The sequence below is a fragment of the Capricornis sumatraensis genome, chromosome 20 (assembly GCF_032405125.1).
Source record: "Capricornis sumatraensis isolate serow.1 chromosome 20, serow.2, whole genome shotgun sequence".
NCBI lineage: Eukaryota > Metazoa > Chordata > Mammalia > Artiodactyla > Bovidae > Capricornis > Capricornis sumatraensis.
In genome coordinates, this window is record NC_091088.1 from 31343394 (window position 1) to 31413147 (window position 69754).

The following is a 69754-nucleotide window of genomic DNA, read 5'->3' on the forward strand; positions in this document are numbered from 1 at the left end:
TAGTCCATAGGGTCGCAAGGAGTTGGACATGACTGAAGTGATTTAGCATGCAGAGGCGTTATCCAAAATCAAATAATTCAGAATTTGCGGCAGGAGGCCTTGAGTCTGGATGGAGAGGAGCCCAGAGAGGGCAGTGATTGGCCAGAGGCCACACAGCTGCTGCGGGACGAGTACGTAGGAGTCCAGTCTTGAAGGCCACTTCAGCCTGGAGAGAAGCTGGCTGAGTGGGGCCACTGAGGAAATGCAGGGCTGGGGCAGAGCGGGAGGTGGCCACCCAGAAGGGCAGGTGAAAGAGCGGGCAGGGCTGTGGCCAGTATGGAGTCCTGCCCCAAGGCTATAGAAGTGGAGTCCCAGAACCAAGGTCACCTCCGGAACCGACTCCCTTTGTGCGTTGGTGTGCGCTCAGTGGCTTCAGTCTTGTCCGACTCTTTGTGACCCTATGGACTACAGCCCGCCAGGCTCCTCTGTCCATGGGATTTCCCAGGCAAGAATACTGGAGTGGGTTGCCATTTCCCCCTCCAGGAGATCTTCCCGACCCGGGGATCGAACCTGCATCTCTTGTGTCTCCTGCATTGGCAAGTGAGTTCTTTACCATTAGCGCCGCCTGGGAAGCCCCTTTGTAACCATTGCCAGAAGCCCCTGGTCCTTACAGGCCAACTCCCTGACCCCAGATTCGGCAAAAATGCTCACCCCGGTGCTCAGCCTATAGCGCCCTAACCAGTCATCTAATGCCACCCTTCCAGCAGGAATTTTCTTTCTCTTGAGGACATAAAAATTGGCCACTAACCTATGAAAATCCTTGACTCTCCGTCGAGTCGGCCTGCTGTTCTAACACTGTCCAGCTGACTCTCCCTAGATTGTCAATGTGTCAGCCTGCTGTGCTCGTGGTGTCCACATTATCTTTGCTCTTTGTTCTTAATAAATTCACTCTTTCCTGCGATACTCTGTTCAGACTGCCACGACAGCCGGGTCTGTGTGCAGTGTGCGTGGCCTTCCTAGCCGGGTCCAGCATGACAGAGATGGGAGAGGCAGGGCAGGGACAGCCATGAAGGGGGCTACGTGGATGGTGATCCAGCCGAACCAAGCCCCGGGTCACTTCCTCCTCAGCAAGAGCTGTGTGTGGATGGTGGGTGGCGGGGCTGCACCCCTTTCAGGGATGCAGCGGGCTTCTCTACACGGCAGGGCTCTGAGAGACAACACGGAGGAGGCAGTGGGATTTTGGGGGGTGCAGGTTGGGGGATGGGAGAAATGTGGACCCCTCAGTCCCAAACCCTAGTGCCTCCTTCTCCTCTTGATCTGTAGGGTCAGCACCCCCAGCCCTGATCCTGGGGTGGCCCTATGACTCTGTATTCTGACTCATAGCATCTGGGGCATCCCATGAGCAAACCCAGCAGCTGGAGGCACCAGAACCCCAGGGGCCAGGCAGATGGCAAGTGAGGGAAGAGCAGGGCAGGGCTGGCAACAAGGGGCCTCTCAAGTGGGGTGGGATCCTGGCTGGGCCAGCCTCCCCAGGGTTGCCCTCGGCCAGTCTGGTCCTCTCGCCCATCAGGAGTTCCTTGGGGCCCCCTGGGGAGCCCTGCAGATTTGGGGGTAAGGTTGGGGCTGCTGGAGGAAGGAGCATGAGATATACATTTTCTGACCCCTGCCCGGTGGCTGCCCTGGCACAGGTGGGCTGAAATATCCCCACCCACTGCAGGCCCCTCAAGCCCAAAACTCTCTCTGGTTCCCTGGGGGCTTGGCTGGACTAGAACAGTCCTGGATCCTCACTGCTCTCAGACTCTGCTGGACCCTGGGCTCAGCGCTTTGCATGTACCTTTGTTCCCACTGTTCATAAGCTCCTGATGTGCTCATTTTAGAGATGAGGACACTGAGACACAGGAGGCTTATCCAGGAGTGACCTCTTATCTTGGGGGCTCCAAGTGGACTCTTGTCCGCTGCGCTCTTCTGCTCCCCTCTGTGGAGATGGGACTCCTCAGCCAGGCCAGACTCTGTGCTGGGAGCTAGAGGACATGTGCCCTTGTCTTGAACCCCATCCCTGCCTCTGCCATGCCTACACTCTTCTGGGGCGACAAGACCCACAGAGAGAGCAAGGCTGCTTGTCTGGGGAGAATCCTGGCCTTGTTCCTCTTGGGTTGTGTGAACTTGGGCATCTGTACCTCAGTTTCCACACCTGAAAAAAGTGGATAAAATAGTATCTGCTGTGGGGCTGCTGCAGAGAAGGCAATGGCACCCCACTCCAGTACTTTTGCCTGGAAAATCCCATGGACGGAGGAACCTGGTAGGCTGAAGTCCATGGGGTCACTGAGGATCGGACACGACTGAGCGACTTCACTTTCACTTTTCACTTTCCTGCATTGGAGAAGGAAATGGCAACCCACTCCAGTGTTCTTCCCTGGAGAATCCCAGGGTTGGGGGAGCCTGGTGGGCTGCTGTCTATGGGGTCGCACAGAGTCGGACACGACTGAAGCGACTTAGCAGCAGCAGCAGTGGGGTTAATGTAGCAAAGTGTTGACAACCACACGTGGCCCATATCAGTGTTAGCCTTTGTGATCTCCCGGTGGGGCAGATGGGTGTACTCGGTCACGTGGCCATGTTTAACTGCCAGGGAAACTTGGAAGTAATGTCTTTATTCGGGAGAGCTGTGAGCCCTGCTGAAAGTGTGAGGTTCCATCCCACTAAAGGGGCACACGGACATCGGGGAGCACCCCAAGGCTCTGACATGGGGTCTAAATACTGTCAGTGAGAGGCCCATGGTGGTATCTGGCCCCGTATATAGGCTTTGACTCTCAAAGGGCTTTAAATCCATTTGAAATCAATCTCAACCTTTTCTTTTTAAAGAATTTTTTAAAATGTGGACCAGTTTTAAAGTCTATTGAATTTGCGACAGTGCTGCTTCTGTGTTTTTATATTTTGGTGTTTTGGCTGTGAGGCATGTGAATCTTACCTCCCTGACCAGGGATCGAATCTGCACCCTCTGCACTGGAAGGCAAAGTCCGAACTAAAAGTTCTAGCTTTTCTCAAAAGAACTGGAGGATCAGGCCACACGGGGCCCAAACCCTTTCAAGTGACATTTGGCTGGAGCTGGGCAGCGCTCCCCAAGATGGCCCTTACTCTCTAGTTCACCCCCCACCCATTCTCCTCTCCCTCCTGCTCGGCCCTTGGCGGCCACTGCAGTTTGTAGCTCCTGCTCCATCAACTTCCGCAGACAGTGCAGCCGAGACACAGAGAAACGAAGGGACTTGATCAAGGGTCACTGGGTGGGTCTGGACATTGTTGGGCCCCCAGCTCCAGCCTGCAAACTTAGCTTGGGCCTGCTTCTGCCACGCCTGAGGTGCAGGCACCTCCACGTGCCAGGGGAGGTTTGGGGTGGGGGTGGAGGGAGCGGAGAGAATGGCTCAGTGGTTAAGCCAGTGGACACAAGCCTGACAAGCCTAGGTTCAGACCTTGACCCTGCTGCTTTCCAGGGCGATTCACCTTGTGCTGTCTGTGGCTTGCGCTTTTTGTTTTGGTTTGGTTTTGAGATGAGATAATAAGAGAGCCTGCCTCGCAGAGTCCAAGGCAGATTCGAGTGAGAGTATAGAGTCCTGGGCTCCTGGCAGTGAGCACCTCCTTACATTCTGTTCCTGAACTGCCCCTTCCCCTACCACCTGCCCCACCCTGCACTGTTGCTGCTGCTGCTGCTGCTAAGTCACTTCAGTCGTGTCCAACTCTGTGTGACCCCATAGACGGCAGCCCACCAGGCTCCCCCGTCCCTGGGATTCTCCAGGCAAGAACACTGGAGTGGGTTGCCATTTCCTTCTCCAATGCATGGAAGTGAAAAGTGAAAGTGAAGTTGCTCAGTAAGTGTCCGACACTTCGTGACCCCATGGACTGCAGCCAACCAGGCTCCTCCGTCCATGGGATTTTCCAGGCAAGAGTACTGGAGTGAGGTGTCATTGCCTTCTCCGCATCCTGCACTAGCAAATCTAATATTAGGGCAGGAGCTTAGAGACTAGGGAGAAAGAAGATTGGGAGGAGAGATAGCTGCCCCTTCTATGAACGGAGCAGGGGTGGGGGGCAGACGTTCCTGCCCTGGGGGCCAGGGCGGCTCCCCAGGTTGCTGAGGCCGATCTCTGCAAGGCACAGTGAGTGCTGAGGGGACTGGAATCTGTGTCAGCTGTGGAGGTGGGCCTGAGATGCACCCGTGCTGGCCTTCCCCAGCAAGAACAGACACCCTCTCTGACTCAGGAGCTGCACCTGCCCGCCTCCGATTTCCTTAGTCTGCTCAGGTTTTTAGTCCTGACATGGGTTGGCATAACCTCAGAGAGCAACCAGCCAGCTGCATCTCCTGTCAGCTGTTCTAAAGATACACCTCCCGGAACGGCACGCTTTGGGGCCAGCCGCAGTGTCTGGGGTGCAGCCCTCCATCATACCCCCTTACCACACTGTAACATTTGGTTTCAGGCTCTATTTATATCCACCCAGGTACACAGATACCTCCGGTTTTTGTTTTACTTTGATTGTGTTGCACAAAACAATTTTAGAACAGCCATAATGGAAATAATTCTAAAATGGAAAGAAACACCCACAATCCTTCCAACTGGCTTTGCTTCCTGGTAGCATCGGGCTTCCCTGGTGGCTCAGACTGTAGAGAATCCACCTGCAATGCAGGAGACCAGGGTTCGATCCCTGGGTTGGGAAGATTCCCTGGAGAAAGGAATGGCAACCCACTCCAGTATTCCTGCCTGGAGAATCCCACGGACAGAGGAGCCTGGTGGACTACAGTCCGTGGGACTGCAAAGAATCGGACACAACTGAGCCACTACCATACATACAGCATTGTTTAAGTGCCGGCTGCATGCAGGCACTATGCTTTCTGTGATCGATCTCACGGAAGCTGTACAATCACCCAAGGTGGTAGGAGCAATTTACAGATGGAGACACTGAGGCACAGAGCTGTCAGGTCACCTCCCCAGGGTCACCCAGCAAGTGTGTGATAGAACTGGGATTGAATGGGCTCCAGGGTCCCACACTTACCCACCCCTCAGGGTGGGGCCTCCTTTCCCCACACCTCGGCTATTGGAAGCTGGACCCAGAGACACAGATTTGACACCACCAGCTTTGCAGAGCATTTCTGAGTAGACTCTGGGTACCAGCCTCACCTCAGAGCAGACAAAGAGGTCCTCGGGATGGGTAGAGATGCCACATTTGTTTTCTGCTTATTTTCACCAAATTTATTTTATTTAAAATTTTTTTAAATTTATTTTATTATTTACTTTTGGCTGCACTTTTGTTGCTGCACTTGGGCTACTCTCTAGCTGTGGTGCATGGGCTTCCCTGGCGGCTCAGATGGTCAAGAATCTGCCTGCAATGCTGGAGACCTGGGTTCGATCCCTGGGTCGGAATGATCCCCTGGAGAAGAGAATGGCAACCCACTCCAGTACTCTTGCCTGGAAAATTCCGTGGACAGAGGAGCCTGGTAGGCTACAGTCCATGGGGTCACAGAGTCAGACACGACTGAGCGACTTCGCCTTCTCTCCTCTAGCTGCAATGCACGGTTTTCCTGTGGTGGTGGGCCTCTCTTGTTGTGGCTCGCGGGCTCTAGGGCGCAAGCTCAGTAGTTGTGATGAATCGGTCCAGCTGCCCCACGGCATGTGGGATCCTCCTGGACCAGGGATCAGACCTGTGTCCCCTGCATTAGCAGGCAGACTCTCCACCACTGGCCCGCTAGGGAAGCCCTGTTTTCCCTGGATTTGGTATTTATAAGCAGTTTTGGGGAGGTTGACCATAAGGTGGGGATGGCCAACTGTCCTGGTTTGCCCAGTACTCAGGCATTTCCTGGAACCCAGAACATCCAGGGCTGAAAGTGGGGACAGTCTGGGGCAAACAGAGATGATTGGTCACCCTAGTGGGGCGAGCTGGGATGCACTTTCTGAGCCGCTTCCTGGCGCTGAGCACTTGGACGGTTTCTAGCTCTTGGCTGGCTGGGTTGGGAAGCCCTGTGACCACAGCTTGTCACTGGTACATCCTTCCCTCAGGACCCTTTCCTGGTAAGAAGAGACTAGGCTCTCAGGGTTCCTCAGAGGAGATGCTCAGGACTTACCCCCAGCTTTTCTGACCTGTCCCTCATCTGAGCCTGCAGGGAGGTCAGTTGGGGACTTGGGACAGGGCTGAGGGAGGCAAGGGCCTCCGATGTGTTGGAGCCAGTTGTTGGTTATGAAATAGTCCTTGTTAAGCATTAAATCACATAAACTTACAATTAAACTATAATCAAAATGGTAATAAATGCTCAAAATACACTACTTTCTAATTATTATGCCACATTTTGCTATGGTTATGGGCTGAACTGCATCCTTCCCCTCAATTCATATGTGGGATTCCTCACCTTCAGTACTTCAGAATGTGACCTTATTTATAGATGGGGGTCTTTAGGGAGGGAAACAAGTTAATATGAGGTCATTAGGGTGGGCTCTAACCCAATATGACTGGTGTTTTTATAAAAGGGAGACATTTGGATGCAGACACACACACACAGAATGTCATAAAAAGATGAAGGCAGAAATCAGTGTGATGCTCTGACAGACCAAGAAATGCCAAAGATAGCCAGTGAACCACCAGAAGCGAGGAGAAAGGTTCAGAATGGGCCCTTTCTCACAGCCGGCAGAAGGGACCAGCCTTGTGGACACCTTGATCTTGGACTCCCAGCTTCCAGAACTGTGAGACAACCAACTTCTGTCATCTCAGCTGTTCAGCCTGCGGTACTTAGTCACGGCAGCTTTAGCAAACGAGTCATCTATGTGCTTGTGGTTTTTGACATCCATCGCACTGATATAATAGAAACGCTGTGGAATAGTGAGCCATGGCACAGCTTTCCTCCGATTCCACGTTTAAGGCATGGCACACCTTCCGGAAAAACACCCGGAAGAACTTTTTGGTCAGTCCAATATCTTGAACTGGTCCATGGTGGGAGAATTTGTACCACAGAAGTCTGCGCATGCTGCAATACAGATCAGGCCTTGATTGCTCGCTCTGTTGGTCGTCTCTCTAGACTTAAGGAAGTGGTGGAGAAAATGGTGGTAGAGCACACTCAATGCCGTGTGTCACATCTGTGGCTGTTATGTCGTGAATCGCACAAAACAACAGAAAACTGTTCTCCTGTTCAGCAGTGTATTCAGAAGCTTATCCGAGTCAGCAAGAATTCCAGGCTTTGAGGACTGTGATCCAATTCAGTAAAAAAAAAAATTCGCTCATGTCACTGATGAACAAGAAAAATTCCAACATGTCTTTGTCATTTCACTCTTGTCTTAGATGTTGATTCAAATGAAAATTTCAGTGTTTGGGACTTTCCTGGCAATTCAGTGGTTAAGACTCTGAGCTTCCACTTCAGGGGACACAGGTTTGATCTCTGGTCATGGAACTAAAATTCTGCATGCCACGCAGTGTGGCAAAAACGAAAGAAAGAAGGAAAAAAGAAAATATCACTGTTTATGTCTGAACAATACACAGAGAGCCAGGTGTTACTGTTTAGCTGCTCACTGTTGGTGAGGGGCAGAGGAGGCCAGCCCTGGACCCAAGACTGCAGAGGGCTGTTGGGCAGATAGACAGAGAGACTGCCTGATGGATGGACAGGTGACTGCCTGATGGATGGACAGGTGACTACCTGATGGATGAACAGATGCCAGCCTTCCAGTTCTGGGGGTCTAGCTACTGTGGATGGACCAGCCTCAGTGTCTCCCTCCTTGATGGGGTGGGAAGCTGCCCTGCCCTCTGCCCTAGGGAACTTCTGCACAGTTCCTGTTTGACCCTGCAGGACCCTTGATCCTTGACCCAGCCTTGATCAACAGCCTTGACCTAGTCAGGGCAGGGACTAGTTCTTCAGCTGCTGTTGCTGCTGCTGCTGCTGCTGCTAAGTCGCTTCAGTCATGTCCGACTCTGTGCGACCCCATAGACGGCAGCCCACCAGGCTCCCCCGTTCCTGGGATTCTCCAGGCAAGAGCACTGGAGTGGGTTGCCATTTCCTTCTCCAGTGCATGAAAGTGAAAAGTAAAAGTGAAGTCGCTCAGTCGTGCCTAACTCTTAGCAACCCCATGGACTGCAGCCTTCCAGGCTCCTCCGTCCATGGGATTTTCCAGGCAAGAGCACTGAAGTGGGGTGCCATCACCTTCCCCGAGTTCTTCAGCTACTCTCCTTAAAATGTAAATGGATGCCCTCACCTCTTGCCTAAGTCCACCCATGGCTTCCTCCTGCTCTGGGATCAAGATTGCACCTCCCTCCCTGTCTCCATGGCCCTCCTCTCCGGCCTCATCTCTCTTGCCTCTGTGCTCCAGACACATTTAGCTGTCTGTTTCCCCAATGCTCTGAGCCCATTCTGAGCCTGTGTGCACAAGCTGTTCCTTCTGCCTGGTACTCTGTGCCTCAGGCTCATTCTTTCCAAGACTGGCTCTCCCTCGTCCACCAGAACAAATGTCACCTTCTCCAAGAATCCTTCCACGCTTACCTGGCTAAAAGCAGGTTCCCTGTTGCATGTCATCTCTGCCCTTATGTGTGGGTTGTTTGGTTTTTTTTTTTTTTTTTTGCCTTCTGCTTTGCCCTTACATTATATAGAATTATTTTTCTTCATACTTATTGAATTACTTGATTCATGAATTACTTCACTGAGTCTTTTTTTAATCCTTCACCCCATCTGGCTATAAATTCCATGAGGGCAGAGGTGATGTCTGTCTCATGTTCACAGAGCCCAAGGGTGGGATCTGGCATTATAGTGGCTCTTGTAAAAATTTTGTTGAATGAATGAATGAAATACATTTACTGAGAAGCTGCGTAAAAGAGACAAGTTATGGTCCAACACAGATATGGGTTCAAATGCTAGCTCAGGCACTCATGGGCAATGTGTGCTGGGGTAGGTGACTCAATTTCTTTGTGGTTCCATCTCCTTGCCTATAATAATAGCATCCCTCCATAGCTTCCCTGGTGGCTCAGCTGGTAAAGAATCTGCCTGTAGTGAGGGAGACCTGGGTTCAATCCCTGGGTAGGAAGATCTCCTGAAGAAGGGAAAGATTACTCACTCCAGTATTCTGGCCTGGAGAATTCCATGGACAGTATAGTCCAAGGAGTTGCAAAGAGTCAGACATGACTGAGCAACTTTCACTTTTGATCTTTCAATAGGCCTGTTATGGGGATTAAATGAATCCGTCCATGCAGAGTTTAGGCTTCTCTGGTAGCTCAGATAGTAAAGAAACTTCCTGTAATTCAGGAGACCCAGGTTTGATCCCTGGGTTGGGAAGATATCCTGGAGAAGGGAATGGCTATCCATTCCAGTGGGAGAATGCAACCGATTCCGGTATTCTTGCCTAGAGAATCCCATGGGCAGAGGAGCCTGATGGGCTACAGTCCCTGGGATTGCAAAAAGTCGGACATGACAAGGGACTAATGTACCCTTTAAAGCTTAATAAAGGAAAGGGCCTGGCATAGAGATGCTCAGGAGAGTTGGATGGTAGTATTCTTGTAGGTAAAGTGCTGAGGACTTTTGAGATGGTGGAAATCAGGGCAGGCTGCCCCCAGTAGGCCACATTGGTGTATTGATTATTTTGAATTGAAGTTATTCAAGCATCAGCCGATGCAAGAAGGAAGCTGACCCTCCTCTGTCTCCTTGAAAAGCAGGAAACAGTTCTCTGATGTGAAAGGTGCCCTTCCTCTGGATGGAGGAGGAAGGACACCCTTATCGCCAGATGGGGAATTTGGGCTGAGAAGCTGCATAAACAGACCTTGTTACTTCTTTCCTAATTTACAGCCCCAAGTCCAGACTCTGTTTCATTTCTGGCTGTGCTGGGTCTTCGTGGCTGTGTGGGCTGTCTCTAGTTGTGGTGAGTGGGGGCTCCTCTCTAGCTGCGGTGCAAAGGCTTCTCATTGAGGTGACTTCTCTTGTCACAGAGCACAGGCTTTAGGGTGCGTGGGCTTCAGCAGTTGCAGTTCGCAGGTCCAGAGCACAGGCTCAGTAGTCGTGGCACGTGTTCTTAGTCACTCCACAACTTGCGATATCTTTCTGGATCAGGGGTGGAACCCGTGTCTCCTGCATAGGCAGGTGGATTCTTGACCACAGAGCCACCAGGGAAGCCCCCAAACTCTGTTTAGGTTCTTCACTAATTAAGTGATAAGTTTCTGTGTCCTGTTAATTCCTCAAAAATTTATTGTTTCTCTGTCTAAAATGTATAAAAGCTGCCAGCTTTGGCCACTTCTTGGTTGCGTGTTTTTTTTTTTTTTTCTTTTCTTTCTTGGCTGCACTGCAAACTTGTGGGATCTTAGTTCCCCAACCAGGGATCGAACCTGTGCCCCCTGCAGTGGAAGCATGCAGTCCTAACTCCTGGACCAGGGAAGTCCCTTGGGTCCCAGTTCTGAGACCTCCCTGCTGACAAATTAAAATTTGTTTCTTTTTCTCCTGTTAATCTGTCTTGTGTCAATCTTATTATTAGTCCATCCAAGAACTCAAGCAGGGTAGGGTTGAGATGATCCCCTTTCCAACAGAGGTTCAGAGGCTGAATTCCCCTAAGGAAGAATGGGATAACTCCAAGAGGCCTATTTGAAGAGGGGACATTTGAATCAGGCTATAAGGTCAGAGGGTGGGATTTGTCTGAGCAGACACGAGATAGGTGATCAGGAGAGGTGAGGGACACTTGGTCCCAATAAGGGACCCGTGGGCAGGTCAGGGCCACCCTGGGACTATGATAAGAGATTCTTTAAGCTTTTCTGAGACATAGCCCCGGCAAGAGCTGCCCTGTTCTAGGCCCACAGCACCTGCCCCCACAGTCTTCACAGCTGGTTTGTAACCCATTTCCTGTGTTTTGTTGCTACCCGGGGAGTGTTGACTTCAACAAGACATGGGGGGACCCAGCAGAAAATGTGACTCAGTTGTCCTAGAACTCAGTCAACTCGACAGAGGACCCCAGGACTACAAAAGGACAGCCTCTGCAGGGTCACGGAATGCCAGGCATGTGGCCTGGCGCCACCCACACACATGGGCTATGAGCAAAGTTTTCTCTCTGGGTTGCCCTTGGTCTCAGACACTTGGGGACAGACACTCGACAGAGTTGTTGGGATGGCGAGATGAGTCTTTTGGTTGGCAGAGTGGTTTCAGAGTGCTTCGCTGCCCCAAGTCTCCTGTGATTCGTTTGAAAACACTGTAGCATGGGTCATCTTATTATCCCCATTTCACAGATGGGAACACTGAGGCTCAGAGGAGGGCCCTGACCTGTTCAGCCTCACAGAGCCAGTGAGCGGCAGACCCAGAACTGGAACCAGTTTCTCCTGATCCTCAGACTGGGTGCAGATGAAGGAGCAGGTGCGAGCAGAACCTGGAACACGTGTGTCCAAGGCTGCAGAAGGTGGGGAATGAACTCCTCGTGGGAAGCAGGGTAATTCCCTTGGCTATCTCTCTGCCCATCCCAGCACAGTGAGAGCTGTGGGTTTGTACACCCACATCTGGCCGGGGAGGTCACTTTCTTCCAAATGTGGCCAAAAAGGAGGAAGAGGCCAACTCTGTTCAATACAGAGACAGCAGTAAAAACTATAACGGGCTTTGAAAGTGAAAGTCAGTCTTGTCTGACTCTTTGTGACCCCATGGACTATACAGTCTTTGCAAGGTCCATAATTTCATTTCCCCTCTGAATGTGGGTATGGCAAACACTGACAGAGCCCTTACCACATGCCAGCCACTGTTGGAAGCACTTAGCATTTTCTCATTTAATTCTCATAGATTGATACTGATGTCACTCTAATTTTGCAGATAAGCAAACCAAGGCCACGGGAGGCAAACTGACTGGCAAGAGGAGCTGGGATGTCCCACCCAGGCAGTCTGCTCTAGAGCCCCACGCCCAGTCATAGCGCCACTGCCTGCCCTGTGGCAGTTTGCTTTTGAAAACATGAGGAAGGTCCTGGCACCCAGGAGTCATTCTGCAAGTATTAGTTTAGTGAATGAATAAGTGAATTAGTGAAAAATGACCCATGTGAATTAACCTGTGATTAGAAAATTATTTTAGAGATCATTGAGAATTCCCTTGCAGTCCAGTGGTTAAGACTCTGTGCTTCCATTATAGGTGACACAGGTTTGATCCCCGGCTGGGGAACTAAGATGCCACATGGCATGGCCAAAAAATAAAAAAGTAGAGACCATTGAGTTCTCCTCCCAGATGTGGCAAGTCTCTTTTCTGCAACACTTCAGCTTAGCACTCCTTAGTTTCCCTGGGGGTGGGGAGCTCACTCCCTGACTGTGGGTAGCACTAGCTCTCAGAGGGAGCTTGAAGGCTGAGGCTGAGGTCCTGCTAGAGTGTGAGATGTCAGAGCTGGGGACCCTTTACACCCCTTCACACGTCCCCCTCACCCCAGCAGTGAAGGGGTCTGCATTTCCTGAGACTCCTCTCTGAGTGGGGGTGGGGTTGAGCAGAGGGAGGCAGGGCTCACCTAGGGTCAGCTAAAGGGCCCCAGTCCTGAGCCAGACTGGGTATGACCTCAGATGTGTTACTTAACAATCCCCCCACCCAACCCCACCTGTATCTGTAAAACCCACATGGAAAAGCAGGTGTAGTGGGGAGTTGAGGAGATAATCCACAGGTCCTGGATGGGGGTTCCTAGAGGCCCAGCCCCCAGCCCCACAAGTGCTTCTCAGACACCTGCTCTGACAGGGCACTTTCCCCTCCATCCGCTCCCCTCCTCCTTTTGCTGCTGGAAGAGAACCAGGGCGAAGGTGTGTGCTTTCATTCCGTAGATGGCCCAAGGCGCAGGCGTTAGGCAACCTCCCCCAGGTGCTCCAGCCCCTCCTGTTCACCTGAAGAGCCTGCGATGACATCACCAGCCAGGGCCCTGAGGGCACAGTGGGGCAGCGTGGGGGTTGGAATGTGGGTTCAGGAGTCGGGGAGTCACCGGCAGGTATACAGGAAGTCACAGGGACTCCCCTGGTGTCCTTATCGGGGTGGGTGGCGTCTCTGGGGCCGTGGGTTCCGCTCTCAGAGCTCCAGGGAAACTCCGTGGTTTTAGGGGTCAGGCTGTCTTCCTGCAAGCCTATTTCTCCCTGACACCCCACCACTCTCCTGGTGCCCCATCTGTGCTCAATTGTGGGCACATCTTGCTGCTGAGCAGAGCAGCCACCCAAGCTCATGGGCAGAGCAGCAGTCGTATCAGCAGTTAGAAATTTCCCTGGGGTGAAGATGGAAAGGTGATCTGGGGACAACAAACAGCCTCCAGGAAAGGGGCTGAGCTGTGGCCAAGAGGCAGACCCTCCCTCAGGGAATTGGATCTCTCCCACACTTCACCAGACCCGCATCCCTCCCTTGTTCCCATCTGTCCATCCATCCTTCCTGCATCTCCCGGGGCTCATCCCTACTTCGACCCCTTTATTCAGCAATGCCCAGCTCCTCCTTATTCCTTAAATGCATCAAGCAGCCACTCACCACAGGGCCTTTGCACGTGCTCTTCCTGCCCCCAGAATGCTCTTGCTCCAGACATCACAAAGTCTACGTCCCTCATCACATTCAGTCTGTGTAGTGTCATATTCTTAGAGAAAATCAAAACCAATGCTCCCTCCTCCATCCTTCTCTGCCTCCCTTGCTTTATTTTGCTCCATGGTTCTTATCACTGAAAATATTTCATATTAACTTCCTAATCAAGTTATTATCTGTCTCTCTCAGCTCTAGGAAGGCAGAGGTTTTTTGGCTGTGCTGGGTTTCGTTGCTGCGCGTGGGTATTCTCTAGTTGCAGTGAGCAGGGGCTTCCTCTCTAGTTGCAGTGAATGGGCTTCTCATTGCAGAGGCTTCTCTCGTGGAGTACAGGTTCTAGGGCAGCGGCTTCAGTAGTCGTGATGTGTGGGTTAGTTGCCCCCTGGCATGCGGAATCTTCCCAGAGCAGGGATCAAACCCATTCTTCCTGCACAGGTAGATGGACTCCCAGCCACTGGACCACCAGGGAAGTCCAGGAGAGACTTTTATATTTTGTTTGGTGCTGTGTCCCCCGTGCCTAGAACAGTGTCTGGTACACCGTAGGCCCTCAAAATGTCCGTCCGTCTGTCCATCCATCACCCACTGCTCCTCCCCATATTTGCTCCTTCACCCACCAGTCACCCAGAATTTCTCTGCACCAGGCCCTGTGCTGGGGTGTGGGTTTGGTCATCTGGCAGGGTTCACAGACAAGGAAAGAAATGACTCTGACCCTGAGGAATAGGCCCCAGATGAGGGGAACCCACGGGAACCCTGTGTTGTGGCAGGGGGAGGTGAGGAAAGGTGCTCAAGGTGTCTTTATGTGGCTCAGGGCCTCACCTGGGGCCAAGTCCACAGTGGCACCTGGAACAGACTTTGCCAAATGAATCAACAACTGCCTGGATGACTTCTTGGAAAAAGTGGTGGTTCAGTTCTCGATACTAGGGACACTGGGGTGGGGGGTGGGCAGGGAAACAAGCCACCTGTGGAAGTGGGGCCAGGAGAACTGCTGGCCTCAGGCAAAGCCTCAAGTGTGACGCAGGGGCCAGGCAGGTAGAGCTGGGCAGGGGAGGTGGGGGTGGGCACGAATGGTCCACAGAGGCCCAGGCCTCTGTGGGGACCTCCAGGATGGACGGAGCAGAGCCTGCCTGGACTACTCCCCACTGTACCCCTGGAAAGCTGGCGCAGCTGCCCACAACCCCTCCCATTCTTGCCCCCATCCTTCCTCTGTGTCAGCTCCTCTTTGTGTCCCACACGAGGCTGAATATCTGACAGCAGGGACCGTGCCCTCAGTCCCCAGGCCCCAGAGCCCCACCCTCGCCTCCTGTCTCCAGCCAGCTGCAGGCTGTTGGCTTGTTCCTACTGCAGGCAGGTGAGTCTGGGCCCAGGCTTCAGGTGGGGTCTGAGCTCAGAGAGGAGGAGGCGGAGCTTGCAGAGCTGGTCATCACATACGGTGATGGGGGAAGTGACGCCCACCAGCCCTGGGGAAGGGGGCACTGAGACTCTGAGACATTCAGGGACCCCTGGAGGGCCACAGCCCAGGAGGCCCCGAACAGAGGTGCTGAAAGCCCATTAAGGGCTGTGGTGAGGGCCAGGGAGGCTTCAGCACCCAAGAGTCCAAGTCAGCCCCTGCAGGGAAACCCAGGAATGAGAGAGGGAGGCAGGAGCTGTGGGGCCACCGGAAATGGGAAGAGACACGCACGCGGGCGGAGCCATACCTGGGCCTGCCTGCCCAGACAAGCTCCAGCTGGGTGCCTGGGAGCCCTGGGAGAAGGTGGACGGGGAGGAAGTCGCACAGGCAGAGTCCAGCCAGGGGCCTGCCCAGACCTGAGGTAAGAAGCGGCTGCTTGGGGCGGAGAGGTTGGGGGAGCGTGGCTCCCAGCCTGGCTCACTTGACCTTGGCCGATCCTGGTCTAATTCCACACCTGAAGGCAGGTGTGTGGCCCCACGACTCAGGATTCTGGGCTGACGTGAAGGTCCTGGCGATCACAGGGTCGCCCCTTGGGGCTCTGCAGGGGGTTTGGTCATACTCTCATGCTGGTCATCAAGGAAGCTGGCAGGTGCGGTGTACTCCCTGGGCTCAGCTGGGGAGACTGCGGAAGGTGGGGGGCCGAGGGGAGGCTGCAAACCTCGGTGCTTGGATGGGGAGGCAGGAGGCAGGCACCCAGCACCCAGAACCTACTTCCACCAGGGATCTCATGGGAAACCGGTTTGGGAGCTGGTTGGCCCAGGTTGTCTGACTTTTGACAAGGCGGGGGATGGCAGTCTCCCTGGGTGAGACGGGACAGGGTGCAGGCCTGGGGGCGTGCCTGCCCCTCTGGCCAGCACAGGGTCCTTCCCACCACTCCCCAGACCCCTCACCTGGCAGCGTGTCCCATCCCAGCCTGGAGCAAAGGGCTGGTCCCGCCACTGCCACTAGTGGAAACTAGGGCAGCCTGCTGTCTCTGGGCTGGTTCCCTATCTACCTCGAGGGAGGTGGCAGGAGCAGAGATCTGAAAACAAAGACGGGAGCAGACATTTCCACCCACACACACCCAGTCTCCTGGCCCCACACAGCAGCCAGACGGAGGTGGGGGGCTGGAGCCGGGAGGGGGCCCGGTGCCCGGCCAGCTCTGCCCCCACGAGCTTGGCTCCCTGGGGCGTGTGGGAAGCAGAGAGGGCTCCCCATGTTGCCTCAGTTAATTAGGCCACCCCTGCTATTGAGTATCTGTCATCATCGCCCCATTACGCCTCCTGAACCATCTGCGCCCCAGCACTTATGGGGAGACCCTGGGGGCGCCCTGGCTCCAGGGCAGAGGCACAGGTGGGAAGTGGGGCTTTTGGGAGGCACTGGGGGCATCTCCCGGGGTAAGGATGGCCTTTCCACAAAGTACACGCCTTTTTATTTATCAAAAGAGGAGTGACGGAAGCCCTGGGTTCCAGGTAAGGACGCTGAGGCACCCTCTGTATGGCTCCCAGGTGCATCTCCAGCAGCCAACACCTTCCACACAGCTCTGTGTGTGTGTGTGTGTGTGTGTGTGTGTGTGTGTGTGTGTGTGTGCGCGGGCGTGCACGCTCGGTTATGTCCGGCTCTGTGACCCCATGGACTGTAGCCCACCAGACTCCTCTCTCCATGGGTTTTTCCAGACAAGAATACTGGAATGGGTTGCCATTTCCTACCTCAGGGGATCTTCCTGACCCAGGGATCCAACCTGTGATTCCTGCGTCTCCTGCACTGGCAGGCGGATTCTTTACCACTAGCGCCACCTGGGAAGCCTGTGCTGGTGTGTGTGTGTGTGTGTGTGTGTGTGTGTGTGTGTGTCTTGCCGGGGGTGTTGCATTGGCTGCATGAAGGTCAAAGTTGAGAGCCTGAGCCCTGGGGAGCCTGTGGCAGTCAAGCAACATGGCACCTTGTTACCCCACGATGAAGCAAGATCTGACGACTTTGCCTGCTGCTGTGCCACCTGCTGGGTAGTGGCTCAACCTCTCTGGGCCTCATTTCCCTCCTGCGACTCAGAAGTGGCGATGCCTCACCCCTGGCCCAAGTCTTGGGTGTCTGAGTAGCCGCCACCCAAATCTCACAGGCCAGGGCTGGGGGTGAGCACTGATCAAAGGGGCACAGCCACCAAGACATCAGTGACAGCTGGGGTGGCCAGCCTGGGTCTCCTGTCCAGGAAGGGAGGCTCCTATGGAGAAGGGAGAAGCCTCTTCTGCTCCTCCTAAGGGCCAAATTTGCCTTGAAAGAGAGCTTGGGATAGTGAGAGCAACTGTGACTGCACTCCCTGGAAGCCCTGGCCTCAGACAAGCCTGCGCAGACCCATTTTACACCTGTGAACACTGAGGCTCAGAAGCTCGAATCTGGACAGTTGGATGCCAGGTCCCAGGCTGTGCTGATTGGAGGACTTTGGGAGCAGTGCTGGGAGGAATCCAGGTGAGAGAGGGGCAGTGGGGAGCCTCCTAATCACCAGGCAAAGAGTCCACTCATTGGAAAATACCCTGATGCCATCATTGAAGAAAAATGGAGAAAGCGGTGGCAGAGGGTGAGATGGTTGAATGGCATCACTGACTCAGTGGATACGAATCTGAACAAACTCTGGGAGATAGTGGAGGACAGGGGAGCCTGGCATCCTGTAGTCCGTGGGCTGCAAAGAATCGGACACGACTTAGTGATTGAACAGCAGCAATCACCAAGTCTCCCCCAGGCAAGCCTGCCTCAGAGCAGAGCACCAGAGGTCCCCTTGGGAACAGCAGTTCTCCCAGATGTCAGCCCCCCAACCCCAGAGGAAGGCTGCACCCAGCTCACCAGCTCGAAAACCCTGGGCTGCAAAGGGGTGCCTGATACGTAAAGACAGCATGGGATCTCACCTGTGGAACCCAGGCCTCTGCATGCCCCGCCCTGCACCTACTTCCTGCAGCAAGGGTGGTTCAGGCTGGCGGCCTGGGGAGCGGGATTGTGGAGAGGGCTTGCGGCCCCTGTTTGCTGGGCCTGCCCTTGCCCTGGGTTCAGGGGCTTCTGGAGGCAGGAGTGTGGTCAGAATGGCCTTCCAGGCCTGCTCTGGCTGGATCCAACCTTCCTGCCACGTGTACCTGGGGGGCTGGGCTGAGGTCAGACATTCCGTCATGCTCAGGGAGAGGGGGTGGCCGCCCGGTCTACCTTCTGTCTTAGGTAGCTGGTCGCCCAGGCGTGCCTGCCTCTGGGGAAGGTCAGCAGGGTGGTCCGGGCAGGCCCAGCCAACCTGAACTTTGTCTAAGGACCTGCATAATGTGTCTAGGCAGGAATCGGGCAACCGTGGGAGGTGGTGGGTGGGGGACGGGGGTGGCGGTGTCTGTCTGTTTGTCTGGGGCAGGTCCAAGGACACTTCTTGTTGGCATGTGGTCAAAATGCCACTGGAAACAGGAAGAGGGTATTAAGGGAAGACGCTGGCCTTGAAGTTGGATCCTGTGTGACCTTGGGCTGGTCACACAGGACCTCCCTCTCTGAGCCTCCGTCTCTCCCTTCAGCAAAACAGGCAAGATTGCCTTGGCAGGACTGTGGTAGAAAACACAAGTCCCTTGCTTGGTACACAGTGAGAGCTCAATAGGGGCACATGGACTTGTCTGAAGCCTTCAGGGGGAAAGGGGTGGTGAGAGGTCAGTGCTGGGGACGCAGGAGCCCAGCGGCTGGTATCCAGGGAGTGTCTTTTTCCCCAGACCACGAGCCCCATGCTTTTGAAACCTGATGCAGGTAAACGTGGGTGGGGCACCTGCCTGGTGCCCCAGGAGGAGCCAATGGGGTTGAGTCTGTCCTCGGCCCTCCAAATAAGGCCTCAGAAAGCCAGCTTGGACCTGGGTGACCCCTGCCCTTCATTCCACCGCTGGAGCTGGCACCAGCCTCTTGCACCCCAAGTCTGGACTTGAATCTCCATTAAACTTGTCCCATTGGCTGAAGGTGCCTCTAGCTTTCCTGCGTCTTGGATTTGTCAGGCTCCCTGCTCCTTCTCTGGCTGGGGGATGGGTGGCAGAGGCAGGCCTAAAGCACCAGGCACACAGCTTCCTTTGTGAGGGCGGCTGAGTCACATGGCCTGTGCCAAGCCCCTGCGCCCTGGGGTGGCTGTGATGGAGTTATCACGGGACTGTGGCTGCCCCCACGCCTGTGGCCAGGAAGCTTTCCCATGGGAATGAACAGGGAGGTGGCTGGGAGCATCGGCCACCAAGTACATAGTCTGAGTCATAGAACCAGGGTTCGAATCCTGTCTCTCATACAGATGCACTGTGAGGCTTTGGAAAAATTCTCTCTCTGAGCCTCAGTCTTCATCTCTGTTAAGTGGGAACAGTCATCACTGTCTGTAGAGGAGACACTGGACATGAAAGAGCTTTGCGAATGGTGGAGTGTGGGCCTGTGGCATTTGTGTTGACTTGGTGATAATCATCACATTGGCCAACATTTGTCGAGCACCTACTGTGTGCCAGGCATGGTATTCAGTTATTTTCAGGGACACTCAGCTTGCAAGGGGGAGAAGCCCGAACTTGAACAGTTCTTGTCCAACAAGGACCCACCCACACACAGGCAGGGGTGACCTTCCTGATGGTGGGCACAGTGCTTCACTGTTTGCAAGGCTGCCCAGGCTGGAGGATTAGAGTTGGGAAAGGGTGAGGCCTCCAAGCAGAAGCCCCACTGTACCCTCCTACTTGCCCAAGGCTCTGCCACTGTGACCACCACAAATGTCCCGTCCTCCCTCCTGTACTGGGGACCACACGTCCTCCCACCGCCCTGACAGCCCCAGATCTGTCTCCTGTGCAGGCTTCTCTGAACAGCAAAGCCCTTGCAAATACATCAGAGTACGCGTTTGTGCCAGGCTGGGCCAGGAGCTTGACGTATGTGGCCTCATTTATTACTACTGGTGTTGCTGTTACTATCTGCACAGATGGTGGATGGCTAGAGAGATGCTGCCTGAGTCCCTAGGCTGCCGGAGCCAGGAGCAGAAGCCCGTTGGCCTGAGCCCAGAGTCTGAGTCCAGCCTCTTGGCAGTAGCATTACCACCTCTCCTCCGTCCCTTCAAATGAAGCCCTTTTCTGCAACTTTCTGTGCTTTCCACCCCATCTCTGGCCACTATCACCAGCCAGTAATGTTCATGACCTTCCCTGGCCCTGGGGGACTCCAGCCCTTTACCCCTGAGCCCTAGCTATGTGTTTCCAGTGACCTTTCGGAAGGTTCCCCACTATATCACAAGGATACCCCCATTCTGCTGTGCCCAAGGGCAGCCTCTTCCCTGTCACCCAGATCTGTAGTCCGTCCCATGACCCCTGCATTTCAGGGCAGTCTAGGATATTGTATCCCCTCTCACATGTGGGGTGGGGGTCCCAGCCTCTGCTTCTCATTACTTGGACCAAAGTCCCTAGCCTCCCACCCACTTCCATCCCTAAAGCCCCAGCGGGGCTCTGGCCTCCCTTCCATATCCCATCCCCTCACTGCTGGTGCAGCTTCTAGAGCAGACCAAGGTTCCTCCTGCTTGAATAAATGCTGGAGCCACCTGGGATCGTGTTTAAATATATATTCTGGTTCGGTAGGTCTGGGGCACACCTGAGATGCTGGATCCCTAATAACTCCTCTGGTCACGCTGTAGGTCTGTGGACCACCTTTTGCATGCTGGTCACAAGAAATTCCTTCCCTGGCTTCTCAGCGCCGTTGATGAAACCCCTTCAGAAGCAAACTCCCTGCTTTCAAGATCTTCCTGAAACTGCCCTCACCCACTAATTAGATCCTACTTCCTTCCAAGGATGCCTCCCATGTCCCGCTTCTCCCCTCTCTGTTGATGCTGTCCCCTCTGCCCAGAAAGTCCTTCCTGCTGGTCTCTGTTCATTGAAACTGATTCTTCGAGACCCAGCTGCTCTCAAGGACCAACAAACCCGTTTCAAACCCTGGCTGTGACCCTCACCCTCTCTGAGCCTTGTCCCTCTTCAGTGGAGCAGGATAACAACTATCCTGAGATGCAGGGGAGATCATGAATGTGATGAACCTAGCAGGAGCCTAGTGCCTGGCAGGTGCTTGGTTAAAGCCCATGGGTCTGGAGACCTAGACACAGACCATCTGAGTCTCTGAAACACCAGCATGACCAGCCCACAGGGTGGAGGATACAACAAGAACTCAGAGCTGAGCATTTTACTCAGAGCCTATGGACACAGCCCTGGTAATTAGTCCCGGTAGCAGTACTAGAAAGAGGTGGCATGCGTGCTAAGTCGCCTTAGTCGTGTCTGACTCTTTGCGACCCTGTGGACTGCAGCCTGCCAGGCTCCTCTGTCCATAGAGATTTTCCAGACTAGAATACTGGAGTGGGCTGCTGTTTCCTCCTCCAGGGGATCTTCCCTAGCCAGGGACTGAACCTGCTTCTCTTATGTCTCCTGCACTGGCAGGCAGGTTCTTTCCTGATGGCACCACCTGGGAAGCCCAGTAACAGGTAGTGTTGTGATTAATAATAATTTATTTGGTTTCTCTTCTCCGACTCCCAGAGCTCCCTAGGGCTCTATGGTGCTGATAACTGACTCCCCAGTGTTGCTACAATGTGAACTAGGCTTGTCCCCCAAGCCCTGGAGCCTGGCACAGTACCCAGCACATAGTAGGTCTCTGAGCAGGCTGATGGTGAGAGAGTGGGCAGAGCCTGGTGAGCAGCTCCTGCATGGCTGGGCCACCTTCTAGGGCCTTTCCTATGTGGCCAGGGTGGCAGTTAGCTCCAGGCCTCTGCATCCCTTGCTTGGACATCCAGCTCAGCAAGTCCCTGCCAACTCAGAGTGGTGCTGCTGACAGTTCATCTGCTCCCTGCTAGCCAGTACCCTCTGTGGCGTGTATGTATGTCTGTGTGTGTGTCTGTGTGTGTGTGCGTGTCTGGTTGCTGTCTGGCTGGCCTGGATCCCAGAGAACAGCTGAGGCTGCTCCAGTGACCATCTGGCCTGGCCCTGAAGGACAGACCTTGGGGGAACTGAACCTTAGCAGTGATGATTTGCCCAAAGACATGAATTTAAGGAATCCTGGATCCTTTTCCTGGGTCCTTTCCTCCCTGTCCTTTCTCTGATGAGGAAGAACATCTTCACCCCTTGTTTCTTGGTCTCCAATGTGGACCGGCCCCTCCTGCCCTGGCCATGAGGCAGTGCTCACTGCAGCCCTGGGAGGGAGCAGCCGGCTGGACACAGACCCAGTGCCCATCTCTCCCAGGCAGGGGCACAGCCTGGTCAGTGGGCTAACTGCTTGGAGAGCACAGAACTGCTTTCCAGAAGCTCAGGCCTGGGGGCTTCCTTGTACCCCACTATGTAGCTTTATTGCCCTTCCTCTTCCCTGCAGCTTGATTTATACGAGCAGGTAAGGGATGGACTTCACCAGCAGCAGCCCCTGGCGTCCTGGGCTGCCTGAAAAGCTTCCATTCATCCTGCAGCAGGTGAATTTTCCAGGCCCTTCTGCAGATCCCCGTGAGAGAGAAGGGACCTTAGGGCCCTGGGCATTCGTAGTTTCCAGGGCCTGCTCCAGAGGCCTGGGAGTCTAAGTTCATGAGTGGTTAAGACAGCTGGCTGTGGAGCCAGACCATCTGGGGTCCTGTCCCACCTCTGCCACTTCCCAGCTGTGTGATCTTGTGCAAGCTAATTCCCTTCTCTGGGCTTTCTGGCTCTCCCTTCTGCTTCAGCACATTCATGGCGAACGTTGACTGAGGGCTCATCAAGTGTCAGGCGCTGGTCTGAGCAACGAGTTTCCCCGAGCTGCCATGGCTGTGGCGCCAGGGAAGTCTGGAATGTAGTAAATGGTCAGTGCGTATAATCCTTATTATTAATTATTATTATTATTACTGTTGTTATTGTTGCTCTCATCACTTGCCCTCATTAGGCTATGAAATCCTTCCAGCATCTGTGACTTGGAAATCATTGGTTCACATTGGAGGGATGAGGGAAGATGAGGGATTCCCCGCCCTCCACAGTGGGGGAGCGTGGGCCATCTGAAATTTCCTGACTCCCAGGGTGGCCGTGAAGGTTAACAGTGAGAGGAAACTGCAGACAGAGGCCAGTGGCCAGAAAGGGAAAGGAGGCATCAGCCCATTTTCAAATTTCTCTCTCTGAGCTTTCGGAGCCCCCGGAAGTGTTCCTCCCCTGGGCCTCAGTTTCCCCCTTTGACTCAGCAGACAAACTGGAAGGCCATTTCAAGAAGCCCCTGGAGTCTCAGAGTGCAGAACTTGAGTCTGCTGAATGTTGTGAGTGCTTGGGGAACACTGAGGTGGGTCCCTCTGCTGGGAGGACGAACTGAGGCTCAGGGAGGAGTCAAGGTCAAGTGGCCAGTTGTGTGTGGCCTGGCTGGCTGCATGCCAGGCGGCTTGACACCCGCCCCTCACGGCTTCCCTGGAGTCCCTTCCGCTCTGCTGGTCAGCACCGGCTCCTGCCTGCTGCCAAGAAGGCCGGCCTTTCTTTCAGGAAGGGGCAGTTGTTGCCGGGCCCTGGGTTGGAAGGGGGGGCATCTGGGCAGACTGTTGCCATAGTAACCCTGGCCTCTCTGCGGGAACCTTGGTGAGAACAGCCTTGGGGAAGTAACAGATGGAGGGCGAGGAGGCAGTTATCTCTGACTAGCATCCCTCCACAAAGCCTGGCACCTGGATGGGGGGTGGGGCGGAGGTGAAGCTGAAGTGCCCCCTTGCCCAGCGCTGAGTCATGGGCATCCCTCAATGTCCCCGCCTCAGTGCTCTCAGCCCTGCCCCCTCCCAGCCTCCCTCTGAGAAATCCGTGTGACTCACGTATGGTCCCGTCATCCCCGGACGAGCCTGGAGGAGGGAGGAGCCCAGCTGGGGCAGGAGAGGGGTGTCCCCCCCCACCCCCCGCAAACACACCCGGGCGCCTCCCCCGGCTCCACACTGGCTGCCTGCCTTGCACAGTCTCAGGAGAGGGAGTCTTCACGCGCACCAGCTCCCTCGGCCGCTGCGGGACCACGGCTGGCAGGTTAAGCCTCAGAGGTGGATCTTGAAAGGTGGTTCCGCCGCCTGGCCCCACACGGGACCTTCTGCTCATCACCAGGTACCGGATCAAGGGCTCGACGGCAGGAGGGGGAGGCGGAACAGGGGTGTGTGCGGCTGGGGGTGAGGTGGCGGTGGAGCGGGGCTCTGAAGTCTCTAGCCCACACGTGAGCAGGGCTGTGCCGGGGCTGGAGAGTTGTGGGCAGATGGACAGCGAGACGCCGCGGAAGGGGGTGGAGCCGGAGAGGGTGGAACCTCTCAGAGCCGTTTGTTAGCCGGGGAAACTGAGGCTGGGAGTGGTAGGGTCCCTGGGTCTGCTCCGTTGCCGGGGAGGTACTGTTGTCTCCTGCCTCTTACCGTTCAGATGAGATGTAAGGTTGGTGAGAGGGCAGGGGGCTCACTCAAGATCACAGAACAAGTGTGGGGAGGGAAAGCCAGCCTCTGGCCTCAGGGAGGAGAGGATAGGGCCAGGCGGCTGGGCACAGGCACTTCGGAGGCAGCCTTGCCTGCCGCTGCCCTGGGGCTGTGTCCGGGGACCCCCAGCCGCCCACTGAGACAGGGGCAACGTGGCTCTTCATGGCCCAGGCCCTGCCTTTGGGAGGAGACGAACCTGGCAGTGGGGTCTGAACACAGGGGACCTGGGATGAGAGAGAGCATCCTGGGAACCAGCGGCAGTCGATGGGGAAGTGCTCCCTGCTTGCTAACCGCCAGGCCCCAGGTCCCCGTCTGCTCAGAGTTGATAGGGCCTCCCCACCTGGGGGACGTCTGGCTCCTCTCCCCACCTCCTTCTCAACTGGCCTCCTTCCTGTGGTGCCGTTTCATGGGAGTTGGGGTCTCCTATGGCCCCCACGGAGGTGGCTGGTGCCTATTTTACTGAGGACGGTTGGGGGGGACATGAGTTGAGGCAGGGGCCCCTCTCACCATGCCGCCACCACTACCATCCTGCTTGGAGCAGCTCTGGCCTGGGCGAGGTGAGGTGGGGAAGAATAGCCTTTGTGGCTGTAGAGGGCCCAAGAAGTTAATTATATAAATAATAATTGAGTGCCTACTGTGTGCCTGGTACTGTTCTAGGGGTGGGGACTCATTTGAATGAGACAAATTGGGTGTGGGCGGTCCAGAGCCAAGCCCCTGCCCTACCCACCCCACCCCACCCACGCTGGGGATATGCTGAGGACAGAGTGTTGATTCCTCTGGATTGAGTCGGGGAGAAGGGTCTGGAATCAGTGAGAACCATCAGGGGCTGAGTTAGTCCCCCAGATCTCAGGCCAGGGTTCCCGTGGGGTCTTCCCTGCCAATGACCAGGGCAGGACTAGCTCTTGGAACCAGACCTGAGCCCCTTTGCTGCAGGAACCCCAGGGGCCTGAGATGCACCCCACCTTGGTCTTAGCATCACTGCAGCCACCTTGCCTTGCCTCTCTCTCTCTGGGTGCAGTTGGCCCTGCTGATAAGTAGAAGTATGTGTTGGGGTTGGGGGTGGTAGCTGCCCCACCTCCCGTCCTGGGCTTGGCTCCGAGAGGGTCAGGTTGTGAAGGACACCACTTCGGGCAGGCATGGCTCTGAGGGAGGCAGAGGCTCTGCTCGACAGCCTGCTCTGTTGTTGCCAACCTCGGTGGTTCCCTGGGCCACTGGGCAGGACCCCCTCAACTTGTCAGGGACACAAACAAACAAGACAATTAGGATCTGAGACCAAGGAAGGAGATAAGCTTGCTGACTGAGGGGGAGAGAATTTCCTGACCTGGGAGGATGGGAGGCTCCACAGAGGGCATAGAGGCTGGCCTGGGAGGCTGGTGGGGAGAGGGGGAGGGCTGATGGGGTGGCAGGGGTGGCATTCCTGGCTGAGAAACTGCAGTGGGACAAGGTCTGAGAATGATGGGGGGGACTGGAGCAGATGATGGTACTGGAGAGCTGGCTTGTGTCATTTTGGTAGCCTGATTGCCAGGCCTGCGGGTTGCAATCTGCTCGCAGGGGAAGGGATGGTGGGAAGTTTCTGGAAGTGTGGGCTGCCACCCAAGCTGGGATGAGAAGGGCAGGATTGTGACTGGGGTGGGAGAGTCTGGCTACCCCAGGCCCAAGGCTCCTGCTTGGAGGGAGGAGTTTCATGGCTGAGGGGACAGAGTGGGGCGGTGGTCGGCCAGTCCAGGAGAAGGACAGGTACAAGAGGCGGCAGAGCTGTGGCCAGGTCCACGTGCAGTGGGGGTGGGCTTCCTAGCAAGGTCCAGCATGACGAGTGCAAGACGGGCAGGGCAGAGTCTGCCACGAAGGAGGCCATGTGGACGGTGCTCTGGTTGAGTCTAGCCCCGGGTCACTTCATCCTCAGCAAGACCTGTGTGTGGATGGTGGGTGGCAGGGTATGGAGTGAAGGGTGGGGGCAGGGCTGGTGGGGGATGAGGGAAATGTGGCCACACAGCCCCGAATCTCACTGCTGCCGCCCCACCTAGAACCAGAGCAGGCTCAGAACCCCCAAGCCTGATCCTGGGGCAGCCCTGTGACTCTGTGTTCTGACTCACAGCAGCTGGGGCATCACGTGAGCAAACCCAGCAGCTGGGGGGACTGGGACCCCAGGGACCAGGCAGATGGCAAGTGGGGGCAGGGCAGGGCTGGCACCGAAGGGCCTCTCAAGTGGGGTGGAGTCCTGGCTGGACCCCAGCCTCCCCAGGCTTGCCGTCTGTCAGTCTGGTCCTCTCACCCATCAGGAGTTCCTTGGGGCCCCCGGGGAGCCTTGCAGATTTGGGAGTCACGTTGGGGCTGCTGGAGGAAGGAGCACAAGATATACATTTTCTGAACCCTGCCCAGTGCCTGCCCTGGCACAGGTGGGCTGAAATATCCCCACCCCCTGCAGGCCCCTCAAGCCCCAAACTCTCTTTGGCTCAGCTGGACTAGAACAGTCCTGGATCCTTGCTGCCCTCGGACTCTGCCAGGCCTAGGCTCAGCATTTTGAACACACCTTTATTCCCACAAGCTACAAGCTCCTGGTGTGCCCATTTTAGAGATGAGAGCACTGAGGCACAGGAGGCACCTCCAGGAGTGACCTCTTATCTTGGGGGCTCCAGAATCTGGGCTCTCATCCACTGTGTTCTTCTGCCCCTCTCCATGGGAGGGGGACTCCTCAGCCAGGCTGGACTCCGGGCTGGGGGCCAGAGGATATGTACCCTTGTCCTGAACCCCATCCATGCCACTGTTAAGCCCATGTGCTTTTAAGGCAACAGGACCCATGGAGAAAGCAAGGCCACTTATCTGGGGAGAGCTTCATTCCTCTCGGTTTGTGTGAACTTGGGTGTCTGCGCCTCATTTTCCTTATCTGGAAAAAGTAGATAAAACATAACAGTATCTACTTCAGGGGCTGTTTTGAGCCTGAAGGACTAATGCAGTGAATTGCTGACACCAGCGCTTGTCCCACATGTTAGCCTTTACTATTGTGATCTACCTCTTGGGCAGATGGGTGCACGGAGGCCCAGAGACACACGTAGTAGCTTGAGGGGGGCCATCTTCCTGCCTCCCAGCCCCCAAGAGACCTAGAGCTACCTGGGCATCAGCAGGAACCCCCTCCCACCCCCCACCACAGCCTGACTTGTATTTTGGCGGGGAGGCCAGGGTGGTGGGAGTTGGGCTCTTGGGCTGGCGCTGGCTCAGGCTCAGGCAGTTTGTGGTGCACTTGGCAGTTCAGGCAGGCTGAGATAAAAGCTGAGCCCTGGAGGAGCTGGCAAGGCTTCCAGGCACCAGTAGACAGGCTTCTGCATTAGAGAGAGATGGCCTGGGGGTGGGGGCCTCTCTGTCCGGGAGCCAGCCCCACTCTGGTCCCCTGAAAGGCTGGCGGTAAGACACCTAATGGCTCCAGCCTGGCTCCCTGGGTTCAGGGCCACTCACACTACCTCCGAGGTGAGCAGCAGTGAGAGATCAGAGCCACTTCTGACTTCCCTCCGGTCCCCGGGTCTCTGCCTCCCTCCTTCCAGAAGCCCTGCCCTTAGCTCTCTGGCCCACGGGTGAGAGCAGAGGACTTTTGGGCTCGTATCCTGCTGCCTAAGGTCACAGCCTCCCCAGACCTCAGTGTTCACACCTGTGCATCGAGGTGACACCCCCTCCCCCGGGTTGTTGCTGGAATTTGGGGGAGATGGCTGCAAAGCATGCACTCAGCACAGTGTATAGTTTTGATGGGTCTTCCCTAAACCTCTGCCGAAAGTTTGGGCTTCAGGTTCGGTCACACAGTAGTTCAGTTAGAACTGAGTTCACATCCTTGAAAAGTGACCTTGAGCAGGTGGCTTAATTTCTCTAAGCCTCATTCCTTAGGCCATCAAACGGGCAGAAGGGTACCTGAATCCCTAAGTGAGACCCTGTGGGAATCATCTGAGTCAGCCCCGGGCTATAGGGGCCCTTGAACAGTAGACCCCCCATTCCCAGCTGTCCTGGACCTTTGCTTTCCCATCGCCCAGCTCAGCTGTCCCCCTGGGGGAGGCAGCACAAGATGGGTGGCTCTGGGGTTGCCCTGTTCTGGCCCACCTGTGTGATCTTGGACAGGTGTATTAGCCTCTCTGTGCCTATTTTTGTCATCTTCAAAATGAGGATAGTAAGGGCACCTTGGAGCTTCTCTGGTGACTCAGTGGTAAAGAACCCACCTGCCAATGCAGGAGATGCAGGTTTGATCCCTGGGTTGGAAAGATCCCCTGGAGAAGGGCGTGGCAGCCCACTGCAGTATTCCTGCCTGGGAAATCCCATGGACAGAGGAGCCTGGTGGGCTATAGTCCAGAGGGTTGAGAGAGTCGGACACCATTTAATGATTCAACAACAATGAATAACAGCAATGGCACCTCAAGAGGGTTAAGTGAGCTGGGTATAGGGCCTGGCACACCATTAGCAGTGTCATCGCCACTCTTCTGGGCCAGCATCAAGCCCTTCTCTGAGGGAGCTGCAGTGAGCTTATTGCAAGCATTAGCCCTATCTTCCCATGACATCACTGGGAAAGGCCCCAGAGAGCCCCTCCCCCGGACACCCTCATCCAGTGGCCTCTTGATCTGTTGGCCTGAGGAGCTGTCACAGAATGAGGGTCACTCCTGCCCCTGGAGACCCAAGGCCTGCCTGGCTTGACCACTGTCCCAGACCTGCAGGGGAGACCTGGGTTTGAGCTGGGCTGGTCTCCTGGGGTAGCTGAGTCCCCTTGGCCCCTGGGCAGTGAGGGTGGGGGTCCCTGGCTGAGTCTGGCCCTTAGTGGGGGGACTCTGTGGCTGGCATCCTGTTTTCTGACCCTAGGGCAGGGGCACAACTACCCAGACCCACCTGCCTTAATGGTGACAAATGTGAGGGGTGACCCCGGGGGGCAGCTGAGTCATGCATGGCCTGGCACCCTCTGCCCACTGCTCCTCTGCTTTGTCACCAGTTGAGTGGGTGTCAACCCCCCCGGGCGCCTCCTAACCAACCCCCCACCCCTGGTGCGTACAGCTCCGCCGCCTACAAAGGCCTTCATTCAGTTGCGGTGCAGTTGCCCTTGGAGTTTTGAATCTGTACATTTCACAGATGAGGAAGCAGGCCAAGGTCTCCTGACTCCGAACCTGGATCTTTGCCTGTGGCCCCACAGATGATGTTCCCAACTGAGGTAGTGAGTTTCCTGCCCCTGCTGGTATTTAAGTCTGACAGGGAAGTTGTAGGGGGACCTCAGATACCATGTGGGGTTCTTCATAGCTCTTTCCAGTCCTGAGATTTTCCGACCCTGCCCATTCTAGCATCAGGCGATGTTTGTGGGCAGGTGGTGCCTCCATATAAAAGCCCTCTCCATAGTCTTGCCAGTACACCCACCATTAGAACCATCCATTACATCTTCAGAGGCTCCTCCGTTCAGTTCAGTTCAGTTGCTCAGTCATGTCCAACTCTTTGAGACCCCATGGACTGCAGTATGCCAGGCTTCCCTCCCTGCCTATCACCAACTCCTGGAGCTTAGTCAAACTCATGTCCATTGAGTCAGTGATGCCATCCAACCATCTCATCCTCTGTCATCCCCTTCTCCTCCCCCCTTCAATCATTCCCAGCATCAGGGTCTTTTCAAATGAGTCAAATCTTCACATCAGGTGGCCAAAGTATTGGAGTTTCAGCATCAGTCCTTTCAATGAACACTCAGGACTGATCTCTTTTAGAATGGACTGGTTGGATCTCCTTGCAATCCAAGGGACTCTCAAGAGTCTTCTCCAACACCACAGTTCAAAAGCATCAATTCTTTAGCGTGTAAACAGCTTGGTGAGCTGGATGGGAGGCACAGAGGGCAAGAGGGCATCAGGGGAATGTGATGGGCGTGAGGAAGGAAAGTCTGATGGAGGAGTTGGGAAGGGTGGACACCCAGCTCCTGAATTATCAGGTGCCCCTTGCTCTCCTTCATCCAGTAGTCCTGTGCCTGGTAGGTGTGTGCCTGGCCTCGTGGCACTTCCCCTCCCTCACACCTGCATGTGCCATCACCTGGCGAGAGCTGCAGGCAGTGGGCAGGGCCGGAAGGAATCCTCGTGCAGTTTCCTCAAAGCTGTACTTATCCTTTGTCCATGACCACATCTGCCACACCCGGCTGGGGCTCTGCCACCTAGGTACACACCCCAGGCCAAATGGGCAGTCTATTATTCGGCTCCTTGGCTAGAAGCTGAGAATATCTGGGTCCCAGTACCCGGGCCGGGTCTGGGGGTAGTGCACATTGCCATTTGCGGCGGAAAGGACAGCCAGTGTCTCCCCACGGAGACCCTGCAGCGGGTGTCAGTGCATCTGGGAGTCTGGCCTCTGCTCCCCTACCTGGGTTTAGGGAACCAGAGTTGGGAGCTGCAGTAACTAATGACCTGGAAGGATGAGAGTGCTTGCAAACCCCATGAGCCTATGGGTGAGGGTCTGGTTTCTGGGCTGGAATGCTTTGTACCCATCGTGCAGCCTCTTTGGCCTCATGTCCACTTCCCTGGAGTGGCTGGCAACTCCTCTCCATGTCCTGGAGGTTCCAGGGCTGGGGATGGGACAATGGGGGCATCACGGGTGAAGGAGTTCATAGAACTATCTGTAGGTTCAGTTTCAGCAGCCATGGGACCCCAGGAAAGAAGCTTCTCCTCTCTGAGCCTCAGTTTTCCAAGTTGTAAAATGAGCTTAATAATACCTACTCTTCTCAGGGCAGCTGCATGCATTGCAGAAGGTCAGGGGCACATCGTGTGGCTCATGCTCCCTCCTGCTTCCTATCTCCGCCCCAGCTCCATCACGAGTCTCTATAGGCTGGTCCTAGGGACACACCTGCCTCCAGGTGCCTAGACCCCAGGATCCTCCCCAGCCACAGGCACATGCCATTTCCCCTCCTTGCTCCACTCTGGGGAGCCCACAGGGAGTCCAGATGGGAGATCTGGCATTTGTGGCAGTGGGTGCACAACCCGCCATCGCTGGTAAATCGCATGCCTGGGCCCCTCTCTCCTGGGTCCATGGGAGCAGGTGGTGGAAGGTGTAGCAGTGTGTACTCTGCCTCCACATAGAGAGAAAACTCTAATTTGGATCACAGTTCAGACAGGATCTCAAACATCAAATAATCCAGCACCTGTGAAAATATGTCTGTGGTCCCACTGGTCTAGGAAAGCCTTGGGCTTCCAGGCTTGTGCACAACAGTTCAGTTCAGTTCAGTCTCTCAGTCGTGTCCAACTCTTTGCGACCCCATGGACTGCAGCACGTCAGGCCTCCCTGTCCATCACCAACTCCCGGAGCATACTCAAACTCATGTCCATTGAGTCGGTGGTGCCATCCAACCATCTCATCCTCTGTCGTTCCCTTCTTCTCCCACCTTCGGTCTTTCCCAGCATCAGGATCTTTTCAAATGAGTCAGTTCTTCGCATCAGGTGGCCAAAGTATTGGAGTTTCAGCTTCAACATCAGTTCTTCCAATGAACACTCAGGACTGATCTCCTTTAGGATGGACTGGTTGGATCTCCTTGCAGTCCAAGGGACTCTCAAGAGTCTTGTCCAACACCACAGTTCAAAAGCATCAATTATTTGGCGCTCAGCTTGCTTTTAGTCCAACTCTCACATCCATACATGGCTAATGGAAAAACCATAGCCTTGAGTAGACGGACTTTGTTGGCAAAGTAATGTCTCTGCTTTTCAATATGCTGTCTAGGATGGTCATAACTTTCCTTCCAAGGAATAAGCTTCTTTTAATTTCATGGCTGCAGTCACCATCTACAGTGATTTTGGAGCCCCCCAAAATAAAGTCTGCCACTGCCATTGTGCACTACAGGACTTCATAAAAGCCTTTATCAGGTGGCTCTGGATGGGAGCTGAAGTTTCAGGTCCTGTCCTGGCTCTCAGTCTGTGCACAGTCTTGGAAGCCCCTCTCTGGCCAAGCACCTGGCAGCGATGTGTGTGCCTCTAACTCAGATAGAAGCTGGGAAGCGGGAACGGCTCAGAGCTGGAATCCCCCTGCCCTAAGCATCAGGAACTGGCTCTTTTGGAAAAAGGCTTGGAGCCAACCTGGCCTGGTCAGACTCCCAGCTCTGTCTCATTCACTCACCCATTTATTAACTAGCTGTCATTGAGCATCTACTGTGGACCAGGCTCTGTGGCACTAGGTACTGGAGATACAAGTGATGAGCAAGATAGACAAGAAAGGGCAAACACAGAGAAATGGATGACAAGCAAATCACAGGGTCATTTCAGACAATGTTAAGTGCTTTAAAGTTTATTACATAAGGTGACATAGAAGAGGAGATGAATGGCGAGGATATTTTGGTTGGCTGGACGTGGAAGGCTTTTTAGGAGAGGGGAGACTTGGATTAAGACTGGAGAAGGGGGACTTCCTGATAGTCCAGTGGCTAAGACTCCATGCTTCCAATGCAGGGGGCCTGGGCTCAATCCCTGGCTGGGGAACTAGATCTCACGTGCTACAACTAAGAGTGTGCATGCCACAGCTAAAGGTCCCACAAGCCGCAGCTAAGACTGGGCACAAAGAAATAAATATTAAAAAAAGAAAGAAAAGTCTTGAGATGGAACCAATCAGGGAAAGAACCCAGAAAGAATGTTCTATGCTGCGGGGAAAGCATGTGCAAAGGCCCTGATGTGTGTCTGGGGATAGAAAGAAGGCTAGTGCGCTGGAGTTGGTGTAAGCGAGGAAGGGTGGGGTGGCACAAGGTGGAGGAAATGAAGCGGGGTCACTAGCTTGTTATTTTGGTGGTGATGCTGCTCTCACAGCATCAATTATCTGATTTATGAGGCTTATCACTTTGTCCCCAACCTCCGCCCTGGTCAGGAGTGTTGTGGGTGTTAAGTGAGAATCTTTCCGGCAGAGACTTGGTTATGGGCAGCTATGTGCTACTGTAGGTTTTTTTTTTAAATTGTTGTTATAAGTGCTTAGTGACTCTGGGTAGAACCAGGTATCCTGGGCCTCTCTTTCTCTGCATGTGGCTGCAGTTTAGTGAGTACCAAGCGTGTGAACAAGGCCAGGGGTGCCCCATCTGTGGCCCCCACTCTGGCTCCCCTGAACCACAGCCCCCCCGCCAGCTCCTTTCAAGCCTAGGGTCTTTTGATCCACAGTGACAGCCTTCTCTGGCCCAGCAGGCCCTGGAATCCTTTCCGGGCGAAGGTTCCACCGAGAACAGCAACTCCTTTCTTTGCTTTCTTTTCCTCTTCCTCTGGGCGCCAAAAATAGTGCCTGAATAGGACACAGCTCTGCGCCGCCAGTGAGACAATAGCCCTGGCTCTGGTCCATTAGTGCAGGGAGGGGGCAGCGATGGGAATGCAGGGGCGCACCATCCCATGGACCCCAGCCCCTGCTCCCTTTCCCACGGCCTCGGCCAGAAGCCAGCCCAGAGCCCCCTGGAGTGTGAGTGCCGAGGGGTTCCTTGCTTATTCTGGGGAAGGGCTCTGAAACCCTGGGCTCCTTGGCGCTCTGAGCAGCCCCATCCTGTCTCTTAATCAGCTGCTGGTCTGGAGCTGAAGGCCCTGGTGGGGGCGCCCATGGCCCTGGTCCTCTTCTGGGCTCTGTATGGCACACAGAGGCCATCCCATGGCTTTGATGTCCTTTTGCCTTTAACTCAATGGCTATGAAAGACTTTTCAGAGGTCAAAGAGATGTGTCCTCTTGAAATGAAGTGAGCCCCCGTCAATGGAGGCAATCAAATGAAGTCTGGATATACATTGGATGGGGGTGGGATTAGTCAAGCATCAGATGGACATTAGGTCTTAATGTCTTCATGCCTCAGAGGAGATCATGGCTTGAATTCCATACAGCTCTCTTACCAGTTAGGTGGCCTTGAACAGGTCATATCATGTGCCTGAGCCTCTGTCATTGCATCTGTAAGATGGGTTCAATAGGGCTAAACTTTAGAGTGGTGGAAATGAATTTCCAAAATGCCCAGTGGAGTGCCTGGCACATATGCAGGCTTTCAGAAGCTTTGCCTCGGTTCTCGTCCCTCCCCAAACAGGTACTTACTCTAAGGCACAAAAAAGACCCACTCTTGGCCCCTAGGGTGCACTGGAGGAAAGCCAGGGGGAACCTCTGACTCCAGGGCTAATTCAGGAGAAAGATTCCTGGTGTGCTGTGGCTATCTGGGAAGGCTTCCTGGAGGAGGCACTCCTCTAAGACATTTCCAGAGAAGTATTGTACACATTCTGTTCTCTTGGAACCCAGTGGTGGGAATTGGATGGGTATCCAGGGAGATTAAGCCAAGGCCACAAGCTGGCAGCCTCATGGGCAAATATAGCTGATAGCAGACATTTTTTGATCACAAGGGTAGACCTCACTAGTGTTCTAAAAAGATTTAAAGTAAATGTTGATGAACTTAGGCAGGTGTTCCCCAGTGTTCCCCATAACTTAGTGTACTAAACTCTGCCCTTCTTCCTGCCTGTTCCATGCCTGGCCAGCATCTGAGTAAGGGGATATGGGCACAGGACAAGTTAGGGGAACTGCACTGTGCTGGGTTGGAGTTGGGTGGTGACGTAGTAGTCACTGCAGCTGCCAACGGTTGCCAGGGCAACGGTTGCCAGGGGTTGCTGTCACCTGCGCCCCTTTCCCTGGGCTGTCGGCTGGGGCTTGCAGCCCATCTTCCCGCTGCTTTGTTTGAGGCTCTGGTGAAGGGGCGGGAGCTGGAGCTGGGGTAGTTCAGCTTCAAAGTGCCCCTCTGGCCTCTTGGACTGGGAAGACGCTGACCCACTGCCTCAGCAGGCTGCAGCCTGCAAACAAGGCAAGCCCTTAGCCCACTCATTCACGCGCTTTATGTGTCGATAATCCGCTTGACGGCGCGAAGGAGGAATCCAGGTATGATTCTTGCCCTCTCTCTCCATCCCGCTGACTCTCGCTCCCCAAACCCCACCCCCGCTTCTCATCTCTCCCCTTTTCCTTGTCCACCTTCCCCACCATCCCTCTCCCCCTGTATCTCTTCTACTCCCTCTGCCTCTCCCTCCCATCCCCCCAAACACCCTTCCTCCCTAAACTGCAAGCTTAGCTGATGGGGAGGGTGGGGTTGGGGCTGGGTGTCAGTGACACCAGGGGCTCAGATACGACTCCGAGGGGAATTGGTCAGTGAAACAGACAGCAGCCCAGAGTGACGAGGAAGTGGCTGCGGGTAAGGGCCTCATACCCCACACTCCAGCAAAAATTCAATTTCAGTTTACAGACTGTACCCCTGTCATCGAAGACAAGCCTCTGCCAGAGCTGGGAGTGGGTGTCCAGAGCCTGTGGAGGACAGAGAGCAAGTGTGTTGCTGGGAGGGGATCCTGACAGCCTCCAGGACCAGGGTTTCTTCAGAGGAAGGGTTTCAGCTAATCCCAAGGAAACACATTTCTGGAAGCATCTTTTACTGGGAATTTTAAAGAGAAGCCCTTTCTAACAGGTAATGTCAAGCAGAAACGGACTGCAAAATCGAGAGCCTGCGTTCTGGAGCCAGGTCCCGATGCTGGACCTCAAGCCGCGTGATCTCCAGCAGCCAACCTGATCTTCAGGGCCTCTGTTTCCTTATTTGTTAAATGGGCAGAATGGTATTTGTCTCAGATTTGGGGGAGGATTAAATGTGCTCCTTTGGGTGGAGAGCTTAGAATCAAGTCTTGCATCTTCAGAGAGCTTCATTTAATGCTAGCTCTGTGGCTGGAGGTGGTGAGCACCCTGCCCGTGGGGGTATGCAAACAGTAGTGGAGGACCAGGTGAGGCGGCGCTGTGTGCTCAGTGAGCTGGGATGGGATCCTAGTCTGTGCCTCCACCGACCTTCCCTGGAGGGAGCTGAAACCTCAGGCTCACCCTGGCCCCCAGCTCCTGTTGGGGAGGATGCCTGGCTATGTGTCTGGTTTGCCCCTCAGCCAGGGATCTGGGACCCGGAGGAGGAGAAAAGAAAATGAGGGCTGGCAGCTGACCTTGGGAATGCTAAGGGGTCCTATGCTTCAAAGGTGGGCATTCTGCCAAGTCCCCAAAGAACTGAAACACAGCCCCCAAAAAATGAACAGGGAGGTAACTGGGCTGACCTTGTATGCCTGGCCTTGGCCAGTTTGGGAACACAGATGCAGAAGGGAAACTGCAGCCAGACGGCTGAGGTCCGTCTGTGGTTTGAGAGGGAAGACAGGCTGGGCAGGAGGATGAGATGGCCAGCGCTGTTTTCCTCTCTGCTCGCTGTCAGCCGGGAGGTAAGCCCTTCCCTTCCCTAGAAGCAACCTGGGGCTCTGGTTTATGAAAAAGACAGATGGGGGGACAGGGATCTTGTCACCTCCTCAGTAGAGGAGGAAGCTGAGGCCCAAAGAGGGGACTGGGTGCTACAAAGGTCCTAGGACCAGTTAGGTGTGGCGCTAGTTCAGGACCCTATGGGCTTCTCTGATGTCTCAGGTGGTAAAGAATCTGCCTGCAATGCAGGAGACCCAGGTTCAATCCCTGGGTTAGGAAGATCCCCTGGAGATGGGAATGGCAACCCACTCTAGTATTCTTGCCTAGGAAATCCCATGGACAGAGGAGCCTGGCAGGCTACAGTCCATGGTGTCCCAAAGAGTGGGATGTAACTGAGCGATTAACACACACGTGTGTCTAACTCCTGCCACCCCCACTCTGGGAGTGTGCATTCCCTGGGCAGGTGCTGACTGGCGAGGGCCCTGAGGCCCAGCTTCAGCTGCTCCTTGTGGGGAGGGCTGTGGGGAGCCCTGCATGTGGATTGCAGGCTGCCCCAGGGGCATGGAGCTGTGCAGGGCTGGCGCCACTGTCCCAGGACTGCTCATGACAGGTCCTGCTGTCTGAACAGCACCCCTAAACTGGGCCAGACCCAGACCTTTCTAATCCCTCCCCTTCTCTGAGGTTCTAGGTTTTTTCCATCCTCACTCAGATTCCAAAAAGGTTGTGATTCTCAGCTTCTGAAAGCTCTTGCCTCCCCATCACTTTTCTCTCTTTCTTTTTCTCTCTCTGCTTCTCCCTCATTCCCTTTCAGTCTCAGCATTCCAAGTGTCTGCTGCTTGAGGTGACTGCGGTTGGCTTTAATGGCAATCCAGAAACACGGCTGGCACTGCCCCTTTCTCCAAGAGCTGGTGCTGCCAGCCAAAGGGAGGTGCGATGGGGCTGCCATTACCCCAGGTTCCCCCAGGACCTCTGGCCTGGAAGTGTCAAAGATGGTGATGAGTCGCCCTGGGGAACATCACAGCCTAAATGGCTCCTGTAGCCCATCTCCTGCTAGTTAATGGCCTTTGGGACAGCTCAGAGGGGAGGGGAGGGGAGGCAGCTGGAGGCTGGGAGGGGGAATGCTGACAGTTTTCTTATCTGTGTGGTGTCAAGATTTCCGAGCGCTCCACTTTTCACATTGGTAACAGGTGTTCTGCAAAAAAAAAAAAAAGCTCGCACCATCACACTGGGCTGGGAAACTAAGCCCAACCAAGCTCTGTGGATTTTCTTTCTGCAGGACTTATCAGAGCCTTTGATATGTTAATTCATATGACCAAGTAGGACCTGCAGTATTTCTCTACCTTGGGAGCTAGTGCTTCTTAGGGAGGAACTTCCCTGTTGCTCATATAGTAAAAAATCTGCTTGCAGTACAGGAGACCTGGGTTCGATCCCTGGGTCAGGAAGATCCTCTGGAGAAAGGAATGGCAACCCACTCCAGTGTTCTTGCCTGGAGAATCCCATGGACAGAGGAGCCTGATGGGCTATAGTCCATGGACTTGCAAAGAGTCAGACATGACTAAGTGACTAAACACACACAGCTTCTTAGGAAGTGCTTGGCAAAGTTACCTCATGGTAAAGTCAGGGAGATAGTTCCAGAGAAGGGAAGGAAGGGGCTCTGGTGACCGTAATGGCTGAAATCACGGGCTTTGAGGTTTGGTGGACTTAAGTCTGAATCCTGGCTTGGCTACTTACTTGCCTGGGCATCACTTAGCCTTTTGGGATTTCTATTTCCTTTTTACGTTGGGGCAATAATAGTATTTGCTTTATAGAGTTAAGTTGGGACTGAACAATCATTTGTGAAAAGTGCCTTGCGCAGTTTTGGGCACCAAGTGAGTGATCGCTAAATGGGAACTGTCATCTCCTGCTCCCCTTCTTGGATTCCAGCTCCTTTTTGCTGTGCCAGCTAGACCTCTGTTTATTCCCACTCGCCGTCTGCTGTTCTGCCAGGCACTGCGAGGCTGGAGTGCAGGGCAGTCAGGGGAGGATGTGGAGGCTGAAGGCCAGTGTATGGTCCGGGATCCCACTGGGGTCTGGTGGGGGCACCTCCTTTGTTTGTCGAGTACATGGCGTTTCTAAGTTAGACCTTTACAGATATGGCACAAGGTTGGCATCCAGGGGGGAGGACCGGTGTGTGCAGAGGTTTGGAGGAGGGAACACTCAAGCCCAGGCTCATCTCTCGTGATGGTGTGTTGGCCTCTGAGGCCTCTTGAGCAAACACTCTGATTGCAGATAAAGCAGGTGGCAGGGTGGGTGGCTCTGGATAACTGGCTCTCGGGGGAACCCGGCGTCCTCTCATCTGGGCAGGTGCCCCTCTCCTGCCTTTCCTCGGTCTCCCCCCAGGGCCGGGGCTCGTCTGGGCATGCGGAGGGAGCCGTGGCCCGGGCACCTGCTGGACAGAAGCCATGGGGTGGCGGGGCCCACGCTGGTGGGGCAGCACTCCAGAATGTGGGACTCATCCTGGGCAGTGAGCCGGCAAGGCCTTGGCACACGCCGGCCTCCGGGAGGCAGGCAGCTAGCTTAATTTTTATTCTTTTTAATTGTAGAAAAATTCCTGGAACCTGAAGTCACTCTGTTTTCCCCGGCCAGGCCAGAACACCCTTCCTGGGGGGAGTTCTGTGTGGCCACCTAGCTTGGGCTTCAGTCCCCCAGCCTGTGACTGAGGGCAGGGAGAGACGGGCTCCATGTTTGCAAGCAGTGCCCCCTGGAGCCCCGGGCTCTGCTGAGGGGCTGGGGGCCCGGCTGAGAGTGAGGTGTGGTCGGGGGTCCCACCGGGGTCTGGTGGGGGCGCTGCCTTTGTTTGTCGGGTACATGGTGTGTCTTAAGTTAGACTGCGTTTATGAGAGTTTGGAAAGGGCTGGTGGAGGGTCCTCTCAGCCCCCCACCCCACCCCCTCTGCTCTGCTCTAACGTCCCTTCTCACTCCCCTACACGCCCGCACACAAGAGCACGCACACCTCATGTGTCCTTCCCTCAAGGACTTCATGCTCACCCACCCCTCTCTTGGCCAAACCCTTCTCTCCTAAGGCCCTCTGTCCAGGGCTGGGGGAGGGGGAGCCAGCATCTCCATGCTGTCCCCCGTCTGTTGTCCCCACCGCCCCCGACCCTGACCAGCAGCTGAAGATGAGGGCTGGAGCTGGGAAGCTGGGCTGGGTCTTCCCACTGCTGGCTCTCCCTGCAGGAGGGCAGGACCAGGCTCACACCTGGAGACCCGCTGGGGCAGGGGCTCCCCTCCCCACACACCCCCCTGCTCCCAGCTGTGCTTAAAGGTCCCAGGCACCCTGATAAATGCTAGGTGAGCCACCCAGGACTGTGATTCATCCTCACCACCACTGAGGTGGAGACGAGACGCCACGGGGGAGGCAAGCTGCCCTGGCTCCCGTCCAGAGCGAACCATTTACCACCCAAGTGATCTGGGACTGGGCCCCACCCACCTCTGACTCTGTAAGACAGGGCTTCTGGTGGTATCCCAGCCTTGTAAGCCAGTGGTTCTATGCCCGCAGAGTGTTGGTCAACGGGTTGCCTGGTCAAGCTGGACTCCCAAGCCCCACACCAGACCTGGAGCATCTGCCCCTCACATGCTGTTATTGTTTAGTCACTCAGTGCAGCTCTTTCGTGACCCCACGGACTGTAGCCCACCAAGCTCCTCTGTCCCTGGGATTTCCCAGGGAAGAATACTAGAGTGGGCTGCCATTTCCTTCTCCAGGGAATCTTCCCAACTCAGGGATCCAACCCGAGGCTCCTGCCCTATCTTCTGCGTGGCAGGTGGATTCTTTACCGCTAAGCCCCTCACATATATTCTATCACAAAACGTTTATGTATCCCTGACAGTACCCTGTATGTATGTGTGCACGTGTTTTCTCCTAATGTTACTGCTCTCCTGGCAAAAAAAAAAAAAAAAAAAAAAAGAAAAAAAAAATTGGGAAAAAAACCCATCAAGCTCATAGCAGCTACTGGGTAAAAATTCCCCGCTACTTCTGATTTGCTGAATGAAGAAAAAAATCTTCTGTGCTATTTTCAGAGATACTGAATGTCAGTGTGGAGGGATCTGTGATAATGCATTTCAGCGAACTTCCTGGGGTGGTTCTGACCCACCGTGGGTTTGGGCACCTCTGATGTGAACTCCTCGTGGCAAAGGTGGGCATATAGGTTGAGCATAGGCTGTGGACTGCCCCCTTCCCCCCCACACCAGAACACAGAAGTTAATTCTGATGGCAGTTAGGGAAAGCTTCAAGGGGAGGGCGTGTCTTCACTGAGTTTAGAAAGATGAGTTGGGTCATGGAAAGAGGGAGGCGATCCAGGCAAAGAGGCTGGTCGGGGGATGGATAAGCCTGCGGTCCACGCGTGTGTTACTGGCAGGAGAATGCCTGGGGGCCTAGGTCATCTTCCTGGGGAGGCGCCTGCCTGGGAAGGGTTAACCCCAGAGCCACCAAGGTCCTGTCCACTCAACTTCCACCTCTGTCCTCCGAGGAAATGGGTTTTCCAGGGGCCTGGACTGGGCCAGCAGTGACTCGTGGCTCTAAACGGATGGCAGAGGAAGTGAGTCAGGCCTCAGGGGAGAAAGTGAGCCATGAGTCCCCTGCCCGTTACCCTCTCCCCCACCGTGAGGAGGGGCAGGGCTGGGCCTGCACTGGAGCCGGGGCATCTCCTCCTGGGCCCAACCAGCCCGAGGGATGGGCAGCAGGGAGTCTTAGCTTAGATGAGCCCTGGCCCTCCGCTCTGCCTTGATCCTTGGGGACTCTGTGATGGTGGCCCCCATTGTGTCAAACTGGGCCAGATTGTTTTGTTCTCTGCGTGTGTTTACGGAAGGCCTGAGGTCAAGGGCAGCTGCTCTAGAAGGGGCGGGTGGGGGAGGGGCCTCTACTGGGGACTCGGCCCCCTAAATTCTCTCTCCCAGGCTGGAGTTATCTGCACAGCCTGTGGTCTTGGCTGCCACCCACCCACCATTTCTCTCTCCTTTTGTTTGGGGGTCTCCCCAAACCAGAGGAGCAAGAATCTCTAGAAACTATTGGCTCCAGCTCTCCAAGGAGTTCTCTAGAATGACACTGAGGTCCGTGTCTTAGCTCCACCAGTGGGGAAGCTTACAACATCCACTGCCCTAGTCTCAGTTTTCTGATCTGTAAAATGGCAAAACAGCAGGACCGGCCTCACAGGGTGGCTCTGAGGATCTCATGAGAGTGTAGAGGTGCCCCCGTCCAGCCCTCCTTTCCCTCAGAGGCTTCTGGGGACCGGCTCAAGTCCGTGCTGTGAGGTGGGAAGTTTTCTGGGTGGGGTTTCAGTCTTCCCAGAAAGGAAATTTCATGCTCGAAGAATTTCCGGTTGAGGTGCTTTGGAAGTTGAGCTGGGGCCCACGAGGGGGTGGCGTGGAGGGTGGGAGGGGAGATGTAGTAGGGACCTGTGACGGGCCCAGGGGGCTGGGTGAGGGGCAGGCGTGAGCTGGTCAGGAAGGATTCAGAGGTACTGAGCCGACACCTGTGGCACCTGCCTTGTGCATATTCCTGCTCTAAATCCTCTATAGATACCAATTCATTTAATTCTCATAATGACCTTTGCGATAGTCTTGATTTTTACACCTATTTACAGATGACAAAAGTGAGGCCCAGAGAAGGTGAGTAGTCCAGAGACACATGGCCACTGAGTAGAGGAATTGATATTTAAACCCAGTCTGGCTCCAGAGTCTACTCTACTAAGGATGGGTTAAAGGAAACCAGGCAGTCCCTCCCCCTCAAATTCCAAGAAAGTCTATAAGGCTAGAGTTGCTCATCCTGGAGTGGCTGTTCAAGCAGCCAGGGTAGAGTGGGGATGACCAGGAATGTCAGAGCATGCCATTGACCCCTATCTGTTGGAATCATGGCATTTCACAAATGCAGCCTCACTTGTATCCCTCTGGTGATGGGAACCTCATTCCCTCTTTCTGCTTTTATGTTCTCAAAGAGATCAGCCCAGGAAGATAAATGAAAACAGATGACTCTGCCCTGTCCTAGGCACTGTTTACTGATAGTAGTAATTCGCTTTTTTTTTTTTTTGGTAACTCACTTTGAAAGTCAGTGGGCCAGAGAGATACTTGGATTCTAGCCAGCTCCATCCTTGCTTGCTGTGTAAGGTCAGGAAATCACTGGCCCTCTCTGGGCCTTGAATACAAATGCCATAATGAAGAACTGGGGCCATATTTGCAAAGTGATCTGTGAACTCTGAGTTCACAGGTATAAAGCAAAAGTCAAAACAGGGGTTAGGGAGTTGCCTGGAGGAGATGTGGTTTGTATTGGGGATCAGGTATAGACAGTGATAGGGACTGGCAGAAAGGAGGAGGAAAGAGAAGGGTTCCAGCAGAGGCACACTTCTGTCCCCAGATGCTGGGCTTCCTTCCACTGTTCTAGAGCGACAGTTTCAAAAGGAGTCCAAATGGGAGACACTGCTTTAGAAAGACCCTCGGTGTTCTCCTTACTTCAAGTGATAAATCCTTCACTCCCCCTAAAAATAAAAAACAAAAACACCAAAACCCAAAAGGAACCAAAATGCTCAGAGAGGATGCAGAGTGAAACCTTAAAAATCACAATTTAGGAAATAGCAGCCATTCCCCCAAAGACTTCCACTTCCTTCTCTGGGGTCTTGCGATGTCACCAGGGCAGGGTGAGGAACCCAGCTGACCAACGATTAGACTGACCAGACCCAAGAAATTAGGGTTCCGTTACATATGTTGGGATACTGGAGACTGGCTTGAGGGGGCCAGGTCTGTTCAGTGAATTCCTGTCTGGGCCACCCCTTCATTTAATGCTGCCCTCAAATAATCCATCCAAAAGTCACTTCCTCCTGGAAGTCTTCCTGCGTTCCCCCAAATCAAAGTCCTCACATGCCCCATGGATGCCAGGCTGCCTTTTGTCTGGCTTGTAGCAGATGACTGCATCTGTCACCACAGACATATGCAGCTCCCCACAGGATGAGGGTGTCTGTTCATGACTGCACCCAGCTCAGTCACTGGGCCAGATGGCCATGGGGTGGGCCAAGCCACCCGGCATCTCTCTGTGAGTACCAGGAACGGAGGTTCCCTGCCAGGCACTGCAGTCCTGATCAGGCAGGAAAGCCCTTGGCCTCTGGAACAATTAAATGGGCAAGCCATTTAATTCCTTGGATCTCAGGTTCCCTATCTGTGAAATGGGTCAAATGCTAGGGCCTATTTCACAGGGTTGGAATGAGGAGGCTGGGTCAACACAGGCTGGCAGATAGTGGGTACTCAGCTAACAGAGGCTGGGGGAGTGACCCATTCTACACCAGGAGAGGGCTGAGGGGACCTGGATCCTCCCCAGCTTGGACCATACTATTTCTCCCTGGCAAACTGGGACGTCCCTCTGCCTTTCCAGCTGCCTTGGGAGCTCCCCCTGGTGGCCATACCAGGAAGTGCCTCTCTCCTCCAGCCCCTGTAGAAGGCGCTGTGACCGCACTGATCCTTGACTCCAATACCCCTGCGGCCCGGCTGCCCAGTAACCTCTGTGAACACGGACCTGTGCACAGAGATGGATCAGGAGCTCCCTGTGGAGGAGGGGTGCACCGTCCTGTACCTTCCAGAGCTGGTAACAGGAGACCCTGGCTAGAGGCGGGAACCAAAGGAGTCGAGGACCGACTGTAGAGGGAGCTGGGTCTTAGGGGTCATTATGGTGAGGTTCTTGGAGGAGAGCCCTGAGAACGTCCTTTTCCTTGCCTTCTGAAGGCCCGGAGTGGGCAGGGTGGGGTGGTTCCTAGTGATGCTACCCTGATTACCCCATCACTGCTGGGTTTGGAAGGGAGGTACTATTATTAGTCCTGTTTTCCCTGACTTACACAGGGTTATGCAGCAAGCCAGAGGTGGAGCTGGAACTTGAACTCAGTCACTGCCTTTTTTTTTTTTTTTTAATTTTTAAATTTATTTTATTGAAGAATAGTTGATTTACAACATTGTGTTAATTTCTTCTTATAGCAAAGTGATTCCGTTATACAGTACTTATATATTCTTTTCATATTCTTTTCCATTATGGTTGATCACAGGATATTGAATATATTTCGCTGTGCTATACGGTAGGACCTTGCTTTTCATGCATTCTGTATGTAATAGTTTATATCAGCTCACCCCAAGCTCCCCGTCTATCCCTCCCCCACCCCCCTACTCTGGGCAATCACAAGTCTGTTCTCTATGTCTGTGAGTCTGGTTTTGCCTTGTAGATGTGTTCACTGGTGTCACGGTGTAGATCTCACATATAACTGATGTCATACTGTCCTGGACTTTCTGTGACTTGCTCCGCTTGGTGTGATCATCTTTAGTCCGTTCATGTTGCTGCAGGGAGCATGATTTCATTCTTTCTTACGGCCAAGTAGGCTTTCACTGCATGTATGTACCACATCTTTACTCATTCTTCTGCTGATGGAAGAATAGGTTGTTTCCACGTTTTGGCTATTGTGAATGGTGCTGCTATGAACCTAGGGGTGCATATATCTTTTTGAATTATAGTTTTGTCCAGGCATATGCCCAGGAGTGGGATTGCTGGATTATATGACAACTCTGTTTTTAATTTTCTGACGAACCTCCACACTGTTCTCCATAGTGGCTGCACGAGTTTACATTGCTACCAACAGTGTAGGAGGGTTCCCTTTTCTTCACACCTTCTCCAGGATTTGCTATTTGTAGGCTTTTTAATGATGGCCATTCTGACCTGTGTGAGACACCTCATTGTAGTTTTGATTTTCATTTCTCTAGTAATTAGCGATGCGGAGCATTTTTCACATGCCTGTTAGTCATCTGTGTGTCTTCTTTCGGCCAGTGCCTCCTGATACTTCGCTCCTGGCAGCTCTGGGGGAGGTCCACGGACTGTTTCCACACATGCCTCCCTGCCTCGCATCCCACGTCCATACTACCCTGGTTTGTCCCTCTGTAGGGCTGGCAATCACCCTGGGAGTCAGGACCTCGGCTAACACTCCTGGCCTCTTTCAGGCAGTGATGTCTCAGGTGCCCTGGGGGAGGAAGATGACTGCCCAGGTGCTGCTGCAGATGCCATTGTTCCTGCTGGGTCTCTTCCTGGTTCCAGGTAGGTTTTCCTGGAGGTGCCTTGGGACTTCTGTTAAAATGCCATCCTTGTGTTAAGGACTAGCACATCCACTAACCCCTTTGGGCAGGCACACGCCTGCAAATACAGCATAGCAAGTAGACAGTACCTTGGAAAAAAGATAGAGTCTCCCCTTCATCCTGTCAAGTGCAGCCCCCCCGCCCCACCCAGTACACAGCTTGGGGTGGGTTTTGACCCCACCCACCCCTGCAGCCAGAGCACCCTTGTGCAGTGCACAGCCTGTGCCGCTGTCTGTAGCAGGCATGGCCTCGTGAAATATTTTATTGCTATTTAAAATATTATTTTACCTTTGAAAGTTTTTTCTTTTCTTTCTTTCTTTTTTTTTTTTTTTAACTGATTTTGAGTTTGTTCTTTTCCTGTTTTTAAGCCAACCATCTTGGAGCAGGGTAGATTCATATTTTTGGAGACCCTTTGAAGTAGGTCCTTGGAATGTGTGTGGGTCCCAGGCACCAGGTTGCTGCGTTCTGGGCCCAGGGCCTGCCTCCAGCCCAGAGTCTCACCTGCAGTCTCTGTCCCCTCAGGTGCCCGTGGCGGGGGCCCCCGGGAAGACTTCCGCTTCTGCGGCCAGCGGAACCAGACGCAGAACAGCAGCCTCCATTATAAGCAGGCGACCCAGCTCCACATCTCCATCAGGAACTCCGAGGAGGCCCTCGCCATCCACGCCCCCTTCCCTGGAGCCCGCCCGGCTTCTTGGCCATTCCCTCACCGCATGGGCCTCTACCACTTCTGCCTCTACTGGAACCGCCACGCAGGGAGACTGCATCTCCGCTACGGCAGGAAAGACTTCCTGCTGAGTGACCAAGCCCTTGACCTCCTGTGCTTCCGGCATCAGGAGGAGACCCTGGCCCCGGGGCCCCCACTGTTTGCCACCTCAGTCAGCTCCTGGTGGAGCCCCCAGAACACGAGTCTGCCGAGTGCGGCCAGCTTCATCTTCTCCTTCCACAGTAAGGCGACTTCCAGACAGCAGGAAGGGTTTGGTCCAAGGCCTGGAAACTGGAAAAGCAAAGTGCACGGGGGCTGGGGGCAGGGGGCTTAAAGCGGGCTGGGCTGCCTGTCATGTCATGGAGTTGGGGGGGCTCTGTTCACAGGCAGTGGGGACTCAGGGAAGGTGTCTGAGGAGTGGAAGAGTGTGATGCAAGGTGTGTTCGTGGGAAGACAGGGGTGAGGGAGGAGGGGTGAAGTCCCATCCTGCGACTGCAGTGTAGGTCCAGGTAAAGGAAAACAAGAGATGAACAGGGTGGGAGCAGAGAGAACGGAGAGACGGAACTAGAGGTCAGGAGCCGGAGGAAAAATTCTGCTTCGTTAGCCTCATCTAGACTGTTTATCCCCATTTCACAGAAGAGAAACTGAGGCTCAGAGAGGCACAAAGTTGCAAAAGTAACGAGTAAGAGAGGGAGCCAGATTTGAACCCAGCAGCTGATTGGCTTGGGGCTGGGAGACAGGAAGAGAGGTCAAAGGTCAGGAAGTGGCAAGGCTAGAGGCCGACAGTGAGGTGTGCAGGCTGAGTCTTCTGGCTGAGATGTGACAGGTGTGGCCTGGCCACTGCCTTCTATTCAGTGCAGAGTGGAGGCAAGGAGGAGGGGCTGACCAGAAGGAGCTGGAGGCTTTACCTGGGGTCCAGGATTTCCCTGATTCTGGTTCCTTTCAGGCAGCTCCAGTTTGGGGCAAGGCTCCCAAGAGAGGGGGCACAGGGCTTTGAATATGTTAGCATCTCCAGGCCCATGGAAATGCTAAGGGGTGGTGGGGGGTGGGGTGGGGAGAGGGATGGAGGGGCCAGAGCTGGGGCAGGTGGGGGCAGGTAGATGGGGGTCCCCGCTCCAGGCCCGGATTCTGCCCCAACCTGGGAGGGTTTAGGGCAAAGTCAGGAACAGCTGTAAATTGGCCTCCTGCAGAGGAGATCTGGCCTGGTCTTACTTGGTCTGTAGAGAGTTTTTGGAAAACATGAGCCAGAGGTTTCAAATGACTGAAAAATCAGGCCTTCTGCCTTAAAAATTCAGATGTGACCACAGGGCCTGCCTTATTTGATGGCATAGGGCCTGCCCTCTCCCGCTATGTCCCTATTTCCATCTGCTGACTTCATCAGAGTTCCATCTAACCCCTGGAGATGCCTGAGTCTGCAGCCCTTGGGTGCAGAGCAGCCCGGGTGGAGGCCCTGGAGCCACCACAGAAGCCCCCCACCCGCCAGCTCCTCCTGAAGGAGGCCTGGCTGGTCCTGGGGAACTGGCCCTCCCAGCTCCCTCTGTGTGGTCAGAAGGATGCCTGGGGTAGGGGTAAGGGTGGTCTAGCCCACTCTCCTGGGGCTGGAGTTTCTGGGAGCTCCATATGACAGAGCCCCGTCTGGCTGGCTACATCTCTGAGTGACCTGGGGGAGTCTACCCCACTACCTGGAGCCTCAGTTTCCTGTTCTGTAAAATGGGGACAGAAGCTGTCAGAGTCACAGGGGGAGTAATCGAGAGTGTGATGAGTGTGGCCTGAGTGTGGAACCTCATTCAACAGCCTTTGGTGAGTCTGTCCGTCCCTCTCCCCCAGATCCCCCCAACAAGGCCTCCCACAATGCCTCGGTGGACGTATGTGAGCTGAAAAGGGACCTCCAGCGGCTCAGCCAGTTTCTGAAGCATCCCCAGAAGACCTCAAGGAGGCCCCCCTTCACCCCCATGGGCCAGTAAGTGTGGGTCTGCAGCATATAGGGGTAAGGAGGAGGCTCCTCCAGACCCGGGCAAGGCAGGGATTTGGAGTGGGAGACCGTGGCGACCTCCCCTTGGTCTCCATCTCGATTCGGTCCCACAGGCCAAGCCCCCTCTCCTGACTGAGTCAGAAAAAAAGTCTTACCAGCACCCAAGCCCTCCTCTCCACCAATAAGGAAAAAGGACTGACCCATTTTACAGCTCAGCAGACTGAGGCTGACTGCTGGGTAGGGCTGCCCAGCAGCACAAAGTGGGTTGGTCCAGGCAGAACTGGACCCAGAGCCTGGTGGCTGAGTCTGAGGATAGGACCCCACCCCGCTCCTTTCCTGTTTGCGCTGAGGCCCCAGTTTCCTCCGCATCACCCCCGCAGGTCATTCTGCTGGGCCCCGCACTCTTTCCTGTGTATCAGCCTGAGTCGCCTCTCTGCTCCCTCCATCTTCCTGCCTGCTGGACTACCTGGCTCCACCCCTCACCCCCAGCAGTCCTCTCCTCCTCTCTCTCCTGTGCTTCCAGGCAGCTGCAGAGCCTGGAGTCGAAGCTGGCCTCTGTGAACTTCACAGGGGACGCTGTGTCCTTCGAGGAGGAGCGGGTCAACGCCACAGTGTGGAAGCTCCAGCCCGCCTTCAGCCCGCAGGACCTGCACATCCACTCCCGGCGGGAGGTCAGGGGTCAGGATTGGTAGCCAAGGCAGGAAGCAGATGTAGAGGCTGCAAGCACTCCCTCCCCACACCCCCCTATCCGCCCACCTTTCCCCTCAACCCCCTACCCTTCCCCTCACCCCCTGACCCTTCATATCCCCCAGCACACCAAGGGGCTATAGGCAGGGTCAGTGTCTGACACCCAGACACCAGAAGAAACATGATTCTCCCAGGCCCTTATCCCCTGGGCTCTAACCACAAGACTCCCTAGCCAACACTGGTGCCAAGGAAAGGAGGAGTGAGCAGGGTTGTTGTGAGTCTGGCCTGGCTTCGTGAAGGAGGTAGGCTTAGAGATGGCAGCGTGCAGGAAGGCATATGCTGGGGGGACATGGCGGGGACCTGGAGGTCCACTTCTGGCTGAGCCCCAGCAGGTCCTCTGGTCTGCAGGAGGAGCAGAGCGAGATCCTGGAGTACTCGGTGCTGCTGCCCAGCGTGCTCTTCCAGAAGACCAAGGGCAAGAGGCAGGAAGCTGAGAAGAGACTCCTCTTGGTGGACTTCAGCAGCCAAGCTCTGTTCCAGGTACGGGGTGGTTGTTCTTGTGCTCTCCCTTGGGGAAAGCAGCTTCTGTCTGACAGAGAGATGGAAGGTAGGCATGGAAGGTAGTCCTCTCCTCCAAAAGTCTTTGTAAAGTCAGAAATCAGATGGCAACGTGCATGACATTTAGAGCTGCTGCTGCTGCTGCTTCTAAGTCACGTCAGTCGTGTTTGACTCTGTGCAACCCCATAGATGGCAGCCCAACAGGCTCCTCTGTCCCTGGGATTCTCTAGGCAAGAATACTGGAGTGGGTTGCCATCTCCTTCTCCAGTGCATGAAAGTGAAAAGTGAAAGTGAAGTCGCTCAGTCGTTTCCGACTCTTAGCAACCCCATTGACTGCAGCCTACCAGGCTCCTCCGTCCATGGGATTCTCTAGGCAAGAGTACTGAAGTGGGTTGCCATGCTGGGAAAGGTCTAAATGGTGTTATTCTTACTATGGTGTAAATGACTACCCATGCAAGAATTGCTTCCTGAGGGAGACTCAAAATCTGGGAGCAGTGTACTGGGCAGAGACAAGAGTGTACTCTTCTTCTCAGTCCTGAGCCCTCTCCCTCCCCTCTCCTCCATACCCCATATATCTAGGACAAGAATTCTAGCCAGGTCTTGGGAGAGAAGGTCTTGGGTATTGTTGTGCAGAACACCAAAGTAGCCAACCTCTCGGAGCCCGTGGTGCTCACCTTCCAGCACCAGCCACAGCCGGTGAGTGTGAGCCAAGCAACCCAGGGGACAGGGGTCCCTGTTTGCCCATGTGCTCCCATCCCTCCTCTTTTCTGAAAGAAAACTGATTGACTGGCTGAGGGCCCTGGCCAGTCAGGTCCAAATAGAGTGGAGCCCTGGCACTGGCTCCCTCAGCCCGGTGGGGAAGGAGCAGACTGCCACAGGCACCTCCCTCCCTTCTTTCTTGTCCCTACAGAAGAACGTGACTCTGCAGTGTGTATTCTGGGTTGAAGACCTGACATGTGAGTGTGGAGGGGGCTCTGAGCTGGGCAGGGACCTGGAGGCAGGTAGTGGGGGTCCTAGAGGGTTAGGTACATGGAGTTAATCAAAGAGGGCTTCCTGGAGGAAGGTGGCTTTGAAGAAAGAGTGATGGCAGGTTAGGGACCTGCTGAGGGAAGCAAAAGCTCAGAAGGGGGATGCAGTCATGCATTTGTGGGGTACTAGGGATGACAGTGGGGGTGCTGAGCTTGGTCTCAGAGCCTCATGCTGGCCCTTCCTCAGCGAGCAGCCCGGGGAGCTGGAGCAATGCGGGGTGTGAGACCATCAGGAGAGAGACACAGACGTCCTGCCGCTGCAACCACCTGACCTACTTTGCAGTGCTGATGGTACGTGACCCCCTCCTGCCCCATTGCCGCAGCTTCTTACACATACGGCATTCATTCCTCACAAGCCTCAAGCTGACTCCTGTTGTTGTCCCATTTTATCGATAAGGAAACTGTGGCTCAGAGAGGTTAAGCAATTTACTCAAGGTCACACAGCTAGTAGTAAGTAAAAGGTCTCTGAAGTCCTTGCTCTTTATCCCCCAATTTGGGTGCCTGATACAAACGCGGGTTCCTGGTCCTAACCTGGATTCTGATTCTAAAGGGCTGGGGTGAGGGCAGGACTGTGTTTCTATAGAACCTTCCAGGGGATGCTGAGGCCCAATGCAGAGACCTTGTGGTGGACTTCAGTACCTCCCCCAAGATCTCTGTGTCCTGCATTCATTCTCCCAGAATTTTAGGACCCAGCATCCGAGGGACCAGCGTGATCCTCTGGTGTTCTCTGGGTATCGGGAGCTCACTCCCTCCCAGGAGACTTATTTCTGGGTTGAGTGTTCTAGAAACAGTTAGTGCCAGGACAGAAAAGGGGTTCTCTGGTGGAGGCCGCTGGACCTTGGTGGGGACTGGGATCCATATGAGAATGTGGTGAAAAACTGCACTCATGGGACCCCACTCTGCTCCGCTGGGGGGGCAAGAGTGGCTCACAAATGCCCAAGGTCCTCCAGGGACCACGGGTTAGCCCCCCATGTGGGCACAGCCTCAGCACAGAGGCCAACCCCGACCTGCCCTGTGGCGCAGGTCGCCTCCGTGGAGGTGGACGCCGTGCACAAGCACTACCTGAGTCTCCTCTCCTACGTGGGCTGCGTCCTCTCCGCCCTGGCCTGCATCCTCACCATTGCCGCCTACCTCTGCTCCAGGTAGGGCCTGGGGCTGAGAGGGAAAGGGGAAGACGGGAGAGCCTCCATTCCCGGCCCCCGAGCTGAGACCACACAGTCAGGGAGACCCACCCTGGAGACGGGCCTGACTGACGCTGACGTGTGTGTGTGTGTGTGTGTGTGTGTGTGGTTTGTGGGAGCCCTGGGAGGTTCAGCTGACCTTCCCTCCTCAGATCTGTGATGTTTGGGTAACATCGCACTGACAGCTTATGTTAGCTGCCAATATTTAAAATCAGGCGAGTTGACGTAAGATTCTAGATGCCTGTCTTTGAAGGACCAGATGTGATTCCACTGGGCACATACAGTAATATGATGATGCTGGTGATGATAATGGTGAACAATTACATCAAGCTTCCCACATGCCACACCCTGTTCTTTTTTTTTTTTTGAGCATATAGAATACATTCCTTTATTTTAAAAATCCCATTGTTTCCCTCTATTTTAAATGCATTTCAATACTTTATTTGCTTAAAGGCTACTCAAAGATTTGCAAGTTTTTTTAGTGCAATTTTTTTCTTTTTAAAAAAATTTATTTATTTTAATTGGAGGCTAATTACTTTACAATATTGTAGTGATTTTTGCCATACATTGACATGAATCAGCCATGGGCACACCCTGTTCTAAGTGCTTTATATACATGAACTAGGTTCATCCTCACAAGGGTCCTGTAAAAGAGTGCTCAGAGAGGGTAAGTGACCTGACTGAGATCACACAGCACAGAAGTGGCAAAAGCAGGCTTGAACCGAAGCTGGCAGGCTCCAGGCCCACAAGGCCCGTTACTGAGCTGTCTGGCAGTGGCCTCTGTGGACAGGCAGAGCCTCCAGGGTTCTCCCCAGCCCTGATTCCCTGGTGTCTGTTTTGAGGCCCGGCTTCCTGGCTCCATGGAGGAACCTGTCACCCTAGTCGTTTGGGTGCCTGAGGAGAGAAGAGGTTACCTCTGGCAGAGTAAAGAATGCCTCCCCCACCCTCAGACAGGCTTGTGTGTGGGGTCTGGATTGTCAGAGCTGGGCTTGGCCTAAACTGAAGTCCGCCTGCAGTTGGGGCCTGGAGCCATTGCGGTAGAGGGGAGACAGCCTCGGTTCTGGAGTGGCACTGGGAGTCTGCTCACTGTCCTCGTGGGGAGGAGGGGAGGGTGCAGCCGTGGGCAGGCACGGTCACAGATGCGCACGCTGTGGGCTGGAGTCGGTGTTGAAGAGAGACGGCTGGCAGGCTTAGTGGAGGGCCAGGCGTGGGGGCACAAGCCCCCCAGCACTTACCCACTGATCACAAAAGTGCCCCCGAACACAGGGACGGGAACCCTTCGGGACTGAGCATCTTATCTGTGCTGGGTGCTTTATTTCAGTGTAACCCTCATCGCGCCCTTGAGGGGGGCCACTCCTCCCACTTCACAGATGAGTAAACTGAGGGTGAGGGGGTAGGGCCAGCCAATTGTGGTGCCTTGTGTTAGGGGCACAGCAGGCGTGGAAATCCAGGATGGCAGGTGTTCTTCTGCACCCTCTGGGACAGGCAGTGCACACTGGGGGCAGAAAGGCTGACAGTGCCCTGGACCACATAGTATCTCGGGATGGGGGCAGGGCAGGCACACACGCAGACTCGAGGGCACAGGCACACACAGCCTGTGCTCAGAGAGGTACAGTTGTGCAGACAGACATGGAACGTGGGTGGCGTGGATTCTCCAAAACAGCAAAAATTCCGGTCTTTCCCTTCTGACTTTGGGAGCATCTGGTTGATGGTCGTGTCTGTGTTGATTGGAGCATCTGTGCCTAGCTGAGGCTGCTGTTCAATGCACACACAGTGCCCGAGCCTGTGGGTGCTGGATACAGGGTAGGTGCAGAGGGACAGGTGGGCAAGAGCCTGGCTGCAGCCACAAGAGTAGGATAGGAAGCGTGTGTGTGTGTGTGTGTGGTGTGTGTGTGTGTGTGTGTGTGTGTGTGTGTGTGTGTAGTCTGGGAAGGCTGCCTGGAGAAGGGGACCATCAGAGTGAGCCTGTCTGCTCACCCCCCACCTGTGCAGGAGGAAGTCTAGGGATTACACCATCAAGGTGCACATGAATCTGCTGCTGGCCGTCTTCCTGCTGGACGTGAGCTTCCTGCTCAGTGAGCCGGTGGCCTTGGCAGGCTCCGAGGCTGCCTGCCGTGCCAGCGCCATCTTCCTGCACTTCTCTCTGCTCGCCTGCCTCTCCTGGATGGGCCTCGAGGGCTACAACCTCTACCGACTTGTGGTCGAGGTCTTCGGCACCTATGTCCCAGGCTACCTGCTCAAGCTGAGCATCGTGGGCTGGGGTAAGTTAGTGGAGGGGGTTTGTGGGTTCCCCCCAGACCGGCCTCTTCCTCTTGGCCTTTGACAAAAGGTGGGCACTTTGTCCCACTTCTCCACCTACAATTATTCCCTCACTGCTTACTTCAATCACCCATCCTCAGGGGTTCTTTACCTTGGCTGGATCGAGGTCCTCTTTAGGAGGATGAGGTGATGAGCCCTGTCTCCAGTAAATGCTTACATATTCTCTTCATCTCTGTTTTACAGGTAGGGTTTGCAGACAGAGCCGCCATGTGCGGATGTGCAGGTTGGGCACTGATCAAAGGCGCCCAGTCGTGGATGAGTGGGCTGTAATCCAGCCCCACATAATGCATCTAGGCTGGTGGTGGCCCAGACTGTGCATCCCGATGAACCTCAGATAACAGATTCCCAATGGCTCTGGCGTTTGTTCTTAGCCAATAGCAACCCAATTCACCTACAGCCCGGCCTCTCTTTTGTCAGACCCAAGGCCTAGAGGCACACACCACAAGTCCTTTTGATCACTGCACAGGCCCATCAACCTCCACATGTCCCTGATCCCAGCTTGCTGCTCCTCCCATATTTTTCATTTGGCTCCTTTTTGGTTCTCGTCATCGATCTATATGAAATTCCTTCAGAGTTGGCTGTTCGTCAAAATCCAGGTGTTTAATGGTGGGCAACCCCATCCAGGGAGCTCTCAGTCTCCACCTCATGGACAGAGTCAAGGCCCAGAATAGACACCCCACTGGAGCATAACTCTAGATGTCCCCCACTGAGCTCTCCTCCACCCCGCCAATGTCTGCTTCTTCCCTTTCTCCTGTGACATCCAGCCCCCAGCAGGGACCTGCTGGCCCTTTCCCTCAGGGCCTTCCAGGATGGCGAGGGGGCAGGGGTTAGGTTAGGGGAGATAGGCCCCCCTCTGGGAAACCAGGAGCTTCCCTTCATAGCTCAGTTGGTAAAAAATCTGCCTGCAATGCAGAAGACCCAGGTTCAATCTCTGGGTCAGGAAGATCCCCTGGAGAAGGAAATGGCAACCCACTCCAGTATTCTTGCCTGGGAAATCCCATGGACAGAAGAGCCTGGCAGGCTACAGTCTGTGGGGTCACAAGAGTTGGACACGACTTGGGAAAGCAGAACTGGAATAGAGAAGGAGGGTCCAAGCTTGGAGGACTTGCCCCAGGTGGAGCTGGCTGGGCTCTGGGAGCACAGGTCTCAGAGGGCACGTGAGAGGAGGAGGGCTCACCAGAGGGAAGGGAAGGGCAGACCTGGGAAGGTGGGAGATGGAGCTCCCTGCGTTGCTGTCCACAGGCTTCCCCGCTTTCCTGGTGATGCTGGTGGCGCTGGTGGACGTGAACAACTATGGTCACATCATCCTTGCTGTGCACAAGACCCCTGAGAGCGTCATCTACCCTTCCATGTGAGTGGCTGTGCAGTGGGGGCAGGAGTGTGGTCCTCATGGCACAGAAGTCAGAGCAGCCTGGGCCCAGGTCGCACTGACCAGGAGACTCTCGGGTGACGGGTACTAGAGGTACTGGCTTGGCCTTGGCTGGAGCTCTGGGCTAAGAATGATGCTTCTCTCCAGGAGGGTGAGGACAGGCCTGGATCTGCCACTCACTTGCCAGATAACTTTGCACAGGTCCTGGCCCCCCTCTGGGCCTCAGTTTCCCAACTTGTGTGTGGCGTCTGAGCTGAAGCAGGTGAACCTCTAGCATGTTCCTTTGCTGCACACTTCTATCTCCCTCCCCATGGAAAGATGGAAAGACTGAGACCCAGAGAAGGCAGGGATCCACACCACCCTGCTCAAAGGTACCCAACCAGGAGATGAATGGGGCTGAAATCCAGTCCTACATTCAGCTAATTCACCCAGGCTGGTGGTGGCCTGGCCTGTGAGTCCCTCTGAACCTAGAGTAGAATCCAGAGCTCCTGAGCCCTAGGCTAGGAAAGAATCCTTTCCATTCCTTCAGTGTTTTAAAAACTTCAGTTTTTTGCATCATAGTCTTCTGACTTTTGCCTTACCTGTATCATCCATATTATTATTGTTTAATTTTTTCTTTAAATCTTCTGGCTTGTTAAATGTATTTTTTAAGTCATATTACACATAAATGGGAAATAAGCATTACTTGTCATAAACAGTGAAAAGTCATGAAAGGAACAAGATAACCCTGCTACTAAATTCTTGATGAAAGCGGTGATCCTAAGTCTGACTCTTTTTGAAAAGGGAGACTAGCAAGTGTTAAAAGTGTTAAAAACACATTAGCTCCAAACTGAGCCTTTCTCTTGACTGTAGAGAAGGAATATAGGATAGCTGGAAGAAGAGTGACTTTTTGGCCCTTGAATCAGTAGTGTCTAAAGTAACTGCCCTGTAACTGGGGCTCACCGTGGTGCTTGCCCACGGCCCAGGAAGCACCATGTGAGCCCGGCCTTGCCCTGAGCCTTTGTACGCTTGCCCACAGGTGCTGGATCCGGGACTCCTTGGTCAGCCATGTCACCAACCTGGGCCTCTTCAGCCTGGTGTTTCTGTTCAACACGGCCATGCTGGGCACCATGGTGGTGCAGATCCTGCGGCTGCGCCCGCATGCCCAGAAGTGGCCCCACGTGCTGACCCTGCTGGGCCTCAGTCTGGTCCTTGGCCTGCCCTGGGCCTTGGTCTTCTTCTCCTTTGCTTCTGGCGCCTTCCAGCTTGTCGTCCTCTACCTCTTCAGCATCATCACCTCCTTCCAGGGTAGGTGTGGAGAAGACCCCAGGCCCCGGCCCAGGGAGGGCGCCCATACATAGAGAACAGGCCACGGATGAGACGGCCCAGCTGACCTGAAGCCTCCCCTTCTCTGGGCCTCAACCTTCCCGTTCACAAAGTGGGGGCCTCTGGGCCACAGTTGACAAGTCTCTCTTTTACAGTAGGTACTGATGAGTACCTACTCTGTGTAGACTCTATGTTAAGCCCTGGTGCTCCAGCTGTGAACTAGCCAGGCAACAGCCTTGCTCCACAGAGCTCATCTCTAGTGGGGAAGACCAAGTGTGGCCCCGAAGACCGAGGGCCACAGGCATCAAACGGCATCTGGGAGAGGAAGGAAGTAATAGTGGGCAAGGTGATAGACAGTCTGAGCCTGCTGGGGGACACTTGGAGGGGGAGGCCCCTCCGTTTAGGAGACATCCGGAGGCAACAGAAGGATCCAGCCATGGATCCAGGGTAGCCTTCACTTCACCTCCCTCACGCCCCACCCCTGTTGCACGGGGACCCCATGGAGGCCTCGCCTTCCCTGTTTTCCTGCCCAAGTCCTCCTCCTACCCAGCACGGTGAAAAACAAAGGTGGATCTCTCCACCCACGGAGAGATCAAGGGTCCCATTACTCCAAGGGTGTTTCTCGGACCAGCAGTAGCAGCAGCATCAGGAGCTTACTGCAGACGCCGCCTCTGGCCCGCCCCAGGCCTGCTGAGTCAGAGTGCTCCTTGTTATAGATGCCCAGGTGCTCCTTAGAGGCTGAGGAGATCTGCTCTAGGGCTGGAGCGCTCCAGGCAGAGGGAGAAGCGTGAGCAAAGGTCCTGAGGCCAGAAGTAGGGTGTGTGTTGGAGGAACCCTGAGGAGGAGCTGCGTAAGGGGTAGTGAGCTTGGGGGAGACGGGGAGGAGGGGAGGGGGGAGGAGCAGAGGGGCTGGATCGTGGGGCCCTGGCTTGACGCCATGAGGGTCTGTCTCTGCTCTATCTGCACCCCTCTGCCCTCACCCCCCAACATCACACACACACACACACCTTTGTTTTTCACTACGCTGGGTAGGGAGAAGGGCTTGGGCAGGAAAACAGGGAAAGCAAAGTCTTCATGGAGTTCCCGTGCAATGGTGTGAGGGAGGTGAGCCTTTGTTTTCTTATCTGTGAAGTAAAGGGGACTCTGTAAGGATGCCGATCAATTCACGCATTTACTGAGCTATTGCTTAATCACAGTAGTATTATTTGGGGAGAAATAACATCACCTGGTACTTAAGCAGTGGCTCCAGAGCCCGACCACTGCTGCTGGACTCCTGGCTCAGCCAAGCCCCTTATCTCCCTGGGCCTCAGTCTCCCTGTTTGTAAAACAGAATGGTAATAACGAGGCCTGGTCTCAAGGGACCTGGAGAGACTAAAGTGAGATGATACACAGAGTGTTGCCCAGTGCCTGGCACAGAGTCGGTACTCCTGGGATTGAGTCTGTGAGGGGGGTGTGGGCAGACATGGGTCAAAGTGGAAGGGAGTGGTATTGGGGGGGCTGCCCCCAGCCTCTGAGCCCTGTACCCCCTTGCCGCCCACAGGCTTCCTCATTTTCCTCTGGTACTGGTCCATGCGCCTGCAGGCCCAGGGTGGGCCCTCCCCTCTGAAGAGCAACTCGGACAGTGCCAGGCTCCCTATCAGCTCGGGCAGCACCTCGTCCAGCCGCATCTAGGCCGCCAGCGCACCCCGCCGGTGTGAAGAAGCAGAGTCACCTGTCTTTCTTCACTGCTGCCTGCGGCCCCTGCAGCCAGGCCCGGCCCTGAGTGGGCCAGCTGAAGACTTGAGAAGGCCCGAGGACCTTGGAGGGGTGGGACTGTTGCCATGGCAGCCAGAAATTCCCAGGCTGGGCCATCTCAGGGGGCCCAGGAGTGGGACTGAAGGCTGGTCTTAATGCACCACCACTGGACCGGCCCTTGTAGCTGGGGGTTGGGAGTCTGCGGGACTTGAACCTGGGAGGCTGGCGGGACCCTTGGTCCTATGCCCTCGCCCTGTCTCTGGTGATCACCATGAGGGTACTCTGTAGCCCCAGGCATTTTAAGCTAAGGATGGCATGCAGGGAAAATGAGTTGAGGCAGAGCTTTGAGCCAGACCCCCGGAGGAGCACAGCCTCCCTACCTCTGAGCCCAGGGCCCTCCCCCTTTGTCAGCCTCCCCAGCCTTCCCTCTCCCTTCCTGTTCCTCCCTTCCTCTCCTAGGACCTCCCTAGCCTTCCACTCACAGCCCCAGGGGCCCTGATTCCAACCCTGGACTTTGGGCAGTGGTTCCCAAGAGATGCCTGGTGCCTGCTGTAAACCTTTATTTACTGTGTGGGCCTTTGCCTGCCCCTGACTCAGGCTTAGTAGAAACATTTCTGGGCTGGGCTAGGTCCATCTTTCCATCTGGGCCTCTCCAATGCTGCATCACCCTTGCTCACCACTGCCAAGCCCACACCTCACAGGGGCCCACAGCTTCTCCCGAAGCCCTCTTGCCTCAAGAACTATGGGACATCGCAGTCCAAAATCGTTTCCACCCTAGCCCTCCAAAGACTGAGACACGCCTCTCCTGATAATGCTGGTAGAGCCTGATGTGCCCCTTAGCGCCCCCTGCAGGCAGTTTTAATCACACCGCAGCCACTCACAGTTAATTCTGTTGGACACGAATGGCCAGACCAGCTCGTTCCCCGTTGTGAGTTCTCAGTCTAGTGTGGGAACCATGCACAAACACGAGAACTCTTAGAGCTGCAGGCACAGGGTTGGGGGAGCCATCACTCCTCGCTGGGATTCCAGGAAGACTTCCTGCAGGAGAGCAACATTTGACCTGGCTCTCAGACTCAAAGATGGGGAGGATTTCCTTTGTAATTACCAGTCCATTTGTCTTTTGATATTAAAAAGAAGTATGTGTTCATTGTAGAGAATTTGGAAGCTGTAGAAGAGTGCACAGAAGGAAATAAAAGTCAGTTGTTGTCACCTAACCAACAAATGCAAACATTTTGGGGCGTTTCCTCCTGAACTTTGTTCTGTGCTTCTAGTAAGAGTCACTGATGGGGTGGGGCAGGGGGCACAATAGAGAAACGTGAACAGGAGAAGACGGCATGTGTAAAAGAAATCTACTGGAAATGTTATCAGGGCAAGGGGGAGGAGAAATGGCAACTGGGTGTCAGCACTCGGGAGGCAGTGGCAAGTGGTGGGGTCAACGGGGAACTGAAGGTTACGAGCCTCACGCTGAGTGCAGCTGCTACTCAGCTCAAGCCAATCACCACCTTGCAAGAATGAGGGCCCATGTAGCCAGACCACACTGCCTTTTATGAGGAGAAATCCAGATTGTGCTGGTGTAAAATCCCCTGATTTAAAAAACTTGACTAGGGACTTCCCTGGTGGTCCAGTGGCTAAGGCTCCGCACTCCCAGTTCAGGGGACCCAGGTTTGATCCCTGGTCAGGGAACTAGACCCCATGTGCCTCAACTAAAAAAAATCCCCCATGCTGCTACTAAAGATGCCACTTGCCACAACGATCAAAGATCGTCGATCAAAGATCAGAACCCACGTGCAGCAACTAAGACTTGGTGCAGCCACATAATTAAATAAAAATAATAAATATGAAAAAAGAAAAAAACCCCTTAGCTAGTCCAAAATATTCACCAGTCAAAGAAATCACATTTGAGGGCTGAATTCAACCCTTGGCTGGTCATGGGATGTATGTAACCAGTTTACTGACTGGTGTGCAGTGGATGGGCTGCAGGAATAAACTGATTGGATAAAGTGAATTATCCAATAAATTGAATAAACTGATTTTCTCCCATCACTGCCTTCTACCTTGTCCCGTCAAGTCTCCCCTCTCTGTCCTGTGGCACAGGTGAGGCAGGTCAAATAGCTTCTCATCCCCCCTTCAGTTTCCGGAAGCAATCTTGTTTGATCACGGCTCTTTGTGTCTAAAGGTCCAGTGTAGCTCCAGTCCTGGCCCGCATCTGAGCTTTCCATCCCTGCAGTCTCCTCCCTCCTGCCCTGGCTGCTCCAGGAGGAACATGGGCTTGGGAAACAGGCACGGTCTCCAAAGATGGACAGGAAGTGGGGTGAAGGGCCCTGGCAGCCAGAGATGGGCTGGCAGTGATGTCACAGGCTTGAATGTGGGATATCTGGGGACCTGCCCAGACCCACTTCCATCAGCCCCTGCCTCTGCCCTTCTCCAAGTGGTGGGCTCCTCTTGTGCCCCAGCCCCTGAAGGCAGAGGACAGACCTCCTCCCCCATTCTGTTGTCCCAACTGCACATCTGGGTGGGATGCACAGAGATCGGGGCCATCTCCCCTTCGTGGACCTCTCTGGGGGTCTCTCAGACCAACATTACTTGGCTAGACCTTAGGAAACACCTCCAGCCATCCTCAGGGAGGGCAGGAAGGGTGACCCAGCCCATTCCCCCAGGCCGGTAGCACTCCCCTCAAACAAATCCTCCCACTCCAAAGGACTCTCTTGAGCACCTAGTGTCTGTTTCCGGGGCCAGCTCAGGTAGCGGGGACCAGGTTTCTGGTCGGATCTCATCCTCTCGTGACAGCCCTGAATGGGCCAACTGACGGCTCTGCAGTACTCCTCAACCCAGATGGTTCTTATCACACTCATCTCTGGGCTGTGGGACTTTGGACAATAGGACCCCTGGTCCCACCAGGCTTGTTTCCCCCTTTGTGTGGGAAATGGGCTGGCATAGCCAGGAGGTGAGTTGGCTGGGCCTGTCCAGAGTACTGGAGGCCTCGAACCAGGAGACTCCAAACCTGGAGCCGTTTGGACAAGCTGAGGATGGGAGACGGTTGAAGCGGGGAGGTGTTCCTGGGAATCCCCAGGACTCTGAGCAGCTCCATGCTCAGCTCCAGCCCCCGTTGGGCCTAGGAGAGGTGGCCCCTGCTCTGGCTCTGCCGGGCCTTCCCAACCACTTTGCCAGTCCCCGGTCCTGTCTCCCCAGGCGGGCTGCACACTCTGGGTTCCAGTCTGCAGGGCTCAGGCTCTTCTTTACAAAAAGGCATCCCGGAGTCCCTCTGCGAGCCCCAGGCGCCAGGTGGGTCTCCAGGGGTGGAACCTAGCAGTCATGGTTCACCGAGCCCTTGCCCTGACCTGTGGCTGGGAGAGAGGAGGCGGCCAGTCAGGTGGAGGTGGGCGGAGGGGCAGGCCAGTGACTCCCATTCACCCTTCCCGCCTTCCCTGCAGAGGAAGTGCCTGGGGTCCTGTCAGATTCCCACCTGCCCCCTGTGTGGTCCCGACCCTCCCAGGGCCCAGAGGGCCTAGCAAGAGGCTGAGTCCTGTCTGGACACTATGTGGGAGGAAGGGGAAAGAGAAGCCAGCCAGGGCTGGGCGGGCCTACCCGTCTTTTGAATCCTCCCCATGCCTCATAAAAAACTCGGAGCAGAGGTTAGCTCACGCCAGCTCAGGCAGCCGGGAAGTGGCCAGGACAGACGTCAGCCCGGCTCTGACCAAGACCCAGGGCCCTCGTTCATACCTCTCCTGTTTTTCCATCTGCTGGGTGGGGGAGGGAAGTGGCCCCGGGGGCCTCCAGGCCTGGCTCCTCCTCTCCTCCCAGGACCCTAGCAGGCCTGGGCTTGAGCCTTGGTCTTCAAATCCTAGGCCTGAAGGAGAGAGTGTCAACTCTCTCCTCATCTTCATTCTCATCCCTACAGCCGAGCTGCATGCCTGCTGCGTGACGGGTCTCCTCACACACCCGACATAGCCCTAGGAGGCATTGCTGCATTGCTGTGTCTGTTTTGGCGGTTTAATCGCTCAGTCATGCCCGACTCTTGCAACCCCATGGACTCTACCCCACCAGGCTCCTCTGTCCGTGGGATTTTCCAGGCAAGAATACTGGAGTGGGTTGCCATTTCCTCCTCCAGGGGATCTTTCCAACCCAAGGATCGAACCCTGGTCTCCTGAGCTGCAGGCCGTCTCCTACAATGCAGGCGAATTCTTTACTGACTGGGCCACCTGGTGTCTGTTTACCAAAGTGGGAAATTGAGGCTCAGAGAGGCCCCTTGCTTGTGAAAGGAGGATCTGAAAAAAGAATTGTTGGTTCCAAAGCCTGGGCCCATCATCACTCCCCAGGAACCTGCTCAGAACTTCTGTGGCTGCTGGATCCCCACACCCACCCAGAGAAGACCCAGGAGCAGTGTCCCTGGGGTGGGTTCAGCAGCTCCCAGGGAGTCTGGGCCCCTCTGCAGGTGGCCATGGGGCGGGGTGAGGCTAGGAACACTGCTCAGTTCCCCACACTCACCTTTCACAACTTAACCGACGGTGCCATGGCACAGGAAGGGAGAAAGAGGCCACAGGAAGTGGTGACACTGCGGGGTGGGGGCCAGGGAGGGCCGGCTCAGCAGAGCCTGGGGCCAGAAGGACACACAGCTGCAGGGCTCTGGCCGGCGGACGAGGCTGGCCCAGGATGGTGGCGCCCAGGGCCCTGGGGGTCCTGCTACTCCTGCATCTGGCCCCAGGTGAGCAGTGGGCTCCTCACCCCCTCCTGCCAAGCCTGGGAGAGCCGGGGTGGGGGACGGCGAGGGGTGGGGAGGGGGCATGTCTGGAGCGTGTCCTCTGAGGAGCCCACCCTGACGGCTGCCTCACCTCCTCTGACCTCTGGGTCAGTTTTACTGTCCTGATAAACTTGGGTCAGCACTCGTCTTGGGTCCCCGTGCCTTCCCCGCAGCACCCTGGAGATGGCGGGGGGCCATGGAGCGTGCTCCCTGACTCCTACACCTCAGACTGTGGCTCCCTGACAGTCTTGGCTCTGGGACACGGGGTGAAGGGATGGGACAAGCCCTTCTCCACTGCCTGTGAGCCTCTTGGAAAGGAGTCTGGGACCCCCTGGAGGCTGAGGCCAGACACGGCCTGCACTGCCCTCCCACCACCACCAACCCCTTTCCCCAGCCACACTGGCTCCCCTTTCCTGACCCCACAATAACTCCACGGTACCCAGTCACCCAAGCTGAGAATTAGGCTTTCCATTCCTTCACTCTTGGCCTTTCTTTCCCTAAATATATATATATATATATATTTAATGTGGGGCATTTTAAAAGTCTTTGTTGAGTTTGTTACCATATTGCTTCTGTTTTTTTGACCCCAAGACATGCGGGATCTTAGCTCCCCAACCAAGGATCGCACCCACACCCCCCACACTGGAAGGCGAAGTCCTAACCACTGGTCCGCCAGGGAAGCCCTCACTCCTGGTCTGGCACACATCCACATGGTGGTTGTCCAGAGGCAGCCTGAGGGTGCCAGGCTGTGCCCTTGCTGTCCTCCTTCCTGGGAAAGCGGGCCCCCACCCCTGGCCCACCTGGCCAGCTCTCCCTGGCTGCTCTCTGCCGTCTGCAGCGACCCCCTGGGGCAGAGGACGATGCACCCTCCCCGTGGGCTGTCTGTTTTTCTGAGCCTTGGCTGCTCCTCCTGTTTCACTCTTGATTCAGTGAGTGGCCTGAGTGCCCGTGCCTCATCCCCACCCCGGTGTGTGTCCAGCGTGGGGTCACATGGCTTTGGATTGATCTCTCAGGGCTTAAAGTGATGCACTTCTCTTCAAAAGTTGGGAAATTCAGGGAAATGCAAAATTCAGTCTAAGGCACAAAATAGGGCTTCCCTGGTGGCTCAGATGGTAAAGAATCTGCCTGCAATGCAGGAGACCTGGGTTCAATCCCTGGGTCAGGAAGATTCCCTGGAGAAGGGAATGGCAACCCACTCCAGTATTCTTGCCTGGAGAATTGTGTGGACTGAGGAGCCTGTGGGGCCACAAAGAGTCGGACATGACTGAACAACTAACACACATGGACATGGCTCAAAAAAGTGTGAAAAATGGCAACATTTTACCAGAGGTGTGGCAGCAACACTTGAAGGATTAATTAACTTCATAACCAATAGTGGCTCTTGCTTGACCTCATAAGGACCCTGGGCCCCTCACAGAAGCTGTAATTTTCTGGTCAAGTCTCAGAGTCCCCTTGGAGTGACAGTTTCCCCTGTGGTGAGATGGGTGCTCTGGCTCAGCTGTTTAAGCAGTGTGAGGAGCCCTGAGAGGTTTATGTCTTGAGGTAAGGTCCTTTCTTTGTGGGTGTTTTTGGGCAGTTGCCACGCCTTCATTTGCTCTTTTCATTCATTCGTTCCCGAATGAATGGAGCCCTCGACACAATGTCAGGCCCTGTGCTCATACACCATGTGGTTCCTACTCTCAAGGGACTGACATTCTAGCAGAGTGACATGGGTGCATCAAAGGAGTAGGGACCCAGAGGGAGAAGCGTGTGTGTGTTCAGTCGCTCAGTCGTGTCCAACACTTTTGAGACCTCATGGACTGTAGCCTGCCAGACTCCTCTGTCCATGGGATTTTCCAGGCAAAAATATTGGAGCAGGTTGCCATTTCCAACTCCAGGGTTTCTTCCCAACCCAGGGATCAAACCCTCTTGCATCTCCTGCGTTGATTGGATTCTTTACCACCGTGCCACTGGGAGGTATCTAGAGGGAAGCAGACGGTCTCTAATAAAGGGTTAGTTTCCTGGGACTTCCCTGGTGGCCTAGTGGTTAAGACTTCACCTTCCAATGCAGGGGATACAGGTTTAATCCCTGGTCGGGGAGCTAAGGTCCTACATGCCTTCTGGCCAAAAATCAAAAACATAAAAGAGAAATAGTTGGGGAGTTTGTAATTTCCTCGGTTCTGTCTGGTTGCAACAAAAATTTGAAGTGATGGACAGACCAGTGTTATAGCTCTCGGATGGGCCAGTGTTACAGCCCCATGTACTTTCCTCGGATGGACCAGTGTTACAGCTCCGTGTTACAGCTTTTTTTTTTTCCTCTTTATTTTAATTGGAGGCTAATTACTTTACAATGTTGTCGTGGTTTTGCCATACATTCACATGAATCCACTATGGATGTACATGTGTTCCCCATCCTGAACCCCTCTCCCACCTCCCTCCCCATCCCATCCCTCTGGGTCATCCCAGTGCACCAGCCCTGAGCACCCTGTCTCATGCATCGAACCTGGACTGGAGATCTATTTCACATATGATAATATACATGTTTCAACGCTATTCTCTCAAAATCATCCCACCCTCGCCTTCTCCCAGAGTCCAAAAGTCTGTTCTCTACATCCTGTGTCTCTTTTGCTGTCTCACATACAGGGTCATCATTACCATCTTTCTAAATTCCGTATATATGTGTTAGTATACTGTATTGGTGTTTTTCTTTCTGACTTACTTCACTTTGTTTAATAGGCTCCAGTTTCATCCACCTCATTAGAACTGATTCAAATGTATTCTTTTTAATGGCTGAGTAATACTCCATTGTGTATATGTACCACAGCTTTCTTAGCCATTCGTCTGCTGATGGACATCTAGGTTGCTCCATGTCCTGGCTATCATAAATAGTGCTGCAATGAACACTGGGGTACACGCGTCTCTTTCAATTCTGGTTTCCTCGGTGTGTATGCCCAGCAGTGGGATTGCTGGGTCGTATAGCAGTTCTATTTCCAGTTTTTTAAGGAATCTCCACACTGTTCTCCATAGTGGCTGTACTAGTTTATATTTTTTATTTAGAAAGCAAAGGAAAATACATCCTCGAGGCGTGAGGGTGGGCCAAACCAAAAGACATGAAAAGAAGAGAAGCCCCTGGCCCAATTTTGGCTTCTCTTTTTATATGTTTTTTCTCCTCCCCTTGAGCCTGCCCTTTGTAAACTGGGCTAGCCAGGAGGGCTGTTTGTTTTACCTGAGGTTCTCACTCCGTCCTCGAATCTTCCTTTGTTCTATTTTCAGGGACTTTTCCCTTCTTTGTCTCTGTCTTTTAGCCACCGCCATTCTGGACTCCTTTTTCCTTTCTGACTACCTAACAGAAGCAATACTGTAACAAATTCAATAAAGACTTCAAAAATGGTCCACATTAAAAAAAATGTTTAAAAAAGGCAGAGGGGGGATACTTTACTAAGGACAGGTCAGGAACAAGAGTCTGTGGCTGTCGGCAGAGAGAAGCAGGCCCGTGATGGGGAGGCCAGGGAGGAGCAGGTACTGTCCTGCCCTCTGACCTCTTTGCCCATCCCCCACTCCCCATATGAACCCGGATTGATGTGGTCCTTGGAGACCAACCTCTGGGTCAGAGCAGGATGGAGAAGAGTAGGGTGGGTTTGGAGGGACCTCTGGCACGAAGGCCTGGGTCAGGCTCTCCCCGTCTGGGCTAAATGCTTCTGATAATGTCTTCCAAAACTAATTGCAAAAAAAGATGTTTTGTAATCTTCTCTGCCCCAGGTACTTGCCAAGAGATTCGTAAGTCTGAAGGCCCTGAAATCTCATGGCGGGCCAGGAGGGAGGCTCTGTTCACACCTGCAGAGGTACCCCCTGTACCCAGCACCCATGAGTAGCCCTCAGGCACGCAGAGAGCTGCCATTAAAAGACAATGTTCCCTCCCCTGGAGCTGACGTGACACTTTTCTGGGCTCCCCTCCTCTTCCCCTCTGCTCTTCTTCCTTCTCTCTTTCTCCCTCCTGCCCTGTTTTCTCTCTCTTCCTCCTCTTTAAAAAATTATTTCCCTTTTATTTCTGGCTTTGCCAGGTCTCATCGCTGCCTGGGCTTTCCCCTCGCTGTGGTGCAGAGGCTGCTCATTACGGTGGCTGCTTTTGTCTCAGAGCGTGGGCTCCAGTACCTGTGGCTCCCAGGCCCTAGAGCACAGGCTCAGTCGTAGTGGCTCCCAGGCTTAGCTGCTCTGCTTCTTGGGGGTCTTTCCAGATCAGGGATCGAACCCATGTCCCTGCAATGGCAGGTGGGTTCTTTATCTCTGAGCCACTGGGGAAGCCCCTCTCTTCCTCCTTTGCTTAGAAAGAAAACATGGATCTCGTTCTGCATATTCTCGCCCATCCTGTGCTTTTTCCCATTAAACCACATATTATGGATATCTTTACAATCTAACAGAAAACTAAAGTTCCTTTATAAGCTACTTAAAACATTGTCACACATAGCCCTAATTATTATATCCACTCGAAAATGTTACTGTTTTACCCTCATTTACCCTGACTTTGCTGTGCTGTTGTCTTTACTATGTATTTCATTTTTGTCTTAAAATTTAACTGGTTTCATTTAATGTGAAAGTAATACTGTACATACTTTTAAAAAAAATCAAACACTGGAGAAGGGTGTGAAAAAATGAAACGTAAATGTCTCCCTGCCTCTCTTACCCTCAGCTCCTGGTGGGCCAGTTAGAACTTGAGGGCACAGATCGTCAAGATCCAGGCTCACCCCTGTAAAGGAAACGATAAAGCAGTTCGTGGAAAAAGACATACAAATAGATGCTTAGACTCCTTCTAAAATAAAAATGAAATCCAATTAACCCCCCAGCCTAGCAAAGATTTGAAAGTTTGGTGAAGTCTAGGACTGTGAGCGTGTGAGAAAGCAGTCACTCTTGCCCATTTGGGTGCAAGTCTAAAGAGCTGTAGCCCTTTTGAGAAGGAAATTTGAGGACTTTGAGGACTTCCCTGGTGGCCTAGTGGTTAAGAATCCGCTTGCCAGTGCAAGGGTCATAGGTTCAATCCCTGGTCCAGGAAGATTCCACATGCCACCAGACAACTAAGCCCACAAAGCAAATTGGTCTGTATGCCACAACCACTGAAGCCTGAGTGCCTAGAGCTGGTGCACTGTAAGTAGAAAAAGCCTGCCTCAGCAGCAAAGACCCAGTGCAGCCAAATAAGTACATAAAATTGCATACATCTTTTTTAAAAAAAGAAGGAAATTCAATAATATCTAGCAATTTTCCAAAGTGCATACATTTTGATATAGAATTGCCGAGGATAGGAATGTTTTCTATGAATTCATAACATACATTGACAAAGATGTAAGTATTCAAAATAGTAAATAAAAAAAAAAAACAAAACCCCCTAAATGTTCACCAAGAGAGAACCAACTGAAGAAGCATTGCAATACCCATATACTGAAATAGTATGCAAATATATGATGAATGAGATGGATCGGTATGTGCTGACACAGAAAGCTCTTTTAGATATATTGCTAAATGATCCCATTCATGTAAATTTGTAAATTCGCATGAAATACTTGCATATGCATAGTCATTCCCTGGAAAGTTGTACAATAAACTTTTATAGGTAGTAAACTCTGGAGTGTGACCTGGGAGTTGCAGGGACTTTTACTTTTCATTTTATGTCCTTGTGTACAGTTTGTTTTTAAAAACTCTGTTCATATATTATTTTTGTTGAGAGATAGGTAAATATATAGACACATCCTTCCATCCAATGTAAATACATAAATATGCAAATAGTTTTACAATGCCTTTCTCACCTCCTGGAATAAATAATACTGACTCTTTGTACCCCTCTGGTGAGCTGTGAGCTATGTCCTTAACACGTATGATCTTTAATCCTCCCCACAACTAGGAAGGAAAGTATCATCAGCTTCATCTGGCCAATGGGACTGAGTATCAGAGAGTTTAAGTAATTTATCTGAGGTCACACAGCTAGTGACCTGAAGCTTGCACTCATCCCCTACCAGGTGAAAGCTGACCTCTGGTCCTGGAGCCTCCAACCAGCTGTTGACCTTGCTCAGTCATTCTGCTTCAGGGAGCCTCACTCTGCTCTATTTTCCACCCATACCAGGAGGTAGCCATGAGGGTTGTGCTGGGAATGGGGGAGAATGAGGCAAACCAAAACAGATCATGTCTAAGAGTTACACCATGCGTCCCACTTGTGAAGGCTTTGAAAAGTCTGATGTGGAACAAATGCAAAAAACCCAGGCAGACTCCCTGGAGGAGGCAGGAAAGGGTACCTGCACTAACATGAACCTTTATCTATAGAGTCATGTGCCAAGCCTTTTGTACGCAGTTTCCCCGAAGTAGCCCACTGGCCCTGTGAGATGTAGGGGGCCGGGGCGGTGCGGCAGGGGCAGGATATTATCTCCTTCACCTTGAAACCGAGGTCCAGGGAGGATATGAATCCATCTCAAGTTCACACAGTTGGTGTGGATGTATGGAGTTGGGGTTCTAGTCCACACCACTAGACTCTGGACCCTGAACTCCTCTACCCTCTGCTCTTGTGGCGCCTCCCCATGCAGAACATTCACATTTTGCATCCTTCCGTTAGATGAGGGAGATTTCACACGCAG

General features: G+C 54.2%; 1 protein-coding gene across 2 annotated transcripts; it reads left to right on the forward strand.

Annotated features, from left to right (window-relative positions):
* The first annotated feature begins 23822 nt into the window (after nt 1–23822).
* Nucleotides 23823–59587, forward strand: ADGRG1 (adhesion G protein-coupled receptor G1). 2 transcript variants are annotated; one of them, XM_068993303.1, is made up of 14 exons: nt 23823–23936; nt 45436–45529; nt 46090–46512; nt 48098–48230; nt 48766–48913; nt 49338–49469; nt 50067–50183; nt 50398–50443; nt 50703–50806; nt 51539–51657; nt 53689–53957; nt 55258–55366; nt 56403–56671; nt 58230–59587. In XM_068993303.1, the coding sequence occupies exons 2-14, from the start codon at nt 45442–45444 to the stop codon at nt 58358–58360; spliced, it is 2088 nt and encodes a 695-aa protein (XP_068849404.1). In that variant the 5' UTR covers nt 23823–23936; nt 45436–45441; the 3' UTR covers nt 58361–59587. The 2 variants fall into 2 exon arrangements, with proteins under 2 accessions (XP_068849404.1, XP_068849405.1); XM_068993304.1 differs by having other exon boundaries at nt 50401–50443.
* Nucleotides 59588–69754: the final 10167 nt, after the last annotated feature.

What these genes read in the sequence shown, in the direction of transcription:
- ADGRG1 (XM_068993303.1), top strand. Translation starts at nt 45,442, where the DNA reads ATGTCTCAGGTGCCCTGGGGGAGGAAGATGACTGCCCAGGTGCTGCTG. An exon ending in ACATCCACTCCCGGCGGGAG is followed by an intron (nt 48,914 to 49,337) that starts GTCAGGGGTCAG and finishes TCTGGTCTGCAG; the next exon opens with GAGGAGCAGAGCGAGATCCT. An exon ending in GCAGCCAAGCTCTGTTCCAG is followed by an intron (nt 49,470 to 50,066) that starts GTACGGGGTGGT and finishes CCATATATCTAG; the next exon opens with GACAAGAATTCTAGCCAGGT.